We start from the raw sequence: 68,610 nt of genomic DNA on the forward strand, positions 1-68,610 counted from the left end.
AATCTCCTAACAAAAATACATAACTTGTCCCTACAGTCAGCTGTACCAGAGGACTGGAAAGTAGCCAATGTGACTCTGATTTTTGAAAAGGGATCTGGAGGGGGGGGGAGGATCCCGGAAATTACAGACCGGTCAGCTTAACTTTGGTGCGGGGTAAATTGATGGAAAGCATACTTAAGGACAAAATTGTTAAGCATACAGAAGAACAGGCCTTGCTGAAGGAGAACCAGCCTGGCTTCTGCAAGGGAAAGTCTTGCCTTACTAACCTTTTGGAGTTCCTGGAGAGTATCAGCAGGCATGTAGATAAAGGTGATCCGGTTGACATAGTATACTTGGACCTCCAACAAGTTTTTTACAGAATTCCCCACTAAGAGCTCTTGAGGAAACTTAACAGTCATAGGAAGCTGCCGTATACTGAGTCAGACCCCATTGGTCTATCTAGCTCAGTCTTGTCTTCACAGACTGGTGGCGGCTTCTCCAAGGTTGCAGGCAGGAATCTCTCTCAGCCCCGTCTTGGAGATGCTGCCAGGGAGGGAACTGGGAACCTTCTGCTCTTCCCAGAGCGGCTCCATTATCCCCTAAGGGGAATCTCCTACAGTGCTCACACATCAAGTCTCCCATTCATATGCAACCAGAGTAGACCCTGCTTAGCTATGGGGACAAGTCATGCTGGCGACCACAAGACCAGCTCTCCTCCCCAGTCATGGATCCAATAAGGATCCAAACTTGCTTCTCTGGGTGGTTTACAATTAAAATCATTTAAAACATTGGATCAATTAAACAATTAAAATAATTTAAACATTAAAATCATTAACATTAAAATCATTTAAAACTAACAGTAAAAATTAAACATCTAATTAAAAGCCTGGGTGAATAACTGTGTCTTTAGTGCCTTTTAAAAAGTTGCCAGCGATGGGGAGGCTCTTATTTCAACAGGGAGCGCATTCCAAAGTCCAGGGGCTGCAACGGAGAAGGCCCGTTCCCGAGTAGCTGTCAAATGAGAACCTAAGGGGTATACTTGTGAGTCAAATGGGCTGTAACCCAAAATTTGGCTTTAAAAAAGCCAAATCTGGCAACAGAGCCGCAGACGAACAAGATGGTCAGGGGTCTGGAGCACCTTCCTTATGAGGCAATGGAGAGCCCAAACTCCATGCTAGGGATTATTAAGAAAGGGATTGAAATAAAAATACTGATATTATCATGCAGCATTTGCCATGCTCCTGCAGCAGCCGTGCTCCTGTTCCTGGCACGTGCAACGGGGGCTCTCTGGGGAATCGGCCAACGATGGGGGCGGCTGGGGCTGGGGCTGGGGGAGGGAGGCTGGGCAGGCATGTGGAGGCTATCTGAGCGGGGTGTGTGTGTGTGTGTGTGTGTGTGTGTGTGTGTGTGTGTGCTCAGAGAAGCCCCCTCTTCTTGCTTCCAGATTCACGTGGTCCATTACAGCTCCCACTTTGGCAGCATCCAGGAGGCTGCAACGGAGCCAGGAGGCCTGGCGGTGCTGGCTGCATTTCTCCAGGTGACGTTGGTGGGATGCAGTGGCGGCAGGAGGGCAGGGTGCCGCTGTGGTGCAGGCGGGGGCTCACCTGGGGGACACCCCTCTGCCCCCGATCTGCAGCACTTCACACACACACACACACACACACACACACACACACACACACACACACACACAGCTGCCTGCTCTCACAAGCTCTTTCCATTCCTGTTCCAGGAAGGCTCAGAGGAAAACGAGCCCTTTCAGCACATCCTTGAGCACTTGGGAAAGGTCCACGAGGAAGGTAAAAGAGAGGAACGAGAAGCCCCTGCAGGCCAGGGGAGAAGGGTGGGGAGCCCACTGGAGCAGCAGCCGCAGCCGCCGCTAACCCTAACCCCCAGAGGCCACTGGGGCATGCTGGGGTCAGAGGGACAGCGGGGCGGGGGGGGGGAGGCTACAGCTTGGGCAGCGCAGCAGTGCACTTCCGTGCATGTCGCCTAAGCTGGCCAGAGTTGCTGCAGCAGTCTTGGGCAGCATGGAGAGAAGCAAAGCCCCCAGACCGGAACAAGGACTGGTTCCACTCTGTTCTGCCCTGGTGAGGGCTCCTGGGGGCTGACACTCCCTGCAGTGCTGCAGCAACGGAAGAATCCCTGGGAGGAGGCAAGGAGGCTGGAAGCCCGGTGTGCGTCTTCCGTCCTCTGCAGCCCGGGAAGCGAGGGGGGGGGAGCCCTGCCACGGACGGTTCGCTTGCAGGCACCGGCTCCCTGCGGGTTGCATGGCTCTCGGCACTCTGGCTCCTGAGGGTCTGCCAGTCTAGTCTGGGTTTTCTTCCGGGGACCTTCTGGGTCTTGGGACACTTTAGCTCTCAGCACAGGTCGCCCTCCCGTCTTGTGTTTAGAGGCCGTTGGCGATACCTTCTCCAGGGGCCTCGTGAGCATGTTTTTCGCTGTGTGACCCTTCCCAGGAGAGGAGACCTTCATTGCTGGCTTCGATGTAGCCAGACTGCTTCCGGACGACCTTGAGCGCTATTTCCATTACAATGGCTCGCTCACCACCCCACCCTGCTATCAGACAGTGAACTGGACGATCTTGAACCAGACTGTTCAGTTGTCCCACGCGCAGGTCTGTCTGGGTGGGGGGCAACGTGGGTGGGGGGTGGGAAGGGGCGCCCTGCAACTTCAGAGAGGCGTAGGGCTCCCCAGGACCCCCCAGTCCCTTGCCCACCCTGGTCCCGTCTGGGCAGCCTCTCCCTGCTCCTTCTCACTTCAGCTCTCCAGGCTGGAGGGCAGCCTTTGGGAAGATGACCACACGCCCATCCAGAGTAACTTCCGCCTGCCACAAAGCCTGAACGGCCGGAGAGTCTGGGCAAGCTTCTCGATACCCCGCGTCCCATCCAGGGCTCGGCGGCCTGGTAAGGGAACCCGGGGCTCACCTCGTGGGCGAGAGCACGGGGGGGGGAGGCAGGAAGGGGGCTGGCCCGGGGAAGAGCTCTTCTCCAGGGCCAAGGGGGCAGCTCTCCCTCCCCAGCCTGCCTGGGCCACTCTGGACAGAGCAGCTGGAATGCCACGGCCGTTTCCTGCCCTTCATCTCCCCCAGTTCCCCCAATGAACTTCCCAGCCATCCAGCTCCCCCAGCCCCCCAACCTCTGCTTGGCTCACGGTCCAGGCCTCCCCTCTTGCCTTCCCCACCCCCAGCTGGGGGTCTTTTCGGGGCCAGAGCAGAATCCCTCTCACCACCGGGGGCTGTTCTTCAGTGTGCTCTGGAGAGCCCCCTCTCTGGGGCACAGCAGTGGTCTCCGGTGCCCCCGACACTCTCTGCACACAAACCCCATGGTGGGACAGGCCGCGGCCCCCCCTCCCCTGGCCCCCTGCGGCCCTCCATCCCCCCCCGGGCCCCTTTGTCCCTCCCTTGGAGAGCGGGCTGCCCCTTCCCCTCGGGATGTGGGGCGCCCTCCTGCTATCAGGCGAGCCTGTGGGCCTTTCCAGGCCGCCTGCCCCGCCTCCTGGCCCCACTGCGCAGGGCTGGCTGGCAGGCAGCCGCCCCGCCCCTCCCGCCAGCAGGAGGGCTGCTCTGTGCAGGGCCAGGTGCTTGAGGCTTGTCCGCCGCCGGTCCTTGGCTCCGTGCTCCAGCCGGCCTCTACCGCAGGGCGTGGGCTGCTTGGCCATTGCTTGCTCCTGGCAGGCCCCCCCCCCCCGAGGGCATCATCTGGGGCTGCCCTGCCGTGATGGGCGGGCGCGGATGGTGCCCCAGGCGTGGCCACTCCGGGCCTGCTTGGCTCGTCTGGGTCCCGCAGCCAGGGAGGAGTCCTCTCTCTGCGCGCTGAGCCAGGAGGGCAACCCGGGCCCTGAAGACCCCACAGCCTCGGGAGACGGGGCCAGCCCCACTGAACGGGGGTGAGGGGGTCTTTTCCGAAATGGCACACATTGGGGGAGTCTGCTTCTGTGGTCCAACTTGCACCCGGCCGGCTGGCCCATTAGCTGCCACCGAGCCAAGAGGGGTTCGCCAAAAGACCCTCTTCTTGGGCTGAAAGGGCCCCAGCCCCTTCCCCTAGCTGTGTGCCATGCGCTGGCCCTCTCCATGCTTGGAAGTGCTGCTCCAGACAGACAGCAGCCCGCCTGTGTCCTCCAGCACTGGCCTCCAGTTGCCAAGGCCCAGGCCGGTGTCTTTGGGCTCCCAGCCCAACATTAAAGGGCTCCGTGCAGGCAGTGGGGAGGGAGGAGGCTGCACCATGCAGCGGCTCAGCGCTTCATAGGAACAGAGGAAGCTGCCATATGCTGAGTCAGACCCTTGGTCCCTCTAGCTCAGTCTTGTCTTCACAGACTGGCAGCAGCTTCTCCCAGGTTGCAGGTGGGAATCTCTCTCAGCCCTCTCTTGGAGATGCTGCCAGGGAGGGAACTGGGAACCTTCTGCTCTTCCCAGAGCAGCTCCATCCCCTAATAAGGGGAATATCTTGCAGTGCTCACACATCAGGTCTCCCATTCAGATGCAACCAGGGCAGACCTTGCTTAGCTATGGGGACCAGTCATGCCTGCTACCACCAGACCAGCTCTCCTCTCCTCGAGCTTCAGCTCCTGGGCGTGGGCTGCTTGGGTGTGGCCCGCCACTATGCAGCTTATTTAGCAAGAGGGCCCTTGGCAGCCACTGCCCCAAAACAAGCCCCTGCACACCCCCACCTGCGCTGACCGCGCCCCTTGCACCAGTGTCAGGTGTGGCCCGTGCTGCGTGGGCGGGTGGGCAGGGGGCACGGCCTGTCGCTCCCTTCCAGCCCAGAAGGGCTTTGTTCAGGAGCCGGAGGCTTTTTCTCAGAGGGAGGGAGAGGAACACCCCGCCAGCGAACAAAGCGCTCTCCTGCCCAAGCACTCCTCCGCCTCGCCCTGCCAGCAGGCGAGGGCTTCCTTGACGGGCCGGGTGTGGGCAGAGGCAAGGGAGTGCCCTGCAGGAGGGGACGCTGTGGCAGCCCCGGGGGTGGGGGTGGGGGGTGCGCAGGGGCACCTAGAAAGGCTTGGGGGGAGGAGGGAGGGGGCCACTCTACGCTCCTTTCTGTGCCGGTACTGAGAAGGGATCGGGGCTGGGGCTGCTGCAGCATGGCGGGAGGGGGGCCTTTGGTCCTGAGGGCGGCTGGGAGGAGGGGCCGTGGAAGCCGCCTGCTGGGCCATCCCCGGCTCCCTGTGATTGTCCCCTGCAGACGGGGACGATCCCCCAAAGACTCCCCCGGTTCCTGCTGGGCCCACAGAGAGTGCCGATGCACCAGCACCTGATGAAGGTAAGGCCTCCTTGGTCCATGCATGCCGTGCCTGACCTCTGGGGAGGTATTGTGTCAGCTTCTATAGGGCACTCCCCTCCAAAGGCTCTTCATGGGGCAGGGGTCGTGATTAGTTGGGAGGGGTCTGCTGGGTTGGGCTCAGACAGAGTGATCCGCAGCAACTGGGCTCACAGGTTGTATGCTGAGCCCCCCCGCCTGTGGGGATCATGAAATGTGGGGAGAGAGGGTGGCGACATGGTTAGCGCTTTGCCACTTGGGGTGTGGTCAGAGCCTCTGCCGGGCTTCGAACGACTGGGGTCATCTGGGAGGATATCCTGCTGGAGGGTGCTGGGTTGGGGCGTCTCTGCATTTGGCGGCGGCGGGCCTTTCTGCCTGCCTCTGCGGGCCTCTTTCTTGCACGCACACCCCCCCCCCCTTGACTGACCTGAAGAACTAGAAGGTGGGGGGCCCCCTTGAGCTCCCTTTGCTGAACCTCTTGCATTTCTGGCTACTGCATGATGTGTGTGTGCAGAGCCAGACTGCATGCGAGTCAGGAGCGGAGGGAGGCCAATGTTCAGCCAGGGCCCCTGGCCCTGCCCCCCACATCCCACATCAGACGCAGGGGGCCAGCTAGCCATACCCCCGCGTCTGACGTCAGGCACGGGGACTTCAGGCGTGGGGGCCCCGTGGCCCCGTTTGGAAGGGAAATCTGCCTGCGCTGCATTGAGCAGTGTGGACCGGACTGACGCTCCCTGCCTTTAAAGTGGCCCCGCTTGGGATGGAGATCAGCCCTGCTGTGTTGGCAGAGAGGCCAAGAGCAGCTCCCCCGGCCTTTAAAAGGCTGGGAGGGCCACTCCAGCCACATTGCGAATGCAGCGCTGGCCGGTTGAACTCCCAAACAGGGCTGCTGAACGGCCCCATTTGGGAGCAAAATAATGTCCCCTGCGCCTGATGTGGGACGGGGGCCTGTCTGGGACCGCAAGGCGCGGCCCCTGGGGATGGTGGCCCGGGTCTTTGAACCTGTCTGCCCAATGGTGGCTCTGCCCCGATGTGAGTTAGACATGGACATCACCAGGGGCTTAGGGAGCTCAGCAGAGGCCGGGGGACAAAGTCTGACCGGCGGCTCCTCCGCCCACTGGGTGCGCGCACCCCAAGCCACACCCCCTGCAGCTAACAACAGGCGCAGGGGAGGGGCCAAGCCTGGGGGGGGAATCTGTCCCTCCCCAGCCAGAGAGAAAAGGGACATGCCTTGTGCTCCCAGCCGGCAGGCGCTTTGCTCAATGGCCGGGTGCAGGAGGGGGCAAGGGGGGCCTGGGGACAATTGTCCCCCCTTGTTCAACAGTCCCTTCGCCTCTGAACAGCATCATCATCATCATCATCGGACATGGTGCACAGTCCTTATGGCAACAGTGGGCCTTGCCGTGCAGCCGCTGTGGAGAGGTGGCCGTTGTGCGAGCCGCATTTCCGCCTTGACCCCCGCCATGGTTGCCAGTGGGGAAAGCTGCTGCCAGCACCAGCGCCAGTTCTCCACCATGGCATTGCCAGCCGCACCCTCCCCCTTCGGACAGCATGCCCTGTCCGTCGTCATTGCTGTTAAGTCAACGAGGCCGGCAAGAAATGCTCTCCAAGTGCTTTGCATGGAGGTAGCCGCCCCCCCCCCGGTCTCCAAGGGGCTCACACTCTAAAAATGAACGCCGAGGAAGAAGGCCCAGCCCCAGTCGCTGGGCGGGAGGCTGGGCTGGGCTGGGACCGGGGACGGCGGCTCTCCCCTGGGGCAGCAGAGCCTCTCCCCAGGGGCCAAATGCCCGCCAGGCCTCCCTCCCCGCCTCTGGGGCCCAGCATCCGGCCTTCTCTGCACCTGGAGGCCCTGAAGCCAAGCTAGTGCCTCAGTGCCCGTTTAGATGCCACCCTTGGCCAAACCTTCGCAAAGCCGTTTAGAGAGATCAACAACAACAACAACAACAACTATTTATAGACCGCTTTTCAACAAAAGTTCCCCCGGCAGTTTACATAAAGAAAGAATAAAGAAACCCATAAGATGGCTCCCTGTCCCCAAAGGGCTCACGGTCTCAGCAGAACCTTAAGCTAGAGACCAGCCACAGCCACTGGAGGGGTGCTGTGCTGGGGGTGGTTGGGGCCAGTCGCTCCCCCCCTGCTCAATCAAGAGCACCGCCAGGTTAAACAGGGGCCTCTTTGCCCAGTGAGCAGGCCTGGAGATCTCAGAAGAAGAGACTCAGGAGCAGCAACTGGAGGGAGGTCGTGCTAGGAGGGCGGCCTTCCTATCTTGGGGTGGGGGGCTGGCAGGATCCCTCCCTCCCATGGGATCTCCCTGATCCTTAAAATGCCAGTGGAACAAAGGGAGACAGTGGCAGGGGAGGGGGGGCTTTGACGGGAGGGCAGCACATGTGGGGGGCAGGCCCCACACACACACACACTCCCCCCCCCCCCCGCTGCCAGTCTGGATGCCCCATAAAGTTGCAGGGGGGAAGTTCATATAAACCATATTCTCAGGCACGAGCCACCATTTCATTCATTCCAGCTCCCGGATGGTGAAGGGCTTGGAGGCCAGACGGAGCCCTCCCCACTTGGCGCCACCAATCCCGCCCCCCCCCAACCTCCATGAATGTGGGGCGAAGGGGATGCAGCAGCCACAGGCGGTGGTGGCCATGGGTGCTATTTTCTTGCCCCCGCCCTGGGGCCGTCTGGGCAGGGGGAGAGGCAGCTGGAGCACGGGGGGGGGGCAGCTCTTCTGCTGCCTCCTTGCTCGGGGAGGGCAAGCTGAGGCGCAGCTGCCGGGGGCCCCACGTTACCATGGGGGACTCATGCAGAGGAGCGGGGGGGGGCGGAAGCAGAAGCAGCAGATCCCTCTGTGGGCCCTTCCACCAGCATCCCTCAGGTGGGCCCCCCAGGTGGGTGCCGGAGGCGGCGGGGGGGGGGTCAGCTTGGCCGGTCCCTACACAGTCGTTCCATGGACACACCACCCACCGGCTCAGCTGCGGAGGGCCTCCTTGTGCCCCAAGCCCCACGGAAAGGGTGGGTTTGGGGGAGCAGAGGCCCGGCCCGGTGGAGGTGCTGCAGCCATAAGGGGCAGCGAGAGGGAAGGGGCCCCTGGCACTCCCCAGGCTGGGGGAGCTGCGGCTGCTGCTGGGGGCAGGAGTGCAGCAACGGGGGGAGAGGAGGGGAGGGCTGGCCTGGCTGGAGTCAGGGCCCCCCCGTGGCCCCCCCTCGCCTGGGGCTCTGTGAGTGGCAGCAGCTGCCCAGGGGCTCTCTGGCTGCAGACCCCGGGGGGGGGGCTTGGCGCTTTCCTCGCTGGGGCCCTGAGCGGAGGCGTCTGGCGCATGACGGGGCCTCCTCAGCTGGGCTGAAGAAGCCCCTCTTCTAAGGGGTGGGGGGGAGACAGGCCCCCCCTCCGGGCATTGAGAGGTGGGCTGCAGGGTCCGCTCGGAGCTGCTTGGGGTGGAGCCTGGCGGGCTGGGGAGTGGGGCTGGGGGGCAGGCCTGAGTGTGCTCTGCTTTCACGGCAGGTGAGGAGGGGGGGTTCTCCCCGCCGCCCGGTGCCCCAGCAGGCCGAGACCCTGAGCCCTCCGGCAAAGAAGGTACCGCTGCGTAGCCCGGGGTGGGGGGGTGGGCGAGGGGGGGCTTTGCTGCTCCTCGGAGCCATTCCGGGGCGGGGGGGGGTCCTCTGGCTGCCGCCGCACAGGCCAAGGATCTCTCCGGCTGGAGCTCCCCCCCCTCCTTGGGCGAGACGGCTCTGGGGGATGGAGGCTTTTGGCTGAGGGCTGTGCTGAAAGGCCCAATCCTGCCCTTGCTGAGCTGCCATGGACCTTTTGGATTGGGCCTCCCAGATGAGGTCCCTTCCCAACAGGACTTGGCACTACAGCCCCCCCACCCCCCCGCAAGAACAGTGTGGGGGGGAGACGCTGCCTTGGAAAACATGAAGCTGGCCTGCGGTGGGGTGGGGGTGGGGGGGTGAGCCTGCAGGCTGGAGCTTAGGGGGCGATGGGCCTGCTCTGTGCCCCCCACCCCCCCTTAACAAACCCTCATTGTGCTCTGGGCACAGTCTGGGGGAGGGGCAACCCGCTGGGTGTGCAGGTAGGGCAGGATTTGGGGTCTCTCACACACAGGCTGCTTGTCCCAACCGGGGCGTGATGTCAATGCCAGGTGAGGCCAGCAGGGCCAGCATCTGGCCTGGAGGGGGGGGGGGTGGCAGCAGCCTGAGAGTGGGGGGGGGAGAAGAGGGCAGCAGCCCCTCCCGCGTCTGACACACCCTTCCTGTCCGCCCTGCTTCGCTTTCAGATGCGGAGAAGCAGCTGGGCTCCTCCCTTCGCACCGGTAAGTGCGTTGTCTCCCCCACCCCACTGACCCCCTGGCCCCCCATCTTGGCACTGGGTCTGAGGACCCTCTCTGCTTCCGAGCAATGGGCTGCTTGGGGTCACTCCTGGCTGCAAGGCCCGGGTCCCTGCAGGGGCAACGCGCCCGTTCTGGGGACACGCACAACATCTGGCTGCAGCCTCGTGTGATGGCAGGCAGCCCCCCCCCCCGGCCAGGCCTGAGCTGGCTGGCTTTGAAACAAGCCCCCCCCCCGCACTGAGCACCCACATGCCGCTCTCTCTCCCCCCAGGGGATGTGCTGGCGGTTCTCTTTGGGGCGCTCTTTGGTGCCACAGCCTTTGCCTTCCTCCTCTATGTCTATAAGCACCGGAGCAAGAACCGCGGCAGGTAAGAGGGCAAGCCCCAAGAGCCACCCCACCCCCTCCCCCCAGTACAGAGGCTGAGCAGCCCCCCCCCCGCTTGACCCCCACTCAGGAGAAACCAGCTCTGGCCACCAGCCCCAGCCAAGGCCGGCTCCTGGCCAGGACACCCCAAAGGAGTGAGTGCCACGAGGGCCAGGGATGCCATCCCGCCCCCCCCACACACACACCCCTCGGCTAGAGGACCCCTAATGAGGGATGCCCTGGACCCCCACCCATCCTCAGCCGCCCAGCCTGCCTGCGAGGGCAGAGCCCATCCAGGGGCCCCCAGCCCCCTAAATCTACACTGAAAGTCAGACCTGGGGTTCCAAGGAGCCCTGGAGCGGGGTGGGGGGGCAGCAAAGCTAATGGGGTTGGAGAAGCCCTGAGGTCTACTCCACCTATGCTCCAGCTCCCTGCCCACTCCTCTTTGCCTCCCTGCCCCCCAGGTTGGACGCTCAAGCCGCAAAGCCCAGCGTGATCTACACCCCAGCCTCCGCCAGCGAGGAGAACCCAATCTAGGCCACGGCCACGGCGGGAGGCCAGGCGGGGCACCCTGGCGCAAGCTCCCTCCCTCCGCCTCTCGGGCCCATCCAAGAGGGCCAGGACCCGGCAGGCTCCCTTTTGCTCAGTGGGGCCAGAAGCAGGAACACCACAGTCTGGGCTGCTGGCAGTGAAACTTCACTCGTTACCGGTCCACTTCCAGGCTAGATCGATGGAGGGCAACCACCAGCTTGAGGGGGGCTTTCAAAGGGGCAGGTCTGCCAACTAGTCTCGATGATGAGGGCTCTAGGCCTCCTCCAGCCTCAGAGGCAGGACGCCTCTCGATCCCCCCGCCCCTCTCAGCCCCTGCCTGAGATGGGCTTCCTTGGGCCTGTCCCAGCAGGGCTCTTCTGATGGCCGAGGTCGCCGCCAGGCCTCCCTGATGCCACACACGCCACCAGGCTTGCCCGTGGCCACCTCTCCTCGGTCGGCATCCTCCCGGCCCGGCTGCCTCTTGCCTGAGCAATGGGGCCCCCCTCAGTGTCTCATCCGAGAGCCCGTCCTGCCCCCTGGCTCTGCTTGCAAGCGGCCCTGTGAGGCACCAGGCACAGGGGTGGGGAGATCCAGCTGGTGGAGACATGGATCCTCTTCCTCCCAGCTGCCCGAAAGGCTCCTGCTCCCCTCAGGGACCGACTTGCCCTTCCTCCCTCTGTCTTCAGCTTGGCCTTTCAGGTCCCTCAGTGGGGCCTTCATGGCTGTTATGAGCGAGTCCAGGATCCACCCGGCTTGCTGCTGGCCGTCCTCTTCCCCTCTTCCCTTCCGCTTCCCCCAGCATGATGGGCTTCTCAGGGGAGCTGGGTCTTCTTCGCATCTTGTGTCAAAGTCGGAGAGCTGGAGCCTGGTCCTTTGAGCCTGGAGTGAAAATTCCGGATTGATTTGTTCTAGGATCCACTGGTGGCCACAACTCCTCTGGGAGGGCCCTTCTCCCTCCGCACCCGCAAACCCACCTTTCTGCGACCTCCCCCCCCCCCACACACACACACAAAGCGTAAGGATGTGCTCATCGGAACCAAACTGCATCTTCTCCCCCCAGATGTAGGGGAGCCTCCTGCTGCTGCCACTGCCGAGGGAAAGCCGGGCCCCACGGAGGAGGAGGAGGAGGCAGGCAGGCAGGCAGGCAGGCAGGCAGGCGCCTCTGGGGGCCCCTGTGCCCCACCGCCCTCCCCTTGTGGCTCTTGCTTCTGCAGACGTTGGCTATGCACAGATTCACATACAAGGTACCTCCAGTCTGGTCTCTCTTTATTGGTACAGAGTCAAGTCTTCACTACTTCCTCGGGTGACATGGCGGCACTCGGGCAGGCAGCATGAGGCCAGCAGCGCCCGCCACTTTGGTCACGAGGCCAGCTCCTCCTGTCTGGCCTTCAGCAGAAGCACCACAGGCTCTGAGCACCAGCCCAGAGTTGGAGGCCAAGAGACACAGACACCCCACCCCACCTGGGCTGGAGGGAGCCAAGGTCTTTGCTTGGGAAGAACAGGATCGAGCAGGGGAGGGGTTGGGGGGCCAGGGGCAGTGCAGAGGGGCATCCAGGCACCCCCTCCCCACTCCCAAGGTCCAGCTGCTTCCGGGCCCCCCAGCTAGGGGCTCCAAGACCCAGCCTCGGCCGAGGGCATGCAGGGAGCTCAGGATGCTGGCTGGGGTCTGGTCCCGCTCCGCAGGCCTGTGGGAGAGAAGGACAAGCAGGAGGCCAAGTCAGGCGGAAGGCAGCGCCGCCGGGGAGGGGGGTGGCGGTCCAGCCCCAAAGCCCTTCTCCCTTCGATTGGGGGGGGGGGGCGGCCAGCCCTCGGCCTCTGGGGCCAGCAGCACTGCTCACGCTACTCACAGAGCAGGAAGCGGCTCAGGTTCTGCTTGGAGCCCCCCGAGACCACGTAGGCCCAGACAGCGGCAGCTGCCATCAGCAGGTAGGCGGGGAGCAGGCTGCCCAGGTAGAGAGGGTTCCAGAAGGTCTGCAGGAAGCGGATGTGCCAGGAGTGAGAAGCCGGCCAGGATGCGGGGCGGGGGGGGCGCTTCCCCCACCTCCTCCTCCTCCGCAGCAGCAGCCCCGAACTCTGGGGCCGTCGCTGGCCCATTGGGACAGGAGGTATAGAGGAGGCCTTTGCCCCCGCCCCCCCGCCCCCGGTAGTAAGGTTGGCCCTTGAGCCAATGCCTCCGCTTCCTTGCCCCTCTGCTGCAGCCCTGGGAGACTGCCCCACACCACCCTCCTTGCATCTACCGACATGAGCGAGCGGCCTGACTGATGGCCTCCTCTCCGCCCTGGAGGGCCCGGAACTGGGGGTCCGGCAGCTGCTCCCAGTTTCCCTGCAGGCCAGCTGGAGACATGGCAAGTTGTATCTGGTGGGCAAGCAGGGCCACGGGAGTGGTGTGTGGCTTCTTCAACACTTCCCCGCAGGAGTGGGGCAGGCAAGAGGGGCGGATGCCGTGGCGTTTCCAATCCCTGCACCCATCTCAACCTCTTTCCTTGCGTCCCAGCTGCTCTCCCGTCGCAGGGGGTATATGGCAGCATATGGGGCTAGGCAGTGGGGAGGCCCCAGGTGGAGTGCCCGTCCACAGTGCTCTGATCTTGGGTGGGGGGGGAGAAGAAACACAAGTGTGGCCCCCAAAGCACATCCAGGCCCCTATTAGTCTGAGGTGGAGGGCAGAGGGGGGCACCTCCCCATATCCACTTGATTTGCCTTCTCTGGACAGGCCATTCGCCCCACATAGGAGGCTGCCATATACTGAGTCCGACCCTTGGTCCATCTGGCTCAGTCTTGTCTACACAGAGTGGCAGCGGCTCCTCCAGGGTTGCAGGCAGGAGTCTCTCTCTCAGCCCTCTCTGGGAGGGAACTAGGAACCACCTGATGCTCTTCCCAGAGCGGCTCCATCATCCCCTGAGGGGGGAATCTCTGACGGTGCTGCTCAGACTTCTGGTCTCCCTTTCGTCTGCAACCAGGGCGGACCCTGCTTAGAGAAGGGGCCAAGTCCTGCTTGCTCCCGCCAGACCAGCTCTCCACGTGTCTCACTGTGACCAACGGCAGCCCCACAGCACAGCTGTGCCGCTGCTGGGGAGGAAACCAAACACCCCCCCCCAGCCTGAGCCCCACACATGCCCCGCCCCAGCCTGGCTGCTGCCACTCACTAGGCCAGAGATGATGAGGTGCGTGAGCACGACCACGGCCACCTCCCACCAGTGCCGGGTCTCACAGCCGTGGAAGAAGACGACGCCCCAGAAGGTGTGGAGGAAGATCAGCACCAGCGTCATGAAGGCTGCGTGGGAAACACACCTGGTTAGTGGTGGGGTGGGGTGGGGGGCAGCCGTGCGGTGACCCACAAGGCTGGGGGAAGGCAGCAGCCTTACCTGAAGTCAGGAAATAGAGCGGAGAGTCCCCATGGATGCCCACCGTGCCTGGCCCCACAGCATCCGCCAGCAGGTTGATCATGGAGAAGGCCCCACTCATCAGCCCAAACCCCAGGCCAGCCACTGTCGGGACAGGAAGCCCAGCCGTGAGACTCACCCCAAGAACTGCCCAAGGAGGCCCATCCAGCTTCACACAGGGGCCCACCAGATGCCTCTGGGGAGCCCACAAGCAAGAGGGGAGGGTAGGCCCCTCTCTCTCCTGCTCTTGCTCGGCTTGCCTCTGAGGCTGGAGGCGCCCATAGCCCTCTGACCACTAGCCCTTGACAGACCTGTCCTTTGTGAATTATCTAAGCCCTTCTTCAAAGCCATCCTGGCTGTTGCCACATCTCGTGGCAGAGAATTCCACTGGCTCATTATACATGGTGTGAAAAAGTACTTCCTTGGGTTGGCCCTAAATTCCTTGGCAATCAGTTTCAGGAGCTCCTGCCCGCCGTGGAGGCTCAAGGGTTAGGGTTAGAGTGAACAGCCGGCCACGAGGGAGGGGGCGTTGCGAGGAGAGGTCTGGCTCCTCGGACCACGGCCGATGCTACCTGCACGAAAGAGTTCTGGAGCTCGATGGGGGCACCTCACGATGAGGAGTGGGAAGGCCGGGCTGGGCAGCAGCTGCAGAAGCCTGCTCAGGGGGGCTTTAAGCCGGCCTTGACTGGGCGGAGGGGAGGGAGCCCAGCCCAGCAGCAAGAGCAAAACTGAGTGCAAGGGAGAAGCCAGCTCGTGGTGCCCAAGGTGGAAGCAAAACGAGGGAGGAGGAGCCTTCAGAAACGGGCAAGTCGGTCCAGTAAGGAAGCCGGAAGGCGGCGACTCCTGTCGTCTCCATGTCTGCACACAAAGGCATGCGGTCAGGATGTATCCGCCTGCTCTGTACAGAAATCCACACATCAGCGCATGGAAGCCCAGAGAAAGGCGTCTGGGCAAAAACAAGAGCCAGAGAGAGAGAGAGAAATAAAGGCAGTACCACCAGGGGAGTTTCCTACAGACAGCTGGCCAAGCAGAAGACCAGGGCAAGGCTTTCCTTGGAAAGATGACCAGACTCTGAGAGAGGCAGGCCTTGATCCTAACGGCGGGGGGCCGGAGTCTTAACTCTGCTGAGAGCAGGAGGCCCGATCCAGCCTTGGCCGCCTCTGCTGACCACTTCAGCGTTCAGAAGGGCGGAGGGAGGTGGGGGGAGGCAAGGGATTGGCTGCCCTCGACTTGGTCCCTTCACCAAGGGGGAGGATGGGATGATGAAGTGAAAGTGGGGGGAGCGGCCATCTTGGAATTCACGGTATCAAGGGGAGGGGAAACTGCAGGAACTCAGACATGCACCCCAACCACAAAAAAGCTCAGATAAATGCTAGGCAGGATTCCAGCACCAGAAATCCTAAAATCTTCTTCTCCATGAACCCCACCGCCCAATGAGATCATCAGGAGAGGTTCATCTGCAGTTGCCACCAGCTTGTCTGGTGCCTAATCAGGGACGGACCTTCTCCGCTGCTGCCCCCCCCACCCCCGGCTCTGGAATGTGCTCCCGGCTGAAATAAGAGCCTCCCCATCTCTGACAACTTTTTAAAAGTCCTTAAAGATACATCTGCTCACCCAGGCTTTTAATTAAACACTGTTTTAATAGTTTTCAACATTATTTTAAATTGTTGTAATGTTTTAACCTTTTTATTCTGTTGTAATTTATTTTGTTTTACTGCCCAGAGACACAAGTTTTGGGTGGTATACAAATATGTTAAATAAATAATAAAAACAAAACAGAATTGAAGAGGGATGGGAGACTCCGAAAAGCAGCATACTGAAGGCACTAATGCAAACAATGCCCACGAGGAGGAGAAATGGGAGCCATCTCAAGAAAGCAGGGAGGATGCCCAGAGAACAGTTGAGAAGCAAAATGGAAGCGGGAGGAGCGGCTGACAGCCCAGGACGAGCCCAAGAGGGTGACCCAAGCCTGCAGGGGTGGCGTCAGGGAGGCAAAGGCTCAGAATCACCAATCACCCTTGTTGATGGAGCTACACTGGCTGCCAATAGGTTTCCGGGCAAAATACAAAGTGCTAGTCGAAACTTATAAAGCCCTAAACGGCTTAGGCCCCGGGTATCTAGGAGAGCGGCTTCTTCGCTATGAGCCCCACCGGCCGCTGAGGTCACTTGAGGAGGTCCGTCTCCAGTTGCCACCAACTTGTTTGGTGGCTACACAGAGACGGGCCTTTTCGGCTGCTGCCCCGAGATTGTGGAATGCGCTCCCTGCTGAGATACGATCCTGCCCCCCATCTCTGGCAATTTTCAGAAAACACCTGAAAACACATCTCTCCAGCCAGGCTTTCTCAGCTTTTTAAAACCTGTTTTTAAATTGTTTTGATTATTTAATTGTTGTTTTATGATGATTTTAATTGTTAATCATTGTTTTATGTTTTATAATTTTTGTTTAATTATTAATTGATTTTAATGGTGTTTTAATGTAAACCGCCCTGAGCCTTTTGGAAGGGCGGTATAAAAGTTTTAATAATAAATAAATAAATAAATAAATAAAGATATGAAGGGCTGTCATCGAGGAGGAGGGGGAGGAGCAGACTCATTCTCTCCGGAGGGCAGGACCGGGACCCACGGCTTGGAATTACAGGAAAGCAGGTTTATAGTCCAGGCATTTTAGGTCAATTGGGGTGGGGGTGGGCGGGGGGAGCAGATCCCAAAGTTCTGAATGGCACAGATGCCAAGGACATTGTTGCAAGTAACATACTAGAAGTCCTGATTGTTATGACTTGAGCTTGGACTAAAGAAAAAGTGGATTGAAATGTTCCACAATTTGTGGCCAGCGCTACGGACAATCATGCCTTAGGCTTAACGCAGACACACACACACACACACACACACACGATTTGAAACTTAAAATTAAGAAGGAAAGTCCAACATTGCCACTGACTTCCAACATTCTGCTTCAGAGGAAGGTGATGTCCTTGAGCAAAGTTATGAACTGGATGCTCCCAGTACAAACCAAGCTGTGCAGAAAATAAGATTTTTCTAAATTGCAGCTTGTGGATTAGGCCTATTGGGGATACCACTTTTCAAAACACACACACACACACCAGGACTCTACTTCTTGGGTGCTGTGGAAATGAGTGTGTAGGAGGGTTAGGGTTGGTTCACAAACTGCATACACTCTGTCCTCCATGCATTCCTTAAATCCCGCAGCAAAAAAGAAGCGGAAACCCCCCTCGTTTAAATGTCAGTGTCATGCTCCTTAACTAAATTTAAGTTTGGTTTTGCAGGAAAAGTTTATATGAGTGAGATACAGACAAAAAACAGGGATGGCACAGTCGCCACAAAGCAGCGTTCCATGGAACCCTTCACTTGATGGTAAAACTGTTGGCTTGAATCTACATTGAACACCACATTTTAATAGAGAATTTTATGCTCTGCCATTTTTGTATTTAGCATTTTCCCTTCAGAACAACAGTTTGTGAGATATATGAAAAGAACTATTTTTGGCAGCCATTTTTCCAATATGGCAGCCATAACTCAAGTCTTGTCGATCGGGCCTTTTAGTCTGCTATTTATAACAGTGTCCTTGATGGCGCAGCAGGGATGGAACTTGCCTAGGGAGTAAGAGGCTGCCAGCTTGAATCCCCACTAGTATGAGAAGCACCCATATCAGGCATCAGCAATATAGGAAGGTGCTGAAAGGCCTCATCTCAGACTGCGCGGGAGGAGATGGCCATGGTCAACCCCTCCTGTCTTCTACCAAAGAAAACCACACAGGGCTCTCTGGGCGCCAGGAGTAGACACCGACTTGACGGCACAATCTTTCCTCAATCTTTCCTTTTCTTTTCCTCGACATCTGGAAGGTTTTTTTAAATGTTGGGATTTCCCCATTAGCTAAAAAATTAACCTAAAATGACTGGACTTATACTTATAATGCCCTTATACAAAACTATGGTGCGGCCACACCATACAATTCTGGTCACAACTAAAGAGGGACATTGTACAAATGGAGAAGGTGCAGAAGAGGGCAACCAAGATGATCAGGGGCCTGGAGCACCTTCCTTATGAGGCAAGGCTACAACACCTGGGGCTTTTTAGTTTAGAAAAAAGACGACTGCGGGGAGACATGAGAGAGGTCTATAAAATCACGCATGGTGTGGAGAAAGTGGACTGAGAGAAATCCTTCTCCTTCTCCCATCACACTAGAGCCAGGGGTCATCCCATGAAATTGATTGCCAGGAAATCTAGGACCAGCAAACGGAAGTACTTTCTCACTTTTGCCTGTCTGGGCAATAAGGGCGGGCACTGCCAACACCGCCCCCCCCCCTGCACCCAACCATGACCTGAAAGCCGAGTTGCTCTGGACAAACCCCACCTTGGCAGAGAGACTCTGTTGCCGCCGCCCCCCCCGCCCCTCCCTCCCGCCCTCTCTCCAGCAGCCAAGGAGGAGTCCTGGGCTCAGAGGGCCTCGCAAGGCACCCCCGCCAGCCCCACAGCCTCCTCGGGAGAGGCACCCCCCCCGAAAGAAGCAGCCCTCTCCTCAGAGGACCCCTCCCTCTCCCCGGAAACGCACCGTAGGCCATCTGCTGGATGGAGATGGGGGAGCACCCGTCCTCACTCAGGGCCACCAGCCCCTCAATCGCCTTCCTGGGCAAGGAGGGGGAACACACAACAAAACAGAGCCAACAGCGGTGAAGCCAAGCGCCGTGCAGCCTGCCCCCCACCCCAGCCCCTGGGGCCGCAGCAGGAGAGAAAGGCTTGGGAACAAGACTCCGCCAGCCCCCAAACCCAGCACAACTGGCCTTGCTCCCCGAACCCAACTGCCGGCTGCTCCAGCCCAGATGAGGATAGCTCTCAAATGGGGGGGGGGCGGCTGCTGCTGCTGTGCTCACCACTTCTGGGCCAGTGCCCCCAGGGACACAGGCTCCCCATGGAACCAGATGGCCCCTGAGGGCCCCACTGCTACAGGCCTCTTGTGGCCCCCACCCCTGGCTTGCGGCTGGGCCTCCTGCTCCCCCCCCCCGCCAAGGTCCTGGGGCAATCCAGACCATCCTTGTTCCCAGCCAGATGAGGCTGTCTCGTGCACCCCACCCCCCCCCCCCCGGCTCCAGAACTGACACCCTTCGCAGGAGACACGGCCAAGGGCTCAGGGTCTGGGTTATTAGTGGAACCGCCATCCAATTAAGGCTTCTCCGTTGACTGATTAATCAAGAGTGTGGTACATCCTTTGCTGTCAGCTAAGCCACCTGCAGATATCACCACCTTAGAAGAGGCAGGCCTTCCTGTGCGGATGGGTGACGGGGGAGAGGAGGAGGAATGCCTCTCCTGAGGCGGCTCTTGCCATCTGCTGAACGAGCAGGGGAGAATGCCTCTCCCAACAGGGTGCTTGCCCTCTGCAGTTTTTACAGACCGTTCAGGAAAACAACACCCTGATCCATGGGCGGCACCTTTTCCCTTGGCCCATGTTTTGGGGACTGGCTGGCTATGGGTCGCTCAAGCATGATCCTGTAGCCCCGTGATGAGCCTGGGGCTGGCGGCTGCAGCACCGCGGCACCCCCTGGGCCCCCTTGTGCCGTGTGCTGCCCCGAGGCCCACCCTCTCCCCACACACCTGAGCAACTTGTAGTAGAGGAAGCGAAAGGCCTCCTGCAGCAGCACCGAGAAGATGACCCCCGAGATGAGCAGCCCTTTCTGCAGGGCCTCGTCGCTCGGGTCGCTGGCCTTCACCGCAATGAACCAGACCAGCGAGGAGAGCAGCAGGGAGACCAGCCAGAAGAAAGCCCTGGGGGTCGGGGAGGGAAAGCGAGAGGGGGCGGTCAGGCAGGAGCCTCCCCCGCCTCTATGGGCCCCAGATGAGCTTCTCCTAGCGCAGTGGCCAGGCACACGGACCCTCAGCAGGTCCCCCCACTAAGTGCCACAGTAGCTCCCTGGGGCACAGCGGGGGGCCTCCCTCCCCTCCCCTCCCCTCCCCTCCCCTCCCTTGCAAGCAATTCTGATTGGCTGCATAAAGCTGGCACTGCAGGAAGGCAGAATAATGGAGCCAGCTCAGACCAGGGGCGTAACTATCATGGGGCAAGGGGAGACAGTTGTCTGGGGGCCCACTGCCTTGGGGGGAGGGGCCCAGAGGCAAGGCACATGACTGACTCCCCCAGTCGAGGGGGGCCCATTTTAAAGTCTTGTCTCTGGGCCCACTCCAACCTTGCTATGCCCCTGGCTCAGACGGACCCCTTCCCCAGTCCTCTGACTCCGTCCTTCAGCTATTACCACGACATTGGAGGCGTTGTGCGCAAAGACCCCTCTCGATCTCAGAGCTGCTCAGAGCAGGCTGGCCTTCCCCACGCCGCCATCCTGCTCCGACCCACAGATCATCCAGCCCCAGGCCCTGGTCTCTGACAAGCCTGTAGGAGTCCACCAGGTGCCTCTGCCCAACCCCCAGGGGGGTCCAGAGCTGCCCCAAGCAAGGCCCCCTTTCTTCCATCCTCCTGGGAAACTTGTGGCCTTTGCATCTCCTAGTCAATAACCTCTCCGCTAGGACTGAGTTACCTAATCAATCTAATCAGCAGCACCTGGAGAGAGGCAGAGTTTTCTGAATGGGGCTGGAAGCAGCCAGGAAGCCCCATTTTCATTAGAGGGAGCACGCCGTGTTGGGGTTCCCTCTTTTGCGAAAAGGGGGTGTAGTTTGTGCAGAAACTGGCACTCCCTCTGCCAGGAAAGGTGGGAGCCCAGCCAAGCCCTCAGAAAGCACTGGGTAACTTTCTCCCTCAGTTGCCGGGAACTTGTTATTTTTAACTTTCCTTTTTCCTGCTTTGAAATTTCACTTGCAAATCTCAGTAACAGTCAAGAGAGCTAGAAAAGGGCGTGGGAAAGGGGGGGGGCTGGGCGGGCACTTCCCAGGGAGTTCGGTTCGTGACAATGGCCAGCCTTGCTTCTCCCACCTTCTTCGGGGGTTTTAGGGAGAGTCTGTGGCTGCCGGCCCGGGACTGTTTTCAATGAAAGGCGGTTTATAAGTTTGACGAGAAACAATAAAGCACCGGCGCCCGCACCTCCCCCTCTCTCGCGCTCACCTCGGGTGGGGCTGGGGCTGGGGGTGGTTCCAGCTCACAAACCAAACGGGGCATTTCCACTGGAATTACGAATTGCCGGCGGGGGGGGCGGCGGGGGGGGGGCTGCTGCTGCGGCGAGGGCAGAGACCCGGCCTGGGCTCCCCTCTGGACCGGCACCCCGGAGCCTCCCGCGCCGCCCTCCGGGCTCAGCCCCAACCCTGCTCGTCGTGGTGGCGGGGGGGGCGGGGGGCGGCGGGGGCGGCGGGGGGGGGCGCGCGCGCGGTCTGGCCCCCCACCCCGGCAGGCCCGCCCCCAGCCCCCCCTCCCCCGGCCCTCCTCCCCGGAGCCGGGCGGGGAGCAGCGCAGCCGCAGCTCCGGTGGGGCCGGCGAGGGACACGCGCCCCCTCCTCGCCCAGAGCGGCCCCGGCCCCGCCCCGGCCCGGCCCGGCCCGCCCTCCAGCCAGCGGGGCCCCGAGCGGGGGGAGGCGGAGGCGGCGGGGCGACCCACCCGGCGATGAGGATGATGATGCGCAGCGGCTCCGCCACCACCGTCAGGAGGAAGAGCGAGAGCGCCGGCCCGAAGGCGATGCAGGCGCAGCCGAAGAAGACCGGCAGCGTCATGGCGGCCCCCGGCGGGGGGGAGGAGGAGGAGGAGGGGGGGCCGCTGCGGGGACTGGGGGGGGGGGCCTCCCGCCGTCCCTCCTGCCTTCCTTCTTCCTTCCTTCCGCCGCTCCTGACATCACATCCCTGGGCTGAGCCGACGACGCGGGCCGCGCTCCGGGGCGGGGCGGGGCGGGCGGTGTCGAGGCGGCGGCTCCTCCTCCTCCTCCTCCTCCTCCGCCCGGGCGGCGGCCTGTCCTGGGTGGGTCGTGCGTGCGACTCCCTCGGCGGTGGGACGTGCGCGCGACTGAGGGGTCCTTGCCAGCCCCTCGCCGGACCGGCCTCCCCTCCCGGGCCTTTGTTTAAGTCCGGTGGGTGGGGCGAGACCCCCCCCTTCCCCGCGCCTCGCTCGCTCCGACCAGCCGGTCCGCCCCCTCCCTCTGGTTGGCCCGCCCGCTCGCTCGCTCGCCCGCTGGCCCCAGTGACTTGCCCCCAGGCCAGAGGGAGAGGCCGTGGCGGCAGCCGCTTGGCGACCCACCCAGAGGCAACTCGGACCCCCGAGAGGGCGGAGCGCGGTGCTGTGCGGGCCAGAAGGAAAGCACCCAGCGGGGGGGGGGGGGGGGGGCCTTATGGCCCTCCGAACCGGGAGGCGACTTCCGGCCATATCCCACAGAGGAGGAGGGCAACGGGGTGGCAGGGAGGCACGCTGACTCCCCATGGTGGGCATCGGGCAGCACGGGCGCCGGCGGGGGAGCAGCGGGAGGAGCAAGCGCACCCTCCCCGCTCTTCAGGGGAGATCCCCCCCCGCCGCCGCCGCCTTCGAGCCACCCCGCCGCGCTTCTGTGCACATCCCTACTACCCGCCACAGCCTCGCCCCGTGTTGGCCCTGCGTGCGTGCCCACGTCAGAACGGGCTGCTGCTCCTGCCTCTCGAAAACGGTCGGCCGTGCAGCTATCCCAGAGTCGGATCTGAGGCGCAGGCGCGGGGCAAGCAGATGCGCCCAATCCTGAAGAGGAAGGAAGGGGCGCTCAGGACGGTGCCACATGCGATGCTTTGGGGCCTGCTGCTGCTGCTGCTGCTGCTGCTGCAGTGGGAAAAATGCACCCAGATTCCAGGCAGCAGCGGAGGAAGGGAGGGGCCCTTCTGCACCCCCTTTGCAAACAAGCCGCAGGCTGGCCCTGTGCCTGCTGGGGCGCAGACCTCCGGGAGAGAGGCGCCGCTGCCCGAGCCCCTGCAAACAGGATTCTCCGGACCGGAGCTTCCTCGTCACCATCATGCAACATGCCGCAGACCCAGCCTGCTGTCACTTGGACACCCCCACCCCACCCCCACCCCGCCCAGAGCTTGATCCGGTAAATCCGTGGCAGCAAACAGCAGCGCTGGTCGGGGGCGCAAACCTCTGAATGGGAGTCTTGCATATCCTCCCTCGCCCTACCATGGTGGCAACTGAAATCTGCTTCAGTGACATATAAGGCCTTGGTGTGCCTCTGGGCACAGAGGGGCACCTAGGTCATTTTGAAGCCGGGAGCTAAAGGCCTTTGGAGGGCCTCCCCTCCCCTGAAAATGAAGCCTCATCATGCTAGGCCGGGCACCCACACCAGCCGGGACAGACTAAAGAGGATGTGGAGGCCCCCAGGGGCTGTGGAGACCCCGGCCTTTGGCCCCAAGTCCAGGGGCAAGGGCGCCTCTGTTGGGGCAGTCTGGGTCTTGCCACTGTCTTGCAGAAAGTGCCTCCTGGGTGCTTTCCAGACCAGACCATACAGCGGGGTCAGGATGCATCTCGGAAGGGAGAGGAGAGCTGGTCTGGTGGGAGCAAGGATGACTTGTCCCCATAGCTAAGCAGGGTCTGCCCTGGTTGCATATGAATGGGAGACTTGATGTGTGAGCACTGTAAGAGATTCCCCTCAGCAGGAGATGGAGCCACTCTGGGAAGAGCAGAAGGTTTCAAGTTCCCTCCCTGGCAGCATCTCCAAGATGGGGCTGAGAGAGATGCCTGCCTGTTTAAACCTTGGAGAAGCCGCTGCCAGTCTGTGAAGACAATACTGAGCTAGCTAGACCAGTGGTCTGACTCAGTACATGGCAGCTTCCTATGTTCCTAAGTGTGCTCCCACACTTTCTGCGTCGTGACATCGCAGTCCCTACGCAGACAGCAAGGTGCAGTTCACATTTCCAATGCCTTGTTGCGAATTTAATCACTGCGTGAATCAGAGCAAGGATGTCATATATCCAGTGTGGGAAAGTTGCTGTTTTTTCAGGTTGTTAGTTGCTTCGAGACTGCTCCTCCTACTGTTTACGATCCCAATGCAACTTGCCCTAATGGAGGCATTTTGCTGCTGTTCCAGCGGCTAGTCTGGAAAGCGCCCTGCTCTGTCCAGATGGGATCTTGACCTTTCAGGTTTCACGCCTTGCCTGTGCATGAGGAAATAGGCCCTGCTGGTTTTCTTTGTTTTGAGAGCAGTTTGCACACTTGCTCTGTTTTCTCCACAGTGTCATGTGGAGGGGCCCTGCTGGCAGAACGATTCATCTCAGTCTGTCGATTGATCTATATATGTTAAGGCTGATTTCAAAAGGCAGAGATCCCCCACCGCACCCGGCGCGCTCTTGCACAAAGTACCTCCTTCCGCCTCATGTTTTCATTTCCTTTGTATCTGCTTTCGCTGTTACTCCCAGTCTGATTATATATCTTTTTCTGGCATTGTGTTTTCAGCCTCTGCAATTGGCCTTTTCTTTTAAACACACACACACACACACTCCTTGTCCTAGCACAAAGTTACCAGCTGCGGCTAGGCAAGCGTGGCAGAAGTCGAGTGGCCTTGTGCAAATCCATGGGGTGGGGGCAATGGGGAGGGGCCAGCTGCCACCCTTTGCTACCTGCCCAAAGGTGAGTGCGTGGCTGGGAGGGAGTGGGCGCCCCCCTCCCGTTCAGAATGAGGCAGGAGGAGGGCAGAGAGAGCATGTGCTATGAACAGCCCCAGCTTGGCTATGAAATATGCAACAACCCGTTTATTTCCTCCTTTTACGTTTTGAAAACAATCCTGCCAAGCCGTCAGATCTTACACCACGGCCTCCCGTGCTAAAGCCGGCAGCGCAGGAAGCCCCCATCTGATGGGGCCAGAGTCTCCTCTTCTTCTCACTTGGTGGGTCGCTGCTGTGCTTTGGAAACCCGACCCAGATTCCAGCCAAGTGCCAACGCAGAGCCTGCCCTCTTGATCGGCCACCAGATCAGCACGCCTGCTTTTTGACCGGAGTCCTCAAAGCCGTGAATCGGATTCCTCAGGCCTGCACCACTTCAGGCGAAGGGGCCAGGTCCGGCCCAAACTGTTTCGCTGGCCCGGCAGGAAGGAAGGTGCAGCAGCAGGAGCCCTCAAGAGCTTTGGGCCAGCCCTGCTGCCAGTACCAGCAGCAGCAGCAGCAGCAGCGTGCATTTGTCCACGGGAGGCCAGGCCTTCTTCCCCTGCCTGGCTGTTCCCACCCTCGGGCGGGAGCCCACTACCCCCCTCGCTCACCCCCCTGCCCTCTCGCTGTCATTAATGGTCAAAATAGGGTGAGGGCATGGATCAATAGGCTGGAAATTGCCCTCAGCCCTGGGCAGACCCAGTCATGGCTGGTTCCGGCCCAGCTGGCCACTGGAGTGGCGCACCCCAGGCAGGCAGAAGGTCTCCCTGCCGCCTGCACGGGAGGCCTCCCCCTCTGTGCCACTGATCCTCCCGGCCGGAGATGGCCCCTCACCAGCGGGACTGGCCTGCAGTGCCTCCCACAGTTCCAGATCTCTGCTGGAGCCGTCTGTGGCAAGCTCTTTCGGCCACGGGCATGTAAAAAGCACAAGGATCCCCCCACACACACACACACAGATCTGCCGTTGTCTTCTGGGGTGGGAGGGGGTGTGTGCACGTGCCATGAGAAAGGCCATCCTTCCGATGTTGCACTGGAGAGGCTCCAGCCCCCGCCTGCCTGGGAGATCTGCCAGCTTGCTTTTGCTCTCTGCCTCCTGCTCTCCAAGCAGCCCATGAACATCCAGCCCCCCCCACCCCCAATTCCACGGTTGCTCAGTTTTCTCTCTCTCCCGGCCTTTGCCAGAAACTGTCTTGGAAGTGCTAGCGTAGAAAACCAAATGGATCCCTTCTAGCCACATGCCGGCTGAAACTCAAAAAGGAGTGAGGCAGAAGAGCTTCCCTTCGCAGAAGCTATGCTGATTTTTCTGCTGCAGGCTTAATAAATCGAGCTTCCATTGTGCTTTCTGCCAGTTGAGCACCAGGGACCCAGGTGAAGAAGGTGAGAGAGAGAGAGAGAGAGAGAGAGATCATGTCCGAGATCAAGAGGCGGCAGGCTGGGGTCCCCTGATGGGCCGTTGGAGTCCAAGCACAGCGGGGGAGCCCCAGCTATGCCGCTCAAAGGCTGGTGTTCTCCTGGCTCCCTTCCGGTAACGGACCAATTTAAGCAGGAGGTGACGGGACGTCGCTGAAGCCTCTCGCATGCAGCTGTGTTCAGACCTCTCCAGTGACGGCCATTCCTTTTTCCTTTTACCCATTATGGAACAGCAGGGGTGGGGTGGGGAGCGAGGGGCCAAGGCGGCTCCTTCTGCAGCAGCACAGATGAGGCACTCCGATACTGAACGCAGGAAGCTGCCTTCTGCCAAGCCAGCCCCTTGGCCCAGGAAGCGCCGCCCTGGCTGACCAAGAGCCAGGAATGGGCATCAGCCGCCAGCCCCTCCCCACCTCCTAAAGGAAAGCTTTCCTGGCCTAGACCCTGGAGGGGGGGGGGAAGGAGAGGACGCCGGATCTTGGCAGGAAGGCATCCATCAAGCCAAGAGGAGTTCTCTTCTCTCTCCCCTCCCCACCCACGCTGGCCTCCCAGGCCATGGCCACTGGCCGCCTCCTCCCCCTCCGAAAGATGACAAGGACTGGAAGGGTCTTTTGGCGAGTCCTTGGGAGATGGGGAGGAGCCTCCAGCAGGGCTCAGCACCTGCTGCACACCACCCGGATCTGACCCCACCCAGCAGGTGGCCTGCAAGGGAGAGCCACAGAGACGCCACAGCTCCAGCAGGGGGCGCTCCGTTGTGTGGGGCTCCTGGCCTCCAGCTCCCTCCCACCATCGGCCAGTCAACCCACTCCTGTCCCCAAAGACCAGACATGGGACCTCTCTGTTCCACTTGCTTTTTAATATCCGGGCTGGAAGATGGAGCCCCACAGGGGCCAGCCTGGGCCTGGGGCAAGAGGCCCTCCCTTCCGCTGGAGGTGGCGGTGGGGTAACAGGGCGGGCCAGGGAGGCCGGGGGGGAGGCACCAGCCGCTCAGAGATTGTTCAGCTCCAGGAGAGTCTGATCCAGGACTTGGTGGATGCTGACATTTTCTTCTTTGGCAGTAGCCAAGTTCTCTGCAAACAGAAGGCAGGTGCCCGGGGGCACAGCCGCAGCAAGGAGAAAGCGCCCACCCCAAGGGAGGGGAGGGGAGATACACAAGGGCCAGGTCAGTTGGGCAGTTGTGCCAGGGGCATTCGTTCATGCCCAGCTCCCCAACACCACCTGCAGGTCCGAGGCCGAGCTACAAGGCTGATGCAGGAGCGGGACCCTCCCCTGCCCAAGATCCAGAACGTGGCCCCTCTCAGGCAGGTGGCCAACCCCGGAGGGACCCTCAGCCCCAGCCCAGAGGGGCGCCAAGCCACAAAGAGGACAGGAGCAAGAAAGCAGCTGCTCAGGAAAAGCAGGAAGGAGAGAGCGAGAGCTAACCCAGGCCATGCCCACCTCCACTCACACCCTCCCAGCTAGCTGAAGCGAAGGGCCATCCCCAGGGGAGGCGGGAGGAATCTGTGCCCAGCCCACCCCTCCCACTGCCCAAGTCAGGGGTCGCACGCATCCCTCAGTGGCCACCCCTCCCCAAGGAAGCAGCTTTGGGAGGGCCCCCACCCGTGAAAGGAGCTTCTTGCCCTCATGCGTGCCTGGGAGAGGAGGCTGCCTGCCCAGCTCAGCTGCGGAGGTCACTGAGCACCAGCCCCAGCTCACTAGTCAGAAGACGGTTTTTCTCCGCCTCCTGCCGGGAGCGCTCTGCCGGGGAGAGACAGAGAAGAGGAGGAGGAGATGTCCGTGGCAGCAGGAAGGGGGAGAGAGAGAGAGAGAGAGAGAAAGAGAGAGAGCCAGCCGTTAATGCAAGAGGAGCAACCCACGGCCAGAAGTGCCCAGCGCTGCGTCCCACCTGGAGAGGAGAAAAGAAGAGCAGGCGCCCCCCCCCCCAACCCCGGCAAGCAGGCCAAGCCCAGTCCCAAGCCCACCTCCACAAAGCCCAGGGCTCATGGAGTCCCTGCTGCCCCCCGCCCGCCCCCCCCACCCCCCCAGAGACACACTCCGTCCTTGCTGCTTCCGGCAGCGGCCAAGAGCAAGGAAGCCCCACCCACGGCTGCACGGAGTGGGCAGGAGGCAGAGGCGCCCATCAACCAACCAGGAGCAAGGAGGAGCGACAGGCATGGTCAGAGCAGTGTGGAGGAGACAGAGATGGAGAGGCAAAGAGTGCGGCAGAGAGTGTTTATTACCCAGAGACTGAAGAAGGAGGAGGAGAACTGAACAGTCATGAAATGCACCATGGCGGGAGTGACGCGGGCAGATCACAGGAGGGGGGTGCAGCGGGACACACAGCGGGGCCTGAAGGTGTCCTGCCTGGGCAACACGGCCTGCTGAAGCCAGACTCTCATTCCACACACCCGCCATCCATGGGGCACCCTGAGTAGACAAAGGCAACAGCCTCCGCCAGCCCTTCCCCTCTCCTCCCCCCCCCCCGGAATAAGGCTGGACGGGAGCCTGCCCCCAGCAGCTCCCTTGGAAGGCACTTGTGGCATGGACCGAGCCCCCTCCTCTTCACGGTGCAGCAGGTGGGGGAGCACCCCCTTTCTCCCTAGCCAAGGGGGTGCTGACACTCCCTCCCCACCCCCCAGCTTCCACTAAGTACACGCGGGAAGGAGGGAGCACTCTGGGACCAGAGGGGCAGGCAGAGGCAGCAGCCAGAGGGAGGACAGACAGACAGACAGACAGACAGGTGAAGAGATGGGGAGGGGGGCAGGCAGGCGGGGGGGAGGGGATCTGCGCCATGGGGCTCAGAGGGAGGTGATGTCATTCAGGGCATTGTCCAGCTCCTCGCTGATGGCCTTGTACTTCATCTTCTGGGCATAGACTTCGTCTGTGGGGGGCGTGGAGGGCGGAGGTGGGGTGGGTGGAAGGTGAAGGTTGAGCAGAGAAGAGAAAAGAGTGAACGTGAGAGGAAGTGGAGGAGGAGGAGGAGGAAAGAGTCGTGAGGCTGGAGTGCAGAGGGCGGGAGGTGCTCACACAAAGGCAGCCCTCTGGCACAGCCACCCCCCCCACCCCCCCCACACACACTTGGGGATGGTTTGCCCCCAGGCCCTTCCAGCCTATCACCAGCCCCCCCCCCTCCAATGCCCAACACTCCCCAGCCCAACCTGAAGCCCACGTAGCCTGGGGTGGGGGCCAGAGAGGGCCCTTCTCACCTTCCAAGTCATCGATGGTCTTCTCCAGCTTCGCCACAGACCTCTCAGCAAACTCTGCCCGGGTCTCAGCCTGTGGGGGAAGAGGAGGCGAGAGAGACCCTGGCGGGGGGGGGGGGCTTGCCCAGAGTGGAGAGGGGGGCCCGCCCTCCAGCCCTGACCAGGGGCCCTCGGCCCTCCTGCACCCACTCCTCCCAGGCCCAGGCCGTTCCAGAGGGAGTCCAAGGCCCCCAGGCACGGCTGCAGACAGGAGCGGGCTCTCCACCTGGCCCCAAACAGTCCGTGGGCAGGCACACGCCTCCAGCCACGATCCGAGCACTCGGTCCCCTGCAAGCTTACAGTCCCTGCCCCAGCACAAAGCCCCACACGCAGCCCCAAAGCATCCCAGCCTCTTACCTCCTTGAGCTTGTCTGTTAGAAGCTTGATTTCCTCCTCATATTTATCCTCCTTGGTGGAGTACTGGGGGGTGGGAAGAAAAGCAGTCAGGGGGGCAGGCCCCAGCATAGTCCAGAGGGAGCCCCACCTCTTGACCTCCCACACCCCCTTGGCCAAAGAGACCCCTCCCCCATGCCCAAAGGCTTCCTCCATGGGGCCCTCACAGCCTCCCCAAGTGGGCCCCCTACCTTGTCAGCCTGGGCCTCCAAGGACTTGAGATTGTTGGTGACAATTTTCAGCTCTTCCTCAAGGTCACCACATTTACTGTGTTCCGGCCAGAAAGACAGAGCAAGTGGCAGGCAGGAAGGAAGGAAGGAGAGCGGCCGAGAGACAGAGAGGAAGGGGCAGGAGAGAGAGAGAAAGAACGACCCAGTTGAGTGGAGAGAAAGGCATGCGGCCAGGAAGGAGAGTGCGGTGGTCTCCGGTGCCAAGAGGCGTGCCACTGGGCTGCTGTCCGCCCCTCTGGATCTCTTGCACACGCTCAGAGGCCCGCTCTGGAAGGGCACTCCACACGCTGGGGCTGGCCTCCGGCTCAGCAGGCAGGGCTAGCGGCTGCACAAGGGCTCCCAGCAAGCTCCACAGACACACTTGTGCAGAGGCCGGGACACTGTCCTCCAGGAAGGCCCCGCTGCGCCCAGGCACAGGCGGAGGCCCTCATCTCCCCCAGGCCAGGAGAGCCCATCTGAGTCCGGCTAAAGGGGCCCCTTTGGGAGCCCCCCCCCCACGCCACACCCTCCAGCAGGGGAGCCATTCTGGGACGCGGGGGCGGGGGGGATTCCTCTCCCAAGGCCCAGCACCGCCTGCGGCTGCCCTCTGCCCTCTCCACAGTCCCCTGGCCAGGCAGCCGGGCCCCGCGCCACTCCCTCCGCCCAGGGCCCTCGCTTTGCCGAGGATCTCCCTCCCTCCCGGCCGGAGGGGGCTGGCAAGGGGCCCACGGGAAGGAGGACAGAGAGCGCCCGGCGGAAGGCCGGAAGCAGAGGCAGGAAGTGTGCACAGCTCAGACAAAGAGAGAGCGAGAGGGGGAGAGCTGGAGGGAGGCAGCGGGAGCTCCCTGCTCAGTACCTCTTCCTCGGCAGCCATCAGGGATTTGAGGGCCTGATCCATGGTGCGGAGCTCCTCTTCGAGCTGCCTCATGCGGCTAGGGAGGCAAGCGGGGCAGGCAACGTTCAACGGCAGGAGGCAGCCAGGCGGGCAAGACCCTCGCCTCCTGGGCCTGCCCACCCCTCAGACGAGCCCCAAGGGCTGGCTGGCTGGCTGGCTGCTGCAGGGGTCGCTGTTCAAACGTCCCCAGCGGCAGCACCAAAGGGCGGACGCACCCTGGCGGATTCATGGGGTCAGCCGTTGCCCGGCCAGCTTAAAAGGGTTGAGATCCAGACTTGAGATCTCAGCGCCACCCGGGGGTGTGGGGGGAGACCTAGCCACGAGCAATGGGATTGCAGGTCGGGCCCCACTGTGGAACAACAGCTTCAGTCTCTGCTGCCACCCCAGTGGGTTGGCCCCACATCCTTCATCAGCATCATGTATGGGGAGAAGGGTCTTTGAATGCAAGGGGACTCCGGGCCCAGGCCCCAATCCAGCACACCCTCTGGCGCACTGAAACTCCAGCAGAGGCAGCAGGGTCCTTGGCACATCCCCCCCGCCCCCCAGTGAGGCCCACCACAACTCCACTCACCTCTCTGCAACCTCCGCCCTCTCCTCCGAGCGCTCCAGGTCCCCCTCCAGGATCACCAGTTTCCGAGCCACCTGCAGAGACAGCCAAAGGCCCACGTTGGCGGCGGCAGCAGCAGCGGCCTCCTCCAGGGAGGGGGGTAGCCAGCCCTGCCCTGCCCTGCCCTGCCCTCCCGGCCGGCCCACCTCACCTCCTCGTATTTGCGGTCAGCTTCCTCCGCGATGTGCTTGGCCTCCTTCAACTGCATCTCCTGCAGCTCCATCTTCTCCTCGTCCTTCATGGCTCGGTTCTCAATGACCTTCATGCCTCTGGGGAGAGCACCAGGCCGTCAGCGAGGGCAGCAGGCCCTGCTCTCCAGGCACCGCCAGGCGCCCGGCCGCTGCCCCCGCAGGAGAGAAACTGCCCCGTGGCGAGAGGCAAGCAGGGGAGCAGCCAGAACCCCAAGACCGCCTCCCCCCCGCCCCGCACGGATGCAGAAGGCCACTCCACCACCCGCCTCCTCCGTCGGCCACGCTGGGGCTGCCCCCACCCCCACCCCCACCCCCACCCCCACCCAGTTGCGCCAGTTCTCTGCTGCCCACGTCAGAGAAGCCCCGAGATGCCCCTCTTCACACCTCACAGCCAGCCCGGAACCAAGGCCTGCAGAGGCCTCCTGGGGGGCAGCACAGCCAGCACCCTCCAGCCCAGCAGGGCCTCCTGCTGCCACCTGCACTGCCCAGGGGCAGAACGGGACCCCCTGCCCGCACCCACCACCTGCAGGGAGCCTTTGGCATAACCCCTGAGGGGAAGCAGGCTGCGTGCCTCCAGGTACGGCCCCAGCTCCCCTTCCCCACTGCCTTCTCCATTTCTAGACTGTGAGTGCCTCAGGGCAGAGATCCGTCCTCTCTTTTGCTGCAAAGCCCAAGGACAGACAGTGCTCTACACACACACACACACACACACACACACACACACACACACACACACACACACACGGTTTAGCCTCCTCCCCCCCCCGCCCCTGGTCCCTTTGAAGTTCACCCCACAACTTCTCAGCTTTAATGCAGGCCTCTTGCAGGGGTGGTGGGGGGGTGAACATTCCTCTGAGCCCCACTGCACCCAAGCCAGTGTCAAGGGGAGGTGCAGCCACACGCTCTCCCCGAGCTGCACTTCCAGATGCCACAGCCCCCACCCACATCAGCAAGGCAGAGTCGGAATCCTCTGGGTCAGCGGAGGGTGGGGGGCTTTTCATGACTACCCTGCTGGGGGGGTCACGGGAGCTCTGTAGTCTCCTTGGTGGGGCCCCTTGACCATATGAAGAGGTCGGGGAGAGGAGAAGACACAAGGCCACAGAGAGCCCCTGGAGTCTTAGAGCAAATCTCTTGCGGCCCGCAGGCTGGAGGGGCCCCAGGACAGGACCCCGTTAGCCCCCGCTCTGACGGGTCCAGGGCTGGGTCTGCTGTGAGGGCTTCCTCGGCACACAAGGCCCAAAGGCCACAGGCCAGCACGGCCAATTCAGCCGCTGGGGGACCTTTCCTAGAAGCCTCCGCTGCAGACACCCCGCTGGGCCTTTGCGCCGGGGGGGGGGAGAACTGGGCATATGTCTCATCCCTACAGAAAGCCACCCATAGCTAGAATTTAACAGGCTGCCAAGGTTGGAGGTTTTGAGAGCTTAAAGGGGAAAGGCAACAATTGATGTAACTTGCAGAGTCATAACATAAGAAACATAAGAACAGCCCTGCTGGATCAGGCCCAAGAAGACCCATCCAGAGCAGCATCCTGTTTCACAAAGAGGCCCACCAGATGCCACCTCTGGGAAGCCCACAGGCAAGAGCGGAGGGCAAGCCCTCTCTCCTGCTGTTGCTCCCCTGCAACTGGTATTGAGAGGCATCGTGCCTCTGAGGCTGGAAGTGGCCCACCGCCACCGGTCTAGTAGCCATGGATAGACCTGTCCCATGAATTTGTCTAAGCCCCACTTAAAGCCATCCAGCCTGGTGGCTGTCACCACACCTTGTGGCAGAGAATGCCACAGGCTGATTATGCGTGGTGTGACAAGTCCTAAATTTCTTGGCAATCAGTTCCATGGGATGACCCCTGGCTCTAGTGTCATGTGAGAGGGAGAAAAGGCTCCTTTTCATGTGTCATTACCAAATACCTTTGCCCCTGCTGCCTGTGCCTGGTGGGTTAATTTCTGGTTTCTGTAGGCTGGGGTGGTGCTGCCCAGCCTGCCTCTCTTTACGTTCTTCTTTGTTTTGATTGTGGCTCAGAGAGCAACACCTGGCAGACCCCAGCCAAAGATGCCGGAAGGCCAGATAGCCGCCCACCACTGCCTCTTGCCTCGGCCAGCTTCTTGAAACAGGGCCTAGTTTGGGGGAGGGGGATTAGGTGCCAGGACTACAGGACGGGGGGGGGGCTTAGAGAGGGGCCACAGTCACCCGCTGCCCTTCTTTGCCCAGCCAGGTGGCTCTCGCCATCCGCCTCAAACCTTGTTGGTGGTGCGGCACCTCTGCCCCCCATCTGAGACTGAGAACCAGCAGGGGGAAGAAGCCGTTCCAGTTGCTCCTGAACCTCCTCAGCCCCAGAGGGAGGGTGGTGATGGCACCCAGGATGAACCAGCAGCCCCAGTACCACCGCCACCAAAACAGTCCCGGACTGAGAACAGCATGGTGTGGGATCACTTTCAGCTCTGCCCTGGTGGCCCACACCAGACTGGCTGCATCCACTGCAGGACCCAGGTCAGAAGGGGCAAGGACCTCAAGCATCTCGGGACAACAGGGATGCTGAAGCACTCGCAACGGCAGCAGCCGGGGGGCCCTTCTCCTGCTGGCAGCAATAGACCGAGCACGGGGATGTCCACCTTCACCACGGTTGTTTGCACTTTCTAAAGAACTCTTAGCCCAAGCCATTCGATGCAGTCAACAGATGAAGGGCAATATCAATAACTAACTGACCTGGCGCAGAGCATCTGCGCCCCTAGTTCTCCCTGTCTCCCCCCTTCCTCTCACTGGATGGTGCTTTGAAGGAGAGCCTGGCTGCTGCTCCCTCTCGCTGGGAGGTGCTTTCCCCTGCGGCTGGCCTGGCCATGTTGCCTGTGCAATGGCGAGCTGCCCGATGGCCCCTAGAGCCTCATCTCCTCCCTCGGGCCGCTGGGGAGATGATCACTTTGGACGACCAGCCATTCCAAGGGGTGGAGAGTGCCGGGTTCTGCCCCTAACGTCCACGGCCCCTCCCACACCCCTTTGAGCAGGTGGGTGGTGCCCGACACCAGTGTGCACTTCATGGAGGGTCGGTGGAGCAGTCCCCGGGGAGGCAGGCTGCTTTCCTGTCCCCCACAGCGCCGTGGTGGGGGCAGGAGAGTGAGGGGGTATCTGCTGCCGGCGGCGTGGCCAGCCCCTCCCTGGCTGTGCAGTACGTGGAGGTGCTGAACACCGAGCACACGGCCGCTGAACACGAATCGCCAGGTGAGGACTGGCCATTTGGGCAGCCAAACCTTTGCCGAGGCTTCATGGTCACCAACCAGGCAGCCAGCAGAGTCTGCTTGGGTTCATCGGCTGTGTGGCGCACACTCGGCACCGGGCCGCGTGGGCTGCACTTGGCCCTTCTGGGGCTGCGGTCAGGCGAGACCTCCCCACTGCAGGTGCTGAGCACCATCCTGCTGCCGCTGCTATGGCTGCTCTTGCAGAGAAATGCTGCAAGACAGCCGCTACCTTCCCCAGGAGCACAAAGGGCCGGTGGATGCCCCGAGAGAGGCCGCCGGAACCTCTGATCCCACAGAATGTGCCTGCAGAAGCAAGAGCCAGCTAGCCCTGCCCTGGCAAGGAGTCGTGGCCTGGGAGTGTGCCACCTGGCCACCCAGGGCTGGGCACGCCTTTGCCACGTTGTCTTGGCACTCCAGTCATTCTTTGTGTGCCAAGACAGCAAGACCGAGCCAGGCTTGGCCCACCGCTCTCCTCCTCCTCCTCCACAGGATGGGACCGCGCTCCAGGCCATGCGGAGCACTGAGGAAGCCATTGCCTTGGCAGGGGGGCTGAGGACTCGAGTGGTGGAGCGAATCAGGCCACCCTTGGGTTCACCCAAAGACGAAGGGCAAAGCGGCCACCTCCTGGCTGGAGGGGTTAGGCAAGCTGGAGATCGGAGGCTGGGGCCCCACCAGGAAGAAGGTGCGGGAGCGCCTGCTCGTGTGCGGTCCACCCCAGCAGCAGCACTGCCACCGCCCTCTTCCTGGCCCGGCAGTGTGGCGTCCCTGGCAGGGCCTGTGCATTCCTCCGGGGGGTTCAGGGAAGCCTTCCTTGGTGCCTTGCCAGGGGTATGGGAGGAGCCCACCGGGTCCGGCAGCAGTGCTGAGCAGGAGATGGAGCCAAGCCCGTTTGGGGCAATGGTTGGCTCTCGTGCCCGCCAACCAGCGCCCAGAGAGAGAGTGAGAGCGAGCGTTCTCCATGGGTGAGGGTTGGTGACACCCCAGTGCTAAAGCTTGGAGGCTGACATCCGGGAGCAGCTGGTCTTTCTGAAGGCCAACCTCCCCCTGCTGGGCTATCCCAAGCTGGCCACGGAGGGTGATTGGCTCATGGGCACCCACCACCCACGGCAACACCACGGGCAGCTCCCCCCACCCCCACCCCGGCCCGAACCCAGATGGGTCACAGTCAGCCCCCAAGCCCCTGACCTCTCGCTCTCGTCAGCCATCTTCTCCGTCTCCTCCAGCTTCTGCAGCGCAGTGGCCAGGCGCTCCTGGGCTCGGTCCAACTCCTCCTCCACCAGCTGGATCCGGCGGTTCAGGGAGGCCACATCAGACTCCGCCTGCAAGAGAAGGAGAGCCGCCCTGCGTCAGACACACCTCCCCAGCCAGGCGCCCCCAGCAATCCCGCCCAAGCAGCCCTGCTCCACATCCACAATCCCAGGCCACCCAGCCCCCCACATCAGAGCTGGGCCCCCCTGGCCACAGCACAGGGGAAGCACAGAGGCTCCTGCCCTTGGGACCAAGCCCCCGGCACTGCCGAGGAGGCCAAAGGAACCCGCCCCCCAGCAACCCCACAGGGCCCTCGCCCCACTCTTGGCACCCCATTCACATCTCCCACTTCCAGGCCCCACTGTGAGCCTCCCACCCACCTCCGCCTGATCCAACTGGCCCAAGGCAGAACGAGGAGGGAAGGGGCACACGCACAGAGGCAGCGGCCAGAGGCTGCGGTGGTGGGAGCCAGCCTGCCCCATACTCACTCGCTCACCCCAGCAGCCCCTCAGAAGGCAGGAACTGCCCAGGGAGGGACTCGGGATGGCCCCGAGCTTCCTTGCCCCAGGAGCAGCAGTCAGCCGCCCAGCCTGGGGGCTTGCTGAGGGCCATCACCGCCGAGGGCTTGGGGCTGGGGCAGGGCGGGAGCAACGCAAGGAAGCCCTGACTGAGCGCTGGCTGTGGGCCCGCAGCCTTCCCATGGCCGGGCTTCAGGCTGGAGGCACCACCTGCCGTCTGGCAGATCAGGGGGCCTTCCCGGCTGGGTCTAGCACAAGGCACGGGAGGCTGTGGCCCCAGCAGCGCCCTCGGCTCCATCCCGCCCCGCCCCGCCCCACGGCTTGCTGGGGGGCGGGGGGCACTTCGGCTGCAGCCAGCCCAAACCCAGGGAGCCACGTCTGGGAAGCACCAGAGCAGGATGTCCTGCCTGGCCCAGCCAGAGATGACTGCACCGAGAGAAAGACTGACGAAGGCAGCAGGAATGCCTGGAGAGAAGATTCGCTCCCAAAAAGGAGATGGCCGGGGAGGGCTGGATTTCCTGTTTATGAGCTCGGGAGGGGGGATTCCAGCCCCCCCCCCACGGCTGAAGGGGAGGGAGGAGTCAAGCCAGCCATCCTGCCTCCCCATCCCCTCCACTCCCTCCCCGCTACATTCCAGGCAAGGGAGGAGTGGACAGCTCCACTCCAGCACAGGGCAGACAAGGGGCAGGCGAAGAGAGGCACAAGCCCCACAGCAATGGGGCGCACAGCCTGGGGGGGGGCGGGGGCTGACTCTCAGGACTGAGAGCTTGGAGTCAGAAACCAGCCCCTCCCCAGGCCCAGCATCAGCCAGCCCCAGGCAAGAAAGACAACACCAGGCAAGGGAGGGAGGGAAGAGGGGGTGGGGGGGTGCAGTCATGGTCAGGAGGGCCACGCTCGAGCAGCCAGGGAACCCCAACAACTTAACCCATTAGGGATGAGCAAGAGGCTCATGGGGTCAGAAGGAGAAGGGCCGGCCAAAAGATCTGTGTGTGTGTGTGTGATCAGAAGCACACCTGGCTCCAAGAACTCTACTGCCTCTGCCCATGGAGGCTCCATTTTGAGCTAGCCTTGCTGCTTGCAGACACATGCCATGGAGTCAGCCAACCCTTAGAGCTGCAGGAGCAGAGACCCTGCTGCTGCACATCACAATGTGCCCGAAGGGAACCCAACACCACAAGAGGCTGCAACGGCCGCTCCTTCCGGTGGCTTTACCAGATGAGACAAACCCAGAGAGGACAGGTCCATCAGGGCCGCCAGCAACGAACCTCCCTATTCCGAGGCAGTATACCTCTGAACACCAGGCGCAGAGGGGAAGGCGGCCCTTCTGTTCCTGCCCTGCTGCTCACAGATCCCTGCCGGGAGGAGGAGGCCTCCAGCCCGTTCTCTGCCTGGTTCGCTGGAGGTGCTCCCAAGCCCCCGCCTCCTGACTCCAGGCCATTTCCCAAGGCCTGCGGCAGCTCCCCTGCTGGCCCACAGAGCCTGCCTGACCCAGAAACGCCCCCTGATGAAGACCACAGAGGCGGCTCCCGGGGGGAGGAGGCGGCGAGGGAGATGAATTCCATCTCACAGGCCAAAAGCTCAGGCCTCAAAGGAAGCGCCCATCAAGAAGGGCTCCTCCCTCCCCCCCTCCCCTCTTCACACACACAGCAGGGCAAGGAGAAACCAAGTGGCAGGCTTGCTTGGACCCAGGATCAACAGGGAGCGGACTCAGGTTTGCACTGGGGGGCCACCTTGGAGGAGAAGCCCGCCTCCGCCATGGCCACCACACAGGGTCCAAGAAGCAGGCAGGCAGCAGCCCTCCTCTCCACGGCCCTTTCCCACTGGCAGCCAAGCTCTGCCCCCAGGAGCAGGGTAGCCAGGGTAGCCCTCCCTTGCCCAGCCTGGCATCCAGCTGGTCTGGAAGAGCCCCAGGGAGGAGGCACCTCCCAGCAGACTCCCAACTCCCTCCCAGTCAATAATGGACTTGGCTGCATGAGTTACAAGCCGCTGCAAACTGGGGGGAGGGAGGGAGGGAGGGAGACGTGCCCCCTCCCCAGGCCAGGCCAGGCCAGGCCACTTCCAGGCCCCACCCTCACGGGAGGCCCTGTGTTGTTCCTCCAGGCTTGCAGGCAGCAACCAGGCCCTGCTGTGACTCCCCGGGGCGGCCAGGCCACTGGCCCTGGCCAAGTGGGCAGCAAACAGCCAGCTGGACCGGCCCATGCCCACCCCGGCCGAGAAGCCTCTCTCCTCCTTCCAGTCCCCCCCCCGCTCCAGGGGGGGCATCTGCCAGGCAAGGAAGCAGCCCAGGGCTCTCCCAGCACCAGGACAAATGGGCCCCCTCTGCCAGGCCCCCACCTCGGGATGGCTGAGCACCTTCGCCGGCAGTCCACTTGAGCAAGTACGCGCCCCCCCCCCCACAAACACACACTTCGGCTCTTGCGGCGCCCGAAGCACCAGGGGGAGCCGCCTGGAAACGGTGGGGAGGACTGGGAGGGGGCAGCTCACAAAGGAGCGAGTGGTCCCAGCAGGGCCCAGCCCCCTGGGCAGCCAGGCCCTCCTCGCCTCCGTTCTCCGCTCTGCGAACCGCGGACCCCCCTAGGGAGACCTTCGGCAGGTGCGGGGGGGGGGGGCGGCGGCCACTGCCGCTGCGGCACGGGAAGCGGGACAGGCGCCAGCGAGGGAGTGCCCTGCGCGGAGACCGCGCCAGCTTCCTCCTCCTCCTCCTCCTCCTCCGGCTCCCACAGGAAGGAAAGCCTCGGCCCCTCCAGCAGCAGAGCGCGCCTGCCCTGCTTGCCCACCGAGCTGCAGGGAGACTCCGGCAGCAGGGGCGCTTCGGGGCTGTCAGGAGCCCCGCGGGTGCCCCCGACGGCCGTGCAGGGCAGCCATTCTCGCAACAGCCGCGGGCGGGCGGGACCGCAAGCAGCGCAGACTCCCACCCAGGAGGCCCGGGACGGCTCCCCGCGCCGCCCAGCACGGGGGCTGCCTGAGGGCCGGCCGGACGCGGCCCGCGGACTCCGCACACGCTCGCAGCAGCGCCCCTCCTCGCCCTCTTGGGTCTTGCTCCCGCCGCTCCAGCAGCCGCAGGCTGGAACGGATTCCCCAGCAGGAGCGCGAGGATGCGCCCAGGCGGCTGCCGACTCCGAAGCGCAGGAATCCGCGCGCGGGGTGGGGGTGGGGGTGGGGGGGCGGCGGCGGCGCGCTCCGCCTCTCACCCGCTCCCGGGCTTGGCGCTCGGCGTCCACCTCCCGCTGCAGGTGCTGCGCGCGCTCCTCGGCTTCGTCGGCCACTTGCTGCAGCGTCTGGATCTTCTTCTTGACCGCTTCGATGGAGCTGCTCCCGGCCATCTTCCCCGGCGGCCGAGGCGAGCTGCGGGCTGCTACAGCGGCACGGGCCCGGCGCGGCGTCGTGGATGCGGTCGCTGGAGGAGCGAGCGGGCGGGCGGTGGCCGCCGCCGAGCGAGGGCGAGGTCTGCCGGCAGGCTGGGGCGGCTCCCGGCCCGGTGGACTCCGCCCGTCTCTCTGTGCGCCAGGCGGCAGGAAGAGCGGCGCTCGTCGGGAGGCAGGGCGGCCCTGCGCGCTCCTCCTCCTCCTCCTCCTCCTCCTCCTCGCCGCTCTCGGTGGTGCCGCTGCTGCTGGCGCCGAGGCTGGTCCCGGCTCTGCCCATCCTTCCTGCGCTGCCTCCGCCTCCAGCGCCGGCGCGGCCCAGCCTCTCCCTTAAAGAGCCCGCCGTGGCTAAACGCCCCCAACCAGGCGGGGCGAGGGCGCGCTTCCCGCGCCGAGCGCGCGCGCCACTCTGGGTCAGGGAAGCAACCTCCGCGGGCGCCCCTTCCCGCCCAGGAGAGGCTGACGCCCCCGCCCTCGGAAAGCCGAGAGGCCTCTGTAGGTTTCCTCGAGAGCAAGTCTCGCTGATCGCCGGTCGTTCCCCAGGGAGGCGCTGCGGCTTCTTGCGCGGTTCGCCGAGGCGAGACTCTGGCCCGCCTCCTGCTGGGCTCTCCGCAAGCAGCAGCTCTGCAAACACGCGACGCCGCCGGGCCCGATGATTCGGTGGCCAGCCAAGCTACTAGCCAGCCCTTCGCGATTTCGCCGGCGGCCGGCCAGGGCCACCATGCCACTGCCTCTTGGGCACAAGGCGGCCCAACCCGCAAGAAGACGCGCGCTGGCTGTTCTGTTTTGTCCAGAGACAAAATTTAAAAATAGGCCCCTCGCTGATACACCCCCCCCCCCACACACACACACCAACCACAATATATGGTCATGTGACTTGCCTCTGGGGGGCCCCCTCGAGGCCTGGTGGCCCCCAGGCAGCCGCTTCCCCTTGCCTAATAGTAGTTAGACCCCTGCACTGCCATCTGCGGAAACATAGCCAGCAGCAGGCTGAGGGTACAGGGGCATAGCAAGGTTGGAGTGGGCCCAGAGACCTAAAATGCCCCCCCCCTCACTGAAGCTCGGCTCATGAAGTAAAGAAATCTTAAATGAGGCTGAAGGTTTTGTCAATTGTGGACGATGCAAGTCATTGAATGGTACTAGAGAAAGAGATGCTGTTCTGGGAGCTCCAGGTGAGCCAGCGTGGTGTAGTGGTTAGAGTGCTGGACTAGGACCGGGGAGACCCGAGTTCAAATCCATTTCATTCAGCCATGAGACTAGCTGGGTGACTCTGGGCCAGTCACTTCTCTCTCAGCCTAACCTACTTCACAGGGTTGTTGTGAAAGAGAAACTCAAGTATGTAGTACAACGCTCTGGGCTCCTTGGAGGAAGAGCGGGATATAAATGTAATAATAATAATAATTAACACCCACATCCATTTTGGAGAATGAATACAACTGAATGAAGCCTGGGCGGGTACATGGCTGGGGGAGTCAGTCATGTGACTTGCCTCGGGGGGGGCCCAAGGCAATGGGCCCCCAGACAACTGTCTTCCCTTGCCCTACGATAGTTACGCCCCTGTGTGGGTAGCTGGGAACCCTGGAAGGAACACTCTGCACATGCTCAAAGGTGTTGTGTCCTTGGACCCGCAGGTGCAAAGGGCAGGCATCCTGCAGATGCTCAGAAGTGCCACAATCCGTAGGGCGGTCGAGGGAGGGGTACACTCCCAGAAAACAGGGGGAGGGTGGGTGGCCATCCAGTGTTGGGGGGGCGGGTTGCTTGCAAGAGGCGAGGGCAGCCCAGGCACAGCTTGGTGCTTGGACTTCCTCTCAGCCCCTTTCTCACCAAAAGCCCCTTCTTGAGACCTCTCCTCCTCAGAAACTCTTCCATTGTGGCCTGCGGCTGTGGTTTTTTAAACCCGGCCCTCCCCTGCCCCTCGTGCAGTAGCACCCAAATCCTCCTCTCCTGTTTGCCTGCTGCTCTTTCCCTGAAATGTGGCATCATCAGGACATCTGCTAAGCATATTTTGCATTTCTTCTGCCAAATCTCAGGCTCAGTCAAGGACCCCATTTGAGGTGGAAGAGGGGTTGATTCACATGATCCCATTCATACCAACCCCTTAAGTCATTTTAGGCGGGTTGGTTTTGTTCCCCCTGAAAGAAGATCTGAGAAGATGATTTCTGATCTCCCACACATGCTTCATCTGACCCATATTTGGAAGCAGTGGCCCTGTGAGTCTTTTGCAACAAAGAGTTTTGTAGACAAAACTCTTTGTTGCAAAAAGAAGACAGTCTAGATTAGAAGACAGTCTCTTTGACATACTATAAAAGGGTATAGAAGAGGGAAAGACCTCCTTCAGGAAATGGAATTCCTGCCCAAATGAAGAGAACCGGAAGGGACATAAACTCTGGCAAAAGAAATGCAAGTTTGAGGAGCATCTTGCTAGAAGTGTCAAGGGAAAGAACAAAAACGTCTTTAAATATATCAGAAGCAGAAAACCTGCCAGGGAGGTGGTTCGCAGGGGCGTAACTACTATTAGGCAACGGGAGGCGACTGCCTGGGGGCCCCCACGCCTCGAGGGGCCCCCCAGAGACAAGTCACATGACTGTATATTGTGAATGTGTGTGTGTGTGTATCAGCGAGGGGCCCATTTTAAAATTTTGTCTCTGGGCCCACTCCAGCCTTGTTACGCCTCTGGTGGTTCGACCATAGAGGATGAGGGTGTGAAAGGGGTTATTAAGGAGGAGAAGGAGGAGATTGCGGAGGAAGGATCCTGAGCACAAATGATTGTGCTACATTGAGCTTCTCAGGCTTGGAGGAGGCTGAAGAACTAGGCCAATTTGAGGTGATGAGACAGGATGTTCTAAACTGTCTTGAAAAACTAAAAATTAACAAATCGCCTGGGCCAGATGGCCTCCACCCAAGAGTTCTGAAGGGACTCAAAGGTGGAATTGCCAGTCTCCTAGCAAAAATATTTGTGGCCATCTTGAGCACTGGAAGGAATCAATAAAATCAAATAAATCAATAAATCAATAACCCTCTAGAACAGGCAGGATTCCGTAAAGGACACAGTACAAGAGATAATCTAAGGTCATCTAAGAGGTAATCTAATGTTCTAATCCAAAAATGTGCAAAAGGCCATAAGAAACAACTCTGTGCTACATTTACGGATCTTACCTCTGCCTTTGATTTGATTGACAGGTCCCAATCATGGGAGAAATTTGAGAGGACAGCCATTGATAGGCGTCGTCTTAGGCTAATCATTGAATTTCACTCTGATATCAAGACTATCCTTAGGAAATATCCTTAGGAAAATGGGTGTCCCAGAACATCTCATTGTTCTCATGAGAAACCTATACACAGGATAGAAAACCACAGTCCAGGCGGAACATGGTGAAATAAATTGGTTCCAGATTGGCAAAGGAGTAAGAGAGGAGACCTTCAAGGCCGAGTTGAAGACAGTTCATCCTGGAGATAATCTATCTATGTGGTCGCCAAGTGTCGACACCAACTTGACGGCACATAATCAAGGCTAGGGTGAGAGTGGGCGACAAGGGTCTTTATCAGATCCTATTTCATTGGAGAAAAGGCTGTTTAACTCACTCCTTTTTAATTTAATTTTTATATTCATGATATCTTACTGGTCATGGATTCGCAGAGTTTTTTCTCCCCTTCACTCAGTGGACATAAAATCTCAGTTTTAATGTAGGCTGATGACATGGCCCTCCTCTTGTGCCGAGATAGGTCTTAGAAGAATGCTGGCCAAATTGGCTGATTATTGTGAAAGGGGAAACCGAGGATAAATCATGACAAAACAAAAGTAGTCATCTTTGGTGGTAGTATTAACACCAAACAGAGGTGGTCAATTAACACCCAACAGATAGAGCACTGCTCCTCCCTCAAATATCTGGGCATGTCCTTCCAGAAGCCCCTTGCATGGAAGACACACCTAACCACTGTTTTAGCAACTGCCTGAGGTACAGTGCTGGTGATTCGGAAGTTTTTCTACTCCAAAGGAGAGCAGATAATAGCCCCTGCACTTAAATATTTCAGGGCAGGATGATAGCTCAGATCTTGTAGGGGGTTGAGATCTGGGGGTCAGATGTGAAGGCTATAGCCCAGCTGGGAGTAGTCTAGAACAATTTCCTAAGGGAGATTTTGGGCCTTCCTCTGGGTTCTCCTGCTGCCTATTCAAGGATGAGGGTAGGGCTACCCTCAACCTTCAGTTAGAGTCCATCTAGCATTGTTCAGGTATTTTAGGAAATTAGGGAGTCTCCAAGAACAACACCTAGTTATTTACACTATCTGGGTGGGAATCAATGGACTCAAATTTTAGTCTCACATCCTACAGTTGCACTCCCTGCCTCCGGTGGAGGGATTTAGTTCTTGGAGCAGATAAAATATTAGAGACTGGAACTCCCCGTGGAACAGCCCCTTTGTCCTTGTGGCACCGCTGTTCAAGTGGAGGACCACGTCCACTCTGTCCTCTGTTGCCCTGTTTATGATGAGACCGGGGGGCGGGGGACACACTGAAGAAAGATGATTTTAAGGGGCCAGATGTTGGATGTTTGACTTCTTGCAGATGCGATTCTACATGTCAGCTGTCGTTACTCCTTTTGCTATGTTTTCTTTTAAACTCAGAAAGAAATTTATATGTTCTAACATGTAGCATTGGTTTTAGCTCAACTTCATTGATGTAACTTCTTGGTGTGTTGCATTTCTTCTTTTATGTTGTGCTATATTATTATTATTATTATTATTATTATTATTATTATTATTATTACATTTATATCCCGCTCTTCCTCCAAGGAGCCCAGAGCAGTGTACTACATACTTGAGTTTCTCTTCACAACAGCCCTGTGAAGTAGGTTCGGCTGAGAGAGAAGTGACTGGCCCAGAGTCACCCAGCAAGTCTCATGGCTGAATGAAATGGATTTGAATTCAGGTCTCCCCGGTCCTAGTCCAGCACTCTAACCACTACACCACGCTGGCTCATTAAACTTCTTACTTACTTACTTACTAGTATATACATTCAATAAATAATAATTTATTGTGACGTGTCTATACCTAAAAAGATTAGAATTGTTTGGACAATGGTTTTTCCCATGACACTCTATGGATGCAAAAGCTGGATTTTGAAGAAGCAAGATAGAAAAAACATTGACGCTTTTGAACTTTGGTGCTGGAGAAGACTTTTGAGGATACCATGGGCAACCAGGAAAACAAACAAATGGATCATAGAACAAATCAATCCAGAATTTTCACTCGAGGCACAAATGACCAGGCTCAAACTATCATACGACACATTATGCGTAGACCCAGCTTCTTTGAGAAGTCTATAATGCTGGGGAAAGTTGAAGGAAAGAGAAGAAGAGGATGGCCAGCAGCCAGGTGGATGGACTCGATTACGGCAGCAATGATTGCACCACTGAGAGACCTTCAAGGCCAAGTGGAAGACAGAGCATCATCCTAGAGAGAATCTCTCTATGTGGTCGCTAAGAGTCAACACTGACTTGACAGCACTTAATCGATCAAATAATAATAATAATAATTTAATAATAATTTAATAACAACAACAACAATATGCAACGTCCCTATAATCAAGGCTCTGTACTAGAGGCCTGCAAATGTAACTCCAATTTTCAAAGAGGGATCGGGGTGGGTGCGTGGATCCAGGAAACAACAGGCTAGTTAACTTAACATCTGTGTTGGGTAAATTGATGGAAAGCATACTTAAGGACAAGATTGTTAAACATATAGAAGAACAGGCCTTGCTGAAGGAGAAGCAGCATGACTTCTGCAAGGGCAAGCCTTGCCTCACGAAACTTTTGGAGTTCTTTGAGAGTGTCAACACGTATGTTGATCAAGGGGATCCAGTTTCACAATTCAGTCTCCTCCATTTCCCTTAACTCATAGGTGGGATTTTCTGATATAAAAATCTCTTAAAGGTTGACACAGTATACTTGGACCCAATTTTCACAATGGAGGAAAGTAAGAAATGGGGTCCCCTAACGATCTGCACTTGGACCAGTGCTCTTTAACTTATTCATAAAATTGGGGTAAAGTTGGATCTAGAAGTTGGGGGTAAGCAGCAAAGTGGCCAAATTAGCAGATGACACTAAATTATTTAGGGTAGTTAAATCCAAAGCAGATTGTGATCCTCCAGAAAGGATCTCTCCAAAATGGGGAAGTGGGCAATAAAATGACAAATGCAGTTCAGTGTAAGCAAGTGTAAAGTGATGCATATTGGGACGAAAAACCCCAATGTCTCATACACACTGATGGGGTCTAAGCTGTCGGTGACTGAACAGGAGTGGGATCTTGAGGTCATGATGGACAGCTCGTTGAAAGTGTTAGTGTGTTGCAGCTGGGAACAAGGCCACTTCCATGCTAGGGATCATTAGGAAGGGGATAGAAAGTAAAAATGCTAATATGATAATGCCCTGCGACAGAACTATGGTGCGTCCACATTTGGGGTACTGCGTACAGATCTCGTTCCCGTATCTTAAAGAAGGACATTGTAGAACTGGAAAAAGATGCAGAAGAGGGCAACCAAGATGATCAGGGGCCTGGAGCACCTTCCTTATGAGGCTAGGCTACAGCATCTGGGGCTCTTTACCTTAGAAAAGAGGGGACTACAGGAGACCGTTTACCAAATTATGCATGGAGTAGAGAGAGTGGACACAGAGAAGTTCTCCCTCTTTCCCAACACAAGAACCAGGGGTCACCCCATGAAACTGAAGGCCGGGACATTTAGGACCAACAAAAGGAAGTACTTTTTCACACAGTGTATAATTAATCTGTGGAATTCTCTGCCACGGTATGTGGTGATGGCCACTAACTTGGATGGCTTTACGGACGGCTTAGACAAATGCATGGAGAACAGGTCCATCAATGGCTTCTAGTCTAGTGGTTACAGGCCACCTCCAGCCTCAGATGCCTCGCAATACCAGTTGCAGGGGAGCAACTGAGCATATACCTGTTCTTGAACTAGGCTTTTTGGGGATGGAGGCTAAAGAACTGAGTCAAATAGAAGTGACAAGAGTTGATGTTCTAAATTGTCTGGAAAAACTGGACTAGCAAATCGCCAGGGCCAGATAGCATCCATCCAAGAGTCCTTAAAGAACTCAAATGTGAAATTGCTGGCCTCCTTGCAAAAATATATAACTTATCCCTACAATCAGGCTCTGTACCAGAGGACTGGAAAATAGCAAATGTAACACTGATTTTCAAAAAGGGATCCAGGGGCAATCTGGGAAATTACAGGCCAGTTTCACAATGGAGAGAGGTAAGAAATGCGGTCCTCCAGGATCTGTACTGGGACCAGTGCTTTTTAATTTATTCATAAATGATCTAGAAGCAGGGGTAAGCAGTAATTTGGCCAAATTTGCAGATGGTACCAAACTCTTCCGGGTAGTGAAATCCAAAACGGATTGTGAGGAGCTCCAAAAGGATCTCTCCAAATTGGGTGAGTGGGCGACAAAATGGCAAATGCAGTTCAATGTTGGCAAGTGTCAAGTGATGCACATTGGGACAAAAAACCCAACTTCAAGTATATGCTGATGGGATCTGAGCTGTTGGTGCCTGACCAGGAGAGGGATCTTGGGGTCATGGTGGACAGCTCATTGAAAGTGTCAACTCAATGTTTGGCAGCTGTGAAAAAGGCCAATTCCATGCTAGGGACCATTAGGAAGGGGATTGAAAATAAAATGGCTAATATTATAATGCCTTTATACTAAACTATGGTGCAGCCACACTTGAAGTATTGCGTACAATTCTGGTCACCACCACATCTAGAAAGGACATTGTAGAACTGGAAAAGGTGCAGAAGAGGGCAACCAAGATGATCAGGGGCCGAGAGCACCTTTCTTATGAGGCTACAACACCTGGGGCTTTTTAGGTTAGAAAAAAGACGACTGCGGGGAGACATGATAGAGGTCTATAAAATCATGCATGGTGTGGAGAAAGTGGACAGAGAGAAATTCTTCTCCCTCTCGCATAACACTAGAACCAGGGGTCATCCCATGAAATTGATTGCCCCAAAATTTAGGACCAACAAACAGATAATCACACAACGCAAAATCTTTTTCATACAACGCATAGTCAATTTGTGGAATTCTCTGCCACAAGATGTGGTGACAGCCAACCACCTGGATGGCTTTAAGAGGGGTTTGGATAACTTCATGGAGGAGAGGTCTTTCAATCTCCATTCAGCCATGATACTAGCTGGGTGACTCTGAGCCAGTCACTTCTCTCTCAGCCAAACCTACTTCACAGGGTTGTTGTGAGGAGAAACTCAAGTATATAGTACACCGCTCTGGGCTCCTTGGAGGAAGAGCGGGATATAAATGTAAAAATAAGAATAAGAATAATAGTCTGAGAGCTATAGGCCACAGCAGAAGAGAGGGCACGCCCTCAACTCCTGCTTGTAGGCTCCGAGCAGCATCTGGTGGGCCGCTGTGTGAAACAGGTTGCTGGACTAGATCGGACATGGGCCTGATCCAGCAGGGCGGTTCTGATGTCCTTATGGCCCAGACCTCTGATCTGCCACTGCGCCCACCAGGCAAGCTCAGAGTTGGGATGGCCCTCCCCGTCCTTGCTGCCTTCTTCCCGTCCAGCCCTCCGGCTCCCTCCTCAGCCCCCTCCAACCGGCCTTCTCTCCTGCTGTTCTTCTCTCACTCAGGAAAAAGGCCCCCTTTGGTCTCCACTCCACTGCAGCCATGGGGAGAGAGGACACTGGAGGAGAGAGAGCCTCTGACTCCCCCGCCGCACTGCCGCGGCCTTTGCCCTTCCCTTCCCCTCCCTGCCCAGTTCTGGGTTCTGGACTCATTCACCCAAGTTGCCACCGGCCCTTCAGCAAGTGTGGCCAGTGGCACCCTCTCGCAGGGAGTCATGGAGGGAGTCTCGCAGGGAGTCGCACCTTAGCAAGCCCCGGGACCAGTGGTGCTCCCCTCCCCCCCGCCGGACTTCGGGGCCAAAGTCCAGGGCCTCCACACCCCCTGGGGACCCCCCAATCTGTCCTGGGTGGTGGTCACCGCTGGCCCACACTGGACCGGGCAGCTGAATGTGATTATGACCCTTGCCAGCTGCTTCAGAGACAGAGCGGGGGAGTCGGGGAGATGTTGAGTTGTGTATTGCAATGTGCCTGCTAATGCATATTTGCATCTATACAAATATAACTGTTTTATAGTCTTATATTCTTGTGAGTTCAGTTGCTGTTTGTGTCCTCAAGAAGCCAGTGTTAAAAATACTGTGTGTCAAGGTCTGTGTGTGTGTGTGTGTGTGTGTGTGTGTGTGTGTGTGTGTGTGTGTAGGAGGAGGGAGGATGCTTAACTTGCAGCAGCAGTGGGGGTGTGTGTGTGTGTGTGCTCGCTCCAGCAGTGTGGGTGTGGGCCTTTAGGTCCAGGCTCCAAATTACCTGGGATATTGCAAGGGGTCCCTAGGCTGCATTTGGCGGCCCTGGGGCTGTGCCCCACCTGGAGACAGGCGGGAACCCCTGCAAGCAGCTGCTTGGACCATCTGTCCCTGCCCTGTGGAGGTGTGTCGGGTGGGGTGGGGGAGAGGGGCTCTGATGCTAGGGACCAGCAACACACACAGGGGGGCCGGTTTGGGAAAGAGGCCATTAGAAATCATAGAATCCACTGACATGATCCACTTTCTCCACGCGCCCCCCCCCCACGCCCCCGCATCATCTGAATGGGAGAAGACTGGGACGAAATCCTGCACCCAGGTTGGGGGAAACCACATCCACAGTGTTGACAGACGGGTGTGGGGGCAGGTTGCGGCAAGTGCCTTTCCCGAGCAGTGGCTCCTTCCACCCGCCCCGTCCCAGCCCGGGGGGACTGCCCGACCGCCAGCCAATCTCCGCCTCCTGGCGCAGGGAATCGCCAAATAAGAGCAAAGGCAGAGATGGCCTGGGCTGCTTACTGGGGGGAGGCGATGGTCTCCCTGATGGCCACCTACTGAGGGCTGCGGGGCGGGGGCAGCCGGCAGCCCCCCCCCGCCCGCCTTGGGTCACCAGAGAGGGGGCAGCGTGGCTCCAGAGGGCCGCCACCAGGCCCCTTCCCTACAGGAGCACCTCGGGAAGCTCCGACGTCTTCCCTTGACGGATGAGGGGCTGAATCGGGGCCCCCGCCCCGCGGCTGCGAGTGGCAGGTAGTTCTGGGGCAGGTCTGCTTGTCAGATCACCGTGGCGGCAGCCAGCTGGGGGGACGGAGCAGCAGAAGGGAGCGAGCCCGGCGGCGGCGGCAGCTCTTCCGCTGGTCGGCTGAGCCTCCCAGAGAGCGGCTGCTCTCGCTCGCTGGACCGATCTCTATGGGCGGCAGCGGCAGCGACCCCCGCAGCCTGCCGGGCGGCCTCTACTCTCCGCCGCCGCAGCTCAGCTGTCCTCAGGGGGGCACAGCGACGAGATCCAGGATGGGCTTCGCTGGCTCAGTGCTCGATGCGCGGACTTCCTGCCGTGGCTGGGGGCGGGGGGGGGCGCTCAGGGTGGTGCACACAGGGCTCCCCCTCCGCCCTTATACCACCGCAGCCACCCCCACCCCACCCCCTGTGAGGTAGACGAGGCTGAGAATGCGTGTCCGCCAAGGGTCAGCCCCCGGGGTGGGTTTCATGGCTGAGCGGGGATCTGGAGCAGGCGCCTCCAGGCCAGCCGGCCAGTCCCAGCAGTCTGGAGAGGAGAGCTGGTCTGGTGGCAGCAAGCAGGTCCCCTGGTCCCCTTCGCTAAGCAGGCTCTGCCCCGGTTGCCTATGAAAGGGAGACTAGAAGTGTGAGCAGCGCTGGAAGCGATTCCCCCTCAGGGGATGGAGCCGCCGCTCTGGGAAGAGCAGAAGAAGGTTCCCAGTTCCCTCCCTGGCAGCAGCATCTCCAAGAGAGGGCGGAGAGAGACTCCTGCCTGCAACCTTGGAGGAGCCGCTGCCCGTCTGGGTAGACAATACTGAGCTAGATGGACCCAGGGTCTGACTCAGTATATAGCGCTTCCTGTGTTCCTATGTCTCACAGTCTAACCACTACTCCACACTGCCCTCCTCTGCCAGGCCACACCAAAGGCATGGGACTTGTGCAAGGGCACCGTGTCAGCCCTTTACAAAGGGGCTGCTATTCCTCCCCCGCCGGGCTCCCAGCTCCCACGGGCTTTCCTTCCCCGGGGTCGGGGGTCGCCACAGAGCCCAAAGGACCAGCCTCAGCGCCGCAGGAGGGCGCTCGGCGCTCGTGCCCACCCACCCTCTGCGCCCGCGCCTCCTTCCCTGCCCGCCTCCCTCCAAGGGAGACCCGAGGCAGGCCGTGTCCAGCGAGACCTTCGAAGGCCTGACTGAGAGGGCCGCCGCCCAGGCGGAGCGCGGGCGGGCGGGCGGGCTGGGGCTGCTTCCCCACGGCGGCGGGCCGGCGGCCGCCCTGCTGGCCTGGTCCTGCCCTCTCTCGGCCGCCGCCGCCGCCGGTCTGGCCACACTCCAGGCGGCGGCTCCCTTTTAGCTGCCCGCTCCTGCAGTTGCCCGGATCGGGTTCCACCTGAGATGCGGCCGGCATTTATTTATAGGGTGTCAAATGCCCTCGGAGGAGGAGAAGGCGGGCGTCCCCGCCGCCGCGCGCAGGTCTTCGCCGGCCCCAGCTGTCGCTCCCTCGACCCCCGGGCCGTGTCATCACCTCTCGGGCCAAGATCACCTTTCGCCCGGCAGCAGCCCGCGGGGGCACCTCGCCCGCCCGCCCCTTCCTGCCTGGCGGCCACCTGTCCCAACGCGGGGCCCCGCCCGCCCCTCCGGAACCGCCTAACGAGGGCCCAGGAATGCCTGCCGCTCGCCCCTTGACAAGTTGGCGGGCGGCGCGCAGCTGGGCCAGTGCCCAGCGCGGGTCATGCCAAGCGCCTCTCCGGGAGCCCCCGCCCCGCCCCGCCCGGCCCGGCTTAATGGCCCAGTGACAGCTCAATCCATCACCGGGCCGGCAGCAGCAGGGCCAGAAGGGGGGAGCGAGCGGAGCCCAAGCAGCTGCCGGGGCTTAGCGAGCCCGGAATATCTGGCGGCGGCGGCGCACGTCGCCTCCCTCCTCCCGCCCCGTGCTCCCCGCACCCGGGACCCGCCGGCTCGAGGGCCACCCTGCCTCCCTCTCCTCTCCGCCCCCCCCCCCGGAGCCAGACTCACGTCGGCCGCCTTCTTCTCGGCCAGCTCCAGCTTCTCCTGCGCCTCCTTGACGGCCTCCGAGTACTTGTCCACCTCATCCTCGGTCCCCTTCAGCTTCTTCTGCAGCCCTTGCTGCTCCTCCTCCAGCTAGATCGGGAGGGAGGGAGAGACACACGTCGTGGGGGAGTCAGGGCGGGGTGCTGAGCGAGCTCCCACGCCCAGTGAGGGAGGGAGGGGAAGCCCGGCTTGGGGGGGGGGCGCTGTGGTCAGGGGCGTTGGGGGGAGGGAAGCTCCTGCCAAGGGGGCTCAAAGCAGCGGGCCAGCGGACTTCCTTCCTGCCAGGGGATCCTCCACCCGGAGGTACTGTGTCCTCCTTGCTCGCGCACGGGGGTGGGGGGGAGAAGGAATTCCTGGGCCCCCTCCCCAGTGAGAAGTGGGCTGCAGCAGGACGCCCGTCCCTCCCTCCCTCCCTCCCTCCCTCGACCCGGCCGGGGGGCAGCTGGCAGGACCGGGCAGGCACCTGCTTGCAGCGGTCCTCGGCCTGCTTCTTGTCGCCTTCGGCCTGTTCGGCTCTGTCGATGGCGTTCTCCTTGTCCAGCTTCAGCATCTGCATCTTCTTCTTGATGGCTTCCATGGCTGCGGCTGGCGGGGCCCGACGGGACGGACGGCGAGCGCAAGAAGGAGGGAGGCGAGCAGGCGGGCGAGAGACGCGAGTGGAGCCGGGCGCGGTGGAGACTGGCTGGGCGCCCCGGGCGGCTCGCGCTGCCTAAAAGCCAAGGAGGGGCCGGACCCTCCCCCGCCGGCCGAGCAGCACCTTTTAGGGACAAGCTGGGCGAAAGCGGCTGGCCGACGGGCGGGGGAGGGAGGGGGAGGAGGGCGGCCGCGAAGGCGGGGGAGAAGCCGTGCGCGGGGGGGGGGCGGGGGGCAGGCGGGTAGCCGCTGCAGGGAACGAGGGCGCCCCGCAGGCGCCCGAGAGCTCGAGCTGCTCCCTCAAAATCCGGCGTCCCGCGCGGCCAGAAGGCTGCCGGAGTCGGACAGCTCACCCCGAACTGGTCCTCCTGGGAGGCAGGTCCCGCCTGGCTCGGCCGGCTGCCGCTCCATCCTCCGACGGACAGCTTGCCTCTGGCGGCGCTGCAGCCGTCTCTGGACCCGTGCGGGGGCCTGGGGGGGCAGTGGGGGGGGGAAGCGCCCTCAGACCAGACGTCACCCGCCTCGGGGCCCAGGAGGGGGGCGCCCTCCTCCTGGGCTTCTGCTCCTTGGAAAGTGGGAAGCCCGCCAGGAGGGCGCGCTTCGGGCGGAGGAGGCGAGATCCTTCGGGAAGGAGCCGCTTAGGCTCCTCCTGTGAGCAGTTCCCGCCTTCAGAAATCTACCCCCAAAGCCCCCAGAGATGCACTTGGGATTGGGTGCCCCCCCCCGCCCTCCGCCCAGGAGAGGAGCCGCCGCCTTTGTTTCAGGGCTGGGGGCCTTTCAGAGCTCTGCCCCGCGCCGCGTCCAGCAGGGAGCCTCCCAGGGCCTGGGCGGAGGCCGCTTGCCTTCCTGGGGCAGCAGCTGCCCCTCAAGCCAGCAGGCCAGATTGTGCGGAGGAGGGAGCCCTGCTGCTGGCCAGGGGGCTGGCCTGGCCTCCCTCCTGGGGGGTGGGGGTGGGGCTCGAGGCCAGGAAGTGGGTCCCAGGGCAGCCCCCCCCCCGTCGCCGCAGGCCCTCTGGAGGACCGTCCCATGTGTGGGCCAGCCCCACTCCAGCAGCTGCTCTCCCTGGTTTGCTCAGGGCCTCTTTCAGGTTTCCACACAATCCCGCTGTGAGCAGAGGGAGCCTTCCTGTCTGGAAGGTGGTGCACCTGAAAGGCCTTGTGGGCCCCATGGCTCTAGTCTAGTCCCAGGTGGTTCCCAAGGCTATACTGGCACCTCCTCCTCCTCCTCCTCTCTCTCTCATCTGTAGCAGGGAGTGGCAGCTACCACTGACCAAGCGGGGGGGGGGCAGTGGCCTCCTTGTCCTGCTCCCTTTCGTGGTCTGTCGTAGACTCTTGCCTGGTTGCTGGGAGCTCAAAAGACCCAGTGGGGCCACCTCCCGGCCCCACTCTGGCTTCCTGAACGCTACTGCTCTGCTCCAGATCTGTGTGGGTTTCCCTTCAAGCAGGTCAGGTCCCCTGACCCAAGAGAGACGCACACGCTGCAGACCACGTGGGCGGAGAGTGGGCTGGGGCTGTGCGGCTGCCTGGCCAACGGATGCACCCCACGCCCACCCCACGGAGGCAGCCCAGAGCAACTTGCCATGAGAGGGCCCCCTGCCCCCTGCCCAGGGGCATAACAAGGCTGGCGGGGGCCCAGAGACAGAATTTTGAAATGGGCCCCTCGCTGACACACACACCCCCACCTCACAATATATGGTCATGTGACTTGCCTCTGGGGGGGCCCTTGAGGCGTGGGGGCCCCCAGGCAGCCAGCCCCCCTTGCCTAAGAGGAGTCATTCCGCCCCTGCTCCTGCCACCGCAGGCGCCCAGACTGCCCGCCCCCTGCCTGGCCAGCCCTCTTTCCTCCCCTCCAGTCACCCCAGCTGCTCTCCGTCCTATTCTTCCGAAGCCAAACCTTCTTCATAGCGGTGACTTGCTCTGGCTCCGTTCTTGAAATGCACGGCAGGCTCCCTCCCTCCTGCCTGCTGCCTCCCCCTCCTCTCTTGGCCTGCCTGCTGGATCAGGCCAGAGCCCTGTGGGTGCTGCCACTAGACACTCCCAAGTTGGCTGTGATGCAAGAGACCACCCAGCCGATGAAGCGTGCAGGGATGGGTGGGGACCTCACCAGCGGGCTTGAGTGAAGAGCAGAGGCTCCCTGGAGGAGCAGTCCAGCACGGGGCACGAAACGCGTTCCAGGTCCTCAGGAATGTTCCCTAGCCACCCGCCCACCGTGGTCCCTCTAGAAGAGGGACGGGCCTCCTAAGGCAGCCCTGGCATGGCTCAGCAGCAGCAGCAGCAGCAGCAGCAGCACTTCTGCAGGCTGCCCCCTTCTCAGGGGTGGGGGGAAGGCAGGAGGGCTGCACGCCTCACAGCCTGTCCTCCTCCGCAAGGGTGAGGCTGCCTGAGGAGGCCACAGGAGTCCCGCCTCCGGCCCAGCGCAGTCACTCCGTCATGCCAGACACGGGCTCTGTGTTGCATGTTGAGGCATGCCTTGTTCAAACATCTCACGGAAGCAGAGGCAAGCACACAGGGCGGGAACGGGGGTTCTTGGTGCCCACTGCAAAGTCTGACTTGGGGGTGCACACACAAACTCACACTCTAACTGAGCAGTGCAGAGCTGTGCAGCCTGCTCATGCGCTGCTGCGGTGCAAGAGAGAGCAAAGCCAGGCAAGGGGAGCTCCTCTTACTATCCCCCCCCTCCCAGCACCCCCTTCCCCTCCGGGAAGTGAGCAAATGGTGTCAGTGGTTGCTTGGAGAGGAAAGGGAGGCATATAGTGCCCCCCCCCGAACTGGCATCAGGAAAGCATCGAGGTCTGTCTAGTGGTCGGGCCAGCCCTGCCTGTGTGTGTGTGTTTGTAGACACACACACACACACACACACAGAACAGCCCTGCCAAATCAGGCCCAAGAAAGCCCACCAGGTCCAACACCCTCTTTCCTACAGTGGCCCAGCACAGGCGGGGAGCCTGACCGCCAGCGGCTCGTGTGCAGCCGCGGTGGTGGCCCTGCTCACTCCGCCCCCTGCATCTGACGTCAGATGGGGGGCGTGGCCTGGCTCCCGAACAGAGCCCCGCGGCTCTGTCCAGGAGTGTGTGTCAGGCTGGCCCGGCGTTCGCAGCGCCAGCCACTTCACTCCCAATGGGGCCGCGCGGCCCCTTCGGGGGGTTCAGTTTGGGCTGGCGCTGCATTCACAGTGCAGCCAGGAGCGGCCATTTAACTCCCGAACGGGGGCCGCGTGGCCCCCGCTCCGGAGCTAATCCAGCACCCCCGATGTGGAGGGGGTGTCGGGGGTGTCGGGGCTGCGAGGCGCGGCCCCTGATGGGGCACAACCCAGGTTCTTTGAACCCATTCGCCCAATGGTGGCTCCGCCCCTGGTCCAGCAGATGCCTCTGGGAAACTCATAGGCCATAGGGGAAGGGGTGTCCTCTTTCCTGCTGCTGCTCCCCTGCAGCTGGTTTTCAGAGGCCTCTTGCCTCTGAGGCAGGAGGTGGCCTTTAGCCACCGGATTAGTAGCCACTGATAGACTTATCCCCCATAAATTTGTCTAAGCTCCCCTTAAAGCGGCTTTTTAGAGTGTTAGCCCTTTGCGGACAGAGAGCCATCTTATTTATTTATTATTATTTCTCTGTGTAAACTGCCATGAGCTATTTTGGGAAAGGCGGTATAGAAATCAGAGAGAGAGAGAGAGCAAGAGAGAGAGAGAGAGAGAGAGAGAGCCATCCAAGCTAGAGGCCATAACCACATCCTGGGGCAGAGAATTCCACAGATTTTGTCTGCGCTGTGTCAAAAGTGCTTCCTATCATCAGTACTAAATTTCCTGGCAGTCAGTTCTATGGGATGATCCCTGGCTATAGCGTTGTGAGAAAGAGAGAACAAATTCTCTCTCCACACTACACATAATTCTGTATACCGTTATCATGTCTCCCCTTAGTCAGCTCTTATCCAAAGAGCCCCAGATGCTGTAGCCTAGCCTCATAAGGAAGGTGCTCTAGGCCCCTGATCATCTTGGTTGCTCTCTTCTGCACCTTTTCCAGTTCCATAATGTCCTTCTTAAGATACAGTGACCAGAAATGAACGCAGTACTCCAAATGTGGCCGCACCATAGGTTTGTATAAGGGCATTATGATATTAGCATTTTTATTTTCAGTCCCCTTCCCAATGATCCCTAACATGGAATTGGCCTTTTTCACAGCTGCCGCACATTGAGTCGACACTTTCAATGAGCTGTCCACCATGAGACCAAGATCTCTCTCCTGGTCAGTCACTGACAGCTCAGATCCCAACAGCGTATACTTGAAGTTGGGTGTTTTTTTTGTCCCAATGTGCATCAGTTTACACTTGCTTACATTGAACTGCATTTGCCATTTTGTCACTCACTCCCCCAGTTTGGAGAGATCCTTTTGTAGCACTCTGCAATCTCTTTTGGATTTCACTGCCTCCAAGTGTTTCATGTCATCTACAAATTTGGCCACTTGGCTGCTTACTCCCAACTTCTAGATCATTTGTGAACAAGTTAAAGAGCACTGGTCTGATTAGATCCCTGGCCTGGGGGACCCCACTTCTTACTTCCCTCCATGGTGAAAACTCTCCATTGATCCCTACCCTCTGTTTCCTGTCCTTCAACCAGTTAGCTATCCACACATGTACTTGTCCCCTTATCCCATGACTGCTAAGTTTACTCAAGAGCCTTTCGTGGGGAACTTTGTCCAAAGCTTTTTAGACATCCACATATACTATGTCAACTGGATCACCTTTGTCCACATGCCTGTTCACACTCAAAGAACTCCAAAAGGTGAGTGAGGCGAGACTTGCCCTTGTGGAAGCCGTGCTTATGTTTCTTTTCAGATTGCGAGCCCTTTCCGGACACGGTTCCATCTTATTTGTTTATTTCTCTGTGTAAACCACCCTGAGCCATTTTTGGAAGGGCGGTATAGGAATCGAAATAACAACAACAACAACAACAACAACAACAACAACCCCCAGAGAGGCACTACCTTGGCGTGGTTGTGGGGCTTGTGTGCTCTGAGGAAGGTGGGAGCTATGCCAGAGGTCCAACCATACTGGACAGGTCTCACCAGAGGAGCCAGACAAAGAGTGCCTCTCCCATCAACAATATGGTGAGACGTAACTTTAATAAATCTATACCAGATCAGTCACCACCCGGGTCAACAAGGACCACGCCAGGTGCTGGAGTCCCTGGACATCTGGTGGCAAGTGGGCAACAGGACTCAGGATCTTCAGTTGAGCAACCAGGGCTGGAGACTGCAAGGTTACTGGAAGAAACGTCGCTTAACAGAAAAAAATATACGAAAAATGCCAACAAGGAAATAATGATCTGCTATTACAAGTCTAGTCCAACTAGAAGAGGTTATTTAAAAAGAATGTACCAAATTTGGAAAGAGAAGCATCCAGATACAGAAATAACAGAACAAAGGCTAGCAGACCAGAGAAGATTCATAATAAGAAACAAAGTATTCACAGGAGTTGAGCTGGAAGAACTGCAAAGAGCAACACAGGCTGAAGATATGGAAGAAGAATTACCACCAACTGAAGCAGTTGCTCAGGCGCAGGTGGAGGAGGTGTTGGAAATGGAGGATGCCACTATTGCTGAACTGTTTCAAAATCAAAATCAGACAACCTCCCCTTTGCCTTCACCTCAAAAACCCAAATGCCGTTTAACAGAAAAGCAACAAGAACTAAAGCAAAAAATAACTGAGCACATGAACCAAACAACCACCAGGGTTTGACTTCCAGCTCTAAAAACAGTTGCCAAAAAACAACTTGCTCAGGCATTAAAAGATGTCAATGCTGCACTTGCAGAAATAACAACCAAGAATTTGCAAGAAACAAACCAACTAATGTACAGTGCAGCAACAATTACAACACAAGAGCTCAGATATAAGATCAGTGGACCTGTCAAAAAAGAAAGCAGTACATCACCTAAATGGAAGATTAGATTAGAAAATAAAATCTCCAGGCTTAGATCAGATGCTAGTAAATTGAAAGATATGAAAGACAAGAAGCTGAAGAATGAAAACACCAAACAGTATCTGATCCAAAAATACCACCTAGATTCAAGGAAAATTAGAGAAGTCCTGGAAATAATAAAACAGCAAATAACAGCAGTTTCAAAGAAGATTAGCAGATATGAAGCCAGAATCACACAACACAGGCAGAATCTCCAATTCCAGTCAAATCAGAGACGTTTCTACCAAGCACAGAAGGAAAAACTGCAAGAAACGTAGAAACACCAAATAAAGAAGAAACAGTGCAATTCTGGGGGAAATTCTGGGACAATCCAATAGATTATAATAAAAAAGCAGGCTGGATGAAAGAGGTCAAAAAATGTAACCAACAAATGCAAGATCTAATAATAACACCAGAATTAATAAGTGAAAGAGCAAAGAAAATTAAAAACTGGACTGCACCAGGCGACGATGAACTGCATGGCTTTTGGCTTAAACCTGGCAATGGCTTAAGAATGGCAACTTGAAGAAAGAAACAGAGGGTTTAATACTGGCTGCACAAGAACAGGCACAAAGAACAAATGCAATTAGAGCAAAAGTCGAAAAATCCACCACAAACCGCAAGTGCCGCCTTTGTAAAGAAGCAGATGAAACTGTGGACCACCTAATCAGCTGTTGTAAAAAGATCGCACAGACTGACTACAAAAAAAGGCATGACAAAGTAGCAGGGATGATACACTGGAACATCTGCAAAAAATACAAGCTACCTGTAGCCAAACGTTGGTGGGACTATAAAATTGAAAAAGTTGAAGAAAATGAAGATGTAAAAATATTATGGGACTTCCGACTACAAACAGACAAACATCTGCCACACAATACACCAGATATAACTGTAGTCGAGAAGAAAGAAAAACAAGTCAAAATAATCGACATAGCAATACCAGGGGATAGCAGAATAGAAGAAAAAGAAATAGAAAAAAATCACCAAATACAAAGATCTACAAATTGAAATTGAAAGGCTGTGGCAGAAAAAGACCAAAATAATTCCAGTGGTCATCGGCGCCCTGGGTGCAGTTCCAAAAGACCTTGAAGAGCACCTCAACACCATCGGGGCCAGAGAAATCACCATCAGCCAATTACAAAAAGCAGCTTTACTGGGAACAGCCTATATTCTGCGACTTAAAACTCTCCATTTATACCTACCCTCTGTTTCATGTCTTTCAACCAGTTAGCAATCCACACATGTACTTGTCCCTTTATCCCATGACAGCTAAGTTTCCTCAGGAGTCTTTGATGAGGAACTTTGTCAAAAGCTTTTTGGAAGTCCAGGTAGACTATGTCAACTGGATCACCTTGATCCACACACTCATTGACACTCTCAAAGAACTCCAAAAGGTTGGTGAGGCAAGATTAACCTTTGTGGAAGCCATGCTGGCTCACTCCCAGCATAGCCTTTTCTTCTAGGTGCTTTACAATTTTATCCTTGAGGATGCTTTCCATCAATTTGCCTGGAATGGATGTTAGGCGAACTGGCCTGTAATTTCCCGGATCGCCCCTGGATCCCTTTTTGAAAATCAGTATTACATTTGCTACTCTCCAGTCCTCTGGTACAGAGCCCGATTTCAGGGATAAGTTAAATATTTTAGCAAGGAGGTCAGCAATTTCACGTTTGAGTTCTTTGAGGACTCTTGGATGGATGTCATCCAGCCCTGGTGATTTGTTAGCTCTCACTTTTTCCAGACAGTTTAGAACATCATCCCCTGTCACTTCTATCTGACTCAGCTCTCTAGCCTCCATCCCTAAAAAGCCTGGTTCAGGAACAGGTATATGCTCAGTATCTTCTGCCGTGAAGACAGATGCAAAGAACTCATTCAGCTTCTCTGCAACCTCCATATCCTCCTTAATAATCCCTTTCACTCCCTCATTGTCTAATGGCCAAACTGCCTCCCTGGCAGGTTTCCTGCTTCTGATGTACTTAAAGACGTTTTTGTTATTCCCCTTGATACTTTTGGCTAAATGTTCCTCAAACTCTCTTTTTGCTTTCCTTATTATCACCTTGCATTTCTTTTGCCAGAGTTTGTGTTCCTTTCTGTTCTCCTCATTTGGACAGGCCTTCCAATTTCGGAAGGAAGTCTTCTTCCCTTTTATGGCTTCCTTGACGATACCTGTTAGCCATGCTGGCATCCTCCTGGACTTAGTGGTACCTTTCCTCCTTTTGGGTATACAATCTAACTGGGCTTCTAGTATTGTGGCTTTGAGTAAACTCCATGCATTCTGGAGCGAAGTGACTCTCCTGATTTTCCCCCTCAGCTTTCTTTTCACCATACTCCTCATGCTGGAGAAGTTTCCTCTTCTGAAATTCAAAATGTCTGTGTTAGACATCCTTGGTGATTCTCTCCCCGCATGTATGCTGAATTTGATGGCACTGTGGTCACTGTTCCCTAAAGGGTCGATGACACTGACATCATGCACCAGGTCCTGGGTGTCACTCAGAATTAGCTCCAAGGTCACCTTCTCTCTGGTCGGTTCCATGACCAGTTGTTCTAGGGCACAGTCATTTAGCGTATCTAGAAATCTGACCTCTTTGTCATGACCTGACTGTGAATTTACCCAGTCTATGTGTTGGTAGTTGAAATCACCCATTATTACAGCCCTGCCTCTCCTTGACGCCTCCCTGATTTCCTGCTGCAACTCCCAGTCACTGTCAGCGTTTTGATCCGGAGGGTGATAGCACGTCCCCAGTAGCACGTTCCCTTTCAGGTCTTGTATTGTCACCCACAGGGTTTCTGTGGAGGACTCCAGTCCACCCAGGTTTTCTAGCTTGTGAGATTCTATCCCTTCTTTAACATACAGTGCTACTCCACCTCCAAGGCGCCCCTCCCTGTCCTTTCTTTAGTGTTTATATCCAGGGATAACAATGTCCCACCGTTTCTCACTGTTCCACCATGTTTCTGTTATGCCCACTATATCTATTTCTGCGTTAGCAACCAAGCACTCCAGCTCACCCATCTTGGCTCAGAGGCTTCTGGCATTGGCATATAAGCACCTATATGCTTAATCTCTCCGCGGATGTATGCTATTCTTTGACCTGCTGGCACAGGGTCCTGTCTGCTCTTTATGCGGTTCTGCTCTGTCCCCTTCTGTTTTATCTGAATTCTTTGCAGTCTCACACTTTAAAGGATGGCTTTTGCCAAACGGGATACTGCCCAGCTCCCATCGGCTGTTCCCCAGGTGTCATCTTAAAAGCTGCTCTGCAAACTTTTTGATTTTAAGTGCCAGTCTGGTTCCATCTTGGTTCAAGTGCAGCCTGTCCCTTTTGTACAGGCCTTGCTTGCCCCAAAATGTGTCCCAGTGCCTAACAAATATAAACCCCTCCTCCCGGCACCAACGTCTCATCCACGCATTGAAACCCCTCAGCTCTGCCTGTCTCACTGTACTTGTGCGTGGAACAGGTAGCATTTCTGAGAATGCTACCTTGGGGGTCCTGGACTTCAAAATGATGCCTATCAGCCTAAATTTGGCTTCCAGGACCTCCCGACTGCATTTCCCCACATCGTTGGTGCCGACGTGCACCACGACAGCTGTCTCCTCCCCAGCACTGCCTAGGAGCCTGTCTAGACGCTACGTAATGTCCACAACCTTCGCACCAGGCAGGCAAGTCACCGTGCGGTTAACATGCGGGTCACAAACCCATCTCTCTATCCCTCTAATGATCGAATCACCCACTACAAGGAGGCCCCCACCCCCCAGAGGAGTATCCCCTGTGCGAGAGGATATGGGCTCATCATCCACAGAAGGGTTCCCTTCTAAAGGAGCATTTCCCTCTTCCTCAGACTGATGTCCTCCTTGCCCAAGACCTTCATTCTCCCTGACAGAAGAGGAGCTACCAGCCCTGGAGTGGGATGCCTCTATCACATCCCTGAAGGTCTCGTCCACATGCCTCTCTGTCTCTCTGAGCTTCTCCAGATCCACCACCTTGGTCTCAAGGGAACGGATTTGTTCCCTGAGAGCCAGGAGCTCCTTGCACTGAGCACACACCCATGACTTCTGCCCATGGGACAAATAGTCATACATGTGGCACTCTGTGCAATACACTGGGAAGTGCCCCTTCCCCTGCTGACCTTCTATCTTCATACTGTTTTAGTTGGCTGTTTACAGTATTTAGGGAGCTTATTGTCCGTTTATTAGATAGTTTATTAGGATAGGTCTCAGCTGTAATGGTCAACTATTTAACTGTCCAAACAGTCTTTCCCAAGAATATGAGGGATACGAGGGAGGGATAGTACTTACGTTCTCTTCTCCACCAGGCTCCTTGTGATCCTTGTGATCGCAGGGGCTCGTTCCGGGCTTCCCCTCACACTTCCCGCTAAACTCCTGCAAAACTCCTACATCCTGTTTGCTATCCCTGTTTACTATGCTCTCGGGCCTTCACCTCATATGTAGAGTAGCCTTCCAACTGTCACACAAGATGTGCAACTTTTTTCAAGTTGCCATTCTTAAGCCATTGCCAGTTCTTGGTGATGTCTGATTTTCCACTTATATTATGCAAATATTGACCATGCAGGGGCTTATTTCTCCATTTTTCTGCTCGGTTCTTGACTTGTTCTTTCTTGTAGGCCTGCTTTGTTTCATTGGTGTTGAATAGTTTCGCGTTATTGACCATTTGAAGTGCATCTTCTTCACTGTCCTTGATATATTCTTCAAGGCCTCTTTTCTCCTCCTCTGCTGTTTGATGGACTTGCAGCATTCCTCTTCCACCTGAGCTGCGAGGGAGGTAGAGCCTATCTACATCACTGCGGGGGTGCAGAGCATGATTGATGGTCATGATTTTCCTGGTCTTACGATCCAGCATCTCTAGCTCTGCCTGGGTCCAGTCTATTATTCCTGCAGTGTATCTGATAACAGGTATAGCCCAGGTGTTTATGGCTTGTATGGTGTTCCCACCATTGAGTTTGGACTTGAGGATTTTTCTAACTCTCCTGATGTATTCACTTCCAATTTTTCTTTTAACTTCAGTGTGTGCGATGTTATCAGCCTGGAGAATGCCCAAGTATTTGTGATGTTCTTTCTCTTCCAAGTTCTTGATCTTGCTTCCATTGGGCAGTTCTATTCCTTTTGTTTTTCTTATTTTTCCTCTGTTCATTATTAATGCAGCACACTTGTCTAGTCCAAACTCTATTGCTATATCGCTACTGAATATACGGACAGTGTTTAGCAGTGATTCGATTTCTGACTGGGACTTTCCATACAACTTCAGATCGTCCATGTACAGCAGATGGTTGATTTTACTTGATGTTTTAGATGTTTGGTATCCAAGGCCTGTTTTGTTGAGTATTTGTGAAAGTGGGGTCATGGCGATTACAAACAACAGAGGGGATAGTGAGCCCCCTTGGAAAATGCCTCTTCTAATGCTAACCTGTCCAAGTGTCTCGCCATTGATTGTTAACTGTGTAACTCCACATGCTCATTGCTTTTTAAATAAATATCTGAATGTTTTTGCTGACACCAGTTGTTTCTAAACATTTTAGTATCCATGTGTGAGGCAATGAATCGAAGGCTTTCTTGTAGTCAATTCATGCAACACTTAGATTGGTTTTTCTTCTCTTGCAATTTTCTAAAATCATTTTGTCAATCAGCAGCTGGTCTTTTGTGCCTCTGGTGTTTGGACAATTTCCTTTCTGTTCAACTGGAAGCTGTTTGTTAGTTAATAATTGTTGCATCACTTCATCTGCTATTATTCCAGTTAATAATTTGAACATGGTTGGCAGGCAGGTTATCGGTCTATAATTACTTGGAACTGCACCTTTTGCTGGGTTTTTCATGATGAGATGAGTTTTCCCAGTTGTTAGCCATTGTTCAATATCACCGCCTTTCATAATGTGATTGAACTGTTTTGATAGTTGTTTATGAAGGCTTGTTAGGTGTTTAAGCCAAAAGCCATGCAGTTCATTGTCGCCTGGTGCAGTCCAGTTTTTAATTTTCTTTGCTCTTTCACTTATTAATTCTGGTGTTATTATTAGATCTTGCATTTGTTGGTTACATTTTTTGACCTCTTTCATCCAGCCTGCTTTTTTATTATAATCTATTGGATTGTCCCAGAATTTCCCCCAGAATTGCACTGTTTCTTCTTTATTTGGTGTTTCTATGTTTCTTGCAGTTTCTCCTTCTATGCTTTGGTAGAAACGTCTCTGATTCGACTGGAATTGGAGATTCTGCCTGTGTTGTGTAGTTCTGGCTTCATATCTGCTAATCTTCTTTGAAACTGCTGTTATTTGCTGTTTTATTATTTCCAGGACTTCTCTAATTTTCCTTGAATCTAGGTGGTATTTTTGGATCAGATACTGTTTGGTGTTTTCATTCTTCAGCTTCTTGTCTTTCATATCTTTCAATTTACTAGCATCTGATCTAAGCCTGGCGATTTTATTTTCTAATCTAATCTTCCATTTAGGTGATGTACTGCTTTCTTTTTTGACAGGTCCACTGATCTTATATCCGAGCTCTTGTGTTGTTATTGTTGCTGCACTGTACATTGGTTGGTTTGTTTCTTGCAAATTATTGGTTGTTATTTCAGCATTGCACCTGAGCTGCGAGGGAGGTATAGCCTATCTACATCACTGCGGGGGTGCAGAGCATGATTGATGGTCATGATTTTCCTGGTCTATTGTTGTTGTTGTTGTTGTTATTATTATTATTCTCCTTCTGGTTCTCCTTCAGCAGGGCCTGTTCTTCTGTATGTTTAACACTTTTGTCCTTAAGTATGCTTTCCATCAATTTACTCAGAAAAGTGGGATATAAATGTAATGAATGAATAAATAAAATAAATAAAAAACTTAGCAGCCTGTAATTTCCTGGATCGTCCCTGGATCTCTTTTTGAAAACGGGTGCTACAGTGGCTACTTTCCAGTTCTGTGAAGGGAAGATGTCCCACTCACACAAGGAACCGTGTCCACTAATCCCCCTTTGTGTCTGCAGCGCCCTAGACATCTATTCCTGTGGATTTGGCTGAGAGGGGTGGTCCAAAGGGCAGCAGAGGGGAGAAGGGGTGGCCCTGCACCCCTGTGCAAAAAGGACTTCTTCCACTGACGGAACCCCTAGTCAGGACCAGGAAGGTCCCTCACCGAGCGAAGCACAGAGGGGGGTCTTGCTTGTGACGTGATCCTTGCTAGCCTAATAGAGATGTGGCAAGTATGTTTCCATTGCTGCACATCTGCAGGTGCAGGTCAGTGTTGAAGTGGGTGATGTTCCTGTGAGGCTCGCATGGTTGCAGATGGGGCAGGGAATGAGGGCCAGCTGCTTGCCCAGAGACCCTCTGGCTGAAATTCCTTGGGATGAGGACTTGAGATACTCAGGCACATGGTGCCGCTGGAACTCAGGTGAACTCCAGCCACTCTGACTGGTCTTCTTGGGTACATCAGGACAGCCCTGCTGGATCAGGCCCAAAGAGGCCCATCTAGTCCAGCATCCTGTTCCACGCAGTGGCCCACCAGGTGCCGCTGGAAGCCTACAGGCAGGAGTTGAAAGGGTTATGCCCTCTCTCCTGCTGTGATTCCCCTGCAACTGAGAGGCCTCCTGCCTTGGAGGCTGGAGGTGGCCTATAGCCCTCTGACTAGAAGCCATTAACAGAGCTCTCCTCCAGGAAGTTATCCAAACCCCTCTTAAAGCCATCCAGGTTGTCAGCTGTCACCAAGGCACTTTCCAGATTAGACCCTACAACGGGGTCACGGTGTATCTCTGAAGTGTGCTTCCACACTTCCTGCGTCATGACACCACAACCCCTACGCGGACAGCAGGGCACCATTCACATTTTGAATGTCATCGCTGCAATATAGAGCTAGGACGTCATCTATCCAGCATAAGAAAATTGCTGTTTTGGAGGAGGGTGTTAGTTTCCACGAGACCGCTGCTCATGTTTCAAGCACAACTTGCCTGAATAGAGGCATTTTGGTGCTGTTGAGCAGCTAGTCTGGAAAGTGCCCACATCCTGTGGCAGATAATTCCACAAGTTGATTGCGCGTTCTGTGAAAAATTACTTCTGTTTGTTGGTCCTAAATTTCCTGGCAATCAGTTTCATGGGATGATCCCTGGTTCTAGTGTTATGAGAGGCGGGGGGGGGGGGATTCTCTCTATCCACTTTCTCCACACCATGCAAGATTTCATAGACCTCTATCGTGTCTTCCTGCAGTCATCTTTTTTCTAAACTAAAAAGCCCCAGGTGTTGTAGCCTTGCCTCATAAGAAAGGTGCTCTAGGCCCCTGATCATCTTGGTTGCCCTCTTCTGCACCTTCTCCAGTTCAACAATGTCCTTTTAAGATGTGGTGACCAGAATTGTACGCAGTACTCCAAGTGTGGTCGCACCATAGTTTTGTATAAGGGCATTATAATGTTAGCACTTTTATTTTCAATCCCCTTTCTAATGATCCCTAGCACGGAATTGGCCTTTTTCACAGCTGCCGCACACTGAGTCGACACTTTCCATGAGCTGTCAACCATGATCCCATCAGCATATACTTGAAGTTGGGGTTTTTTGTCCCAATGTGCATCACCTTACACTTGCCAACATTGAACCGCATTTGCCATTTTGTCGCCCACTCACCCAGTTTGGAGAGATCCTTTTGGAGCTGTTCACAATCTGTTTTAGATTTCACTACCTGAAAGAGTTTGTTATCATCTGCAAATTTGGCCACCTCGCTGCTTACCCCTGCTTCTAGATCATTTATGAATAAATTAAAAAGCACCAGTCCCAGTACAGATCCCTGGGGGACCCCACTTCTAACTTCCCTCCATTGCGAAAACTCTCCATTGATCCCTACCCTCTGTTTCCTGTCTTTCAACCAGTTAGCAACCCACACATGTACTTGTCCCCTTATCCCATGACCACTAAGTTTCCTCAGGAGTCGTTGATGAGGAACTTTGTCAAAAGCTTTTTGGAAGTCCAGGTATACTGTGTCAACTGGATCACCTTGATCCACACACTTGTTGACACTCTCAAAGAACTCTAAAAGTTTGGTGAGGCAAGATTTACCTTTGCAGAAGCCATGCTGGTTCACTCCTAGCAGGGCCTGTTCTTCTATGTGCTTTACAATTTTATCCTTGAGGATGCTTTCCATCAATTTGCCTGGAACGAATGTTAAGCTAACCGGCCTGTAATTTCCCGGATCGTCCCTGGATCCCTTTTTGAAAATCGGTGTTACATTTGCTACTCTCCAGTCCTCCGGTACTGAGCCTGATTGCAGGGATAAGTTCTATATTTTAGCGAGGAGGTCAGCAATTCCACATTTGATTCCTTTAGGACTCTGGGATGGATAGAGGGCAGGCAAGGAGGAGCCTGAAGGCACAGCCAGGTCCGGCTCCATGCTTCTTGACAGAGGACAGGACGGAGTCCATGCTGGCCTGCCTGTGCCCCCAGCACAGGCTGAGGATAAGGCCCCCTGGAGACCTTCCTCAAATACGCAGGTGTCAGGTGTCAGAATCCAGGCCACAGTTCCAAAGGGATTTCCACTATTCAGCAGCAGTTATTCTAATTATTAGCTGTGTTATGAAAGGAAATGATCATGTGGCTGAAGGCTGCATATTATTGGTAGATTGTAACCAATCTTCAGTTTTGTTTTAAATTTTTGTTTAGTCTGATTTTGCTTCCAGTAACCAAGTTGTAGGATTTGATGCCATGAGATGTGCTAAGAACCCATGCCTGAACGGGGGGGGGGGGGGGAGGAGATCAGTCCTGGCTCCTCCTGGGGTTCTCAGTCTCTCCTCCATCTTTTCTGGTTTAAATGGGCTCTCACGTACAACACTGCCAAGTTCTGTGCGGCAGTGTTTAAGATTCCTCAGACCTTGACTGCCAGTTTATAACCATGCTACTGATTTTCCATCTGTTTAGTTAGACCTTCTTTTATACTTATCCTGTTTTTAACCCACTTAAAGGTTTTTACACTTATTTTATAAACTGTTCATTCTTATTTCCTTATGATCTGTTTTTAGCTATCCTTTCCCACATTTATTTTGTTTGCCTTGTCCATAACTGATCATGTTGTTATTTTTAGCCTTTTAACCTTCTTATATTTTATTGAGATGCTTCTTACTGTGCTTCTCTCATTGTATAAGGCATAGTGGCTTTATAAGCTCTGCAATTTGTAGTTTTAAAGTACCAGTATTTTATAAATATAGAACACAATTTTTTGTAGGGCAGTAATTGGCTAATAGTGATATTTTAGATGGTGCATATGACTTTTTTC

At 57.7% G+C, this 68,610-nt stretch overlaps 2 protein-coding genes across 16 annotated transcripts; both read right to left on the bottom strand.

Annotated features, from left to right (window-relative positions):
* Positions 1-11,709: 11,709 nt before the first annotated feature.
* LOC128342477 (gamma-secretase subunit APH-1A-like) lies at positions 11,710-22,082 on the bottom strand. Of its 4 annotated transcripts, none has more exons than XM_053289789.1 (7): positions 21,388-21,515; positions 19,448-19,618; positions 18,411-18,484; positions 13,823-13,945; positions 13,604-13,731; positions 12,308-12,431; positions 11,710-12,145 (listed from the first exon to the last, which is right to left on the bottom strand). In XM_053289789.1, exons 1-7 carry the CDS (start codon positions 21,498-21,500, stop codon positions 12,108-12,110), a joined length of 771 nt encoding a protein of 256 aa, XP_053145764.1. In that variant the 5' UTR covers positions 21,501-21,515; the 3' UTR covers positions 11,710-12,107. The 4 variants fall into 4 exon arrangements, with proteins under 4 accessions (XP_053145764.1, XP_053145765.1, XP_053145766.1 ...); XM_053289790.1 differs by lacking the exon at positions 21,388-21,515 and adding an exon at positions 20,901-21,059 and having other exon boundaries at positions 18,411-18,480; XM_053289791.1 differs by lacking the exon at positions 13,823-13,945.
* Positions 22,083-26,620: 4,538 nt separating this feature from the next.
* Positions 26,621-52,521, bottom strand: TPM2 (tropomyosin 2). Of its 12 annotated transcripts, none has more exons than XR_008315000.1 (10): positions 52,265-52,521; positions 51,766-51,891; positions 35,710-35,843; positions 31,258-31,375; positions 31,071-31,141; positions 30,461-30,536; positions 29,360-29,422; positions 28,967-29,036; positions 27,381-27,518; positions 26,621-26,851 (listed from the first exon to the last, which is right to left on the bottom strand). XR_008315000.1 is itself a non-coding variant. In XM_053289784.1 (9 exons), the coding sequence occupies exons 1-9, from the start codon at positions 52,376-52,378 to the stop codon at positions 26,769-26,771; spliced, it is 855 nt and encodes a 284-aa protein (XP_053145759.1). In that variant the 5' UTR covers positions 52,379-52,519; the 3' UTR covers positions 26,621-26,768. The 12 variants fall into 12 exon arrangements, 8 of the variants coding, with proteins under 8 accessions (XP_053145759.1, XP_053145757.1, XP_053145761.1 ...); XR_008314998.1 differs by lacking the exon at positions 30,461-30,536 and adding an exon at positions 29,587-29,662 and having other exon boundaries at positions 52,265-52,507; XR_008315001.1 differs by lacking the exons at positions 30,461-30,536; positions 51,766-51,891; positions 52,265-52,521 and adding exons at positions 29,587-29,662; positions 39,482-39,615.
* Between the last annotated feature and the right edge of the window lie 16,089 nt (positions 52,522-68,610).

The sequence above is a fragment of the Hemicordylus capensis genome, chromosome 2 (assembly GCF_027244095.1).
Source record: "Hemicordylus capensis ecotype Gifberg chromosome 2, rHemCap1.1.pri, whole genome shotgun sequence".
Lineage (NCBI taxonomy): Eukaryota > Metazoa > Chordata > Lepidosauria > Squamata > Cordylidae > Hemicordylus > Hemicordylus capensis.

Coding starts and splice junctions, on each gene's coding strand:
- LOC128342477 (XM_053289789.1), bottom strand. CDS start 21,500: ATGACGCTGCCGGTCTTCTTCGGCTGCGCCTGCATCGCCTTCGGGCCG. Junction 19,619..21,387: donor ATCATCATCCTCATCGCCGG/GTGGGTCGCCCC, acceptor CCCGACCCCCAG/GGCTTTCTTCTGGCTGGTCT. Junction 13,732..13,822: donor GCTCTATTTCCTGACTTCAG/GTAAGGCTGCTG, acceptor TTTCCCACGCAG/CCTTCATGACGCTGGTGCTG.
- TPM2 (XM_053289784.1), bottom strand. CDS start 52,378: ATGGAAGCCATCAAGAAGAAGATGCAGATGCTGAAGCTGGACAAGGAG. Junction 31,376..35,709: donor ATGGCTGACGAGAGCGAGAG/GTCAGGGGCTTG, acceptor TGCTCTCCCCAG/AGGCATGAAGGTCATTGAGA. Junction 29,423..30,460: donor TGATGGCTGCCGAGGAAGAG/GTACTGAGCAGG, acceptor CCCACCCCCCAG/TACTCCACCAAGGAGGATAA.